We start from the raw sequence: 72,089 nt of genomic DNA on the forward strand, positions 1-72,089 counted from the left end.
GAGCAGAATTCAGCATTGTTGATTCCTATGGTCACGCGCACACACACACACACACACACACACACACACACAAAATATGCCCTTATCAAAAACCATACAATACGGGGAAAGGACTTTGTTTTATATCCATAGTAGTTATTTATTTTCTTCATAGAACTGGATAGACAAATGGTCCACAAGTGTGAATCCCAGCATAAGTAACAATTCTCACATAAAATAAATACACACAGCACCTGGTCAGCATCACTGTAAAATATTCTCAGCATCCCATGGGAGCGATTACTGAAGAATATATTCACGTATTTTTTTCAATATATGTAATTTACAGAACAAAAACAACATACAACAGTGTTCTGTCATGTTGATAGTATTGTCAAAGTGTTTTCCTTGATCTTTTCATGTCCACATATTTTACACTCATACGTACAAACATCGACAGTTTCTACACACAGTACAATGATAGCACGTTGATGTTTTAAGTCACATTTCAATAACGGCAGTTTCATCTTAAGTGGACATGAGCTTTAAAAGACTAAAGGCGCTCTTTTGACGTAAACACGGCGGCCCTTTTGAAATACCTACTTACTTGTGCCTATTCACTAAGAAATATGTCCCTTTTATTGCTTTGGTTTCTGCTCTCCTTGGAACTTGAACCCCCACTGAAAGCAGAGAGAAGAACAACCATTTCAAAGAAAGTAATAGGATCACCAGAAATGTTTTGCTTTAAAAAAGACGCAGAGTAAACTTGCACCAAGTCATCCCACTCTGATCAGAAGCAATCATAGAACTGATACTGTTACACAAAGACCCAAAGTGTCACCATAAGACAGCAATACAAAAGCAACTCCTGCTTTGGACAAACATACAGGGCAGCCAAAGAGATCAGACACCACAAGCATGCTTAACATCCTGTTTACTGCGAGGGCTACTTTCACAAGCCTGCCACACGGACCTTTGATTTTAAAGAGATATGAACAGAGAAAGGTTTAAAGGTTGATGGGTCTAATACTTGGGTCCAGATTCTTATGCTGGAAACAACAAGCATCTATCTAAAAGGGAGAATGGCTGGGATTTTGACACTCCCCAAAACCACTCTGCAATTGCTAACACATTTCATGTGAATTTACTTTGAACAAATGTTATGATTACCATGCGACCTGTCAGGCAACTACAGAGACAAGATGTCTGTTTTCAGGGGCAAACATTTGTTTGGCGGAGACCTAATCAGCAAAGGAGCGCCCAAGGCTGACGCTATAAAGAACATCACATTGATCTAGATATCTATTGTATTAGTCTTTAAGTTCATAGATATGTTATATTGGCCCCTATTGACCTGTGCTCGTTCTTTGGGATTAAAACACCAGAACAGAAGTAGAAAAATATTTGGCACTCGCACACACACATACACTCTCACACACACACAACCACACCCTCCCACCCACACACACACACCCAAACACAGAGAGAGAGAGAGAGAGAGAGAGAGAGTGAGAGCACAAAAGAGATTACAAATTCAATCTACACTCTCAAACATGAACACATTATTTTACAAGTATCTTTTGCAAACTCACTCAAACACACAAATTTGTCAGTTATGGGTAAACACAAATAACAATAGATGTCATATACAGACATTTGCAACACTAAAGAGATCTGATTCTAATAAATAAATCCAGCACTACATCAGACACTCAATTGTACCAAGCACACAGCAACAGAGAAATCCCGCAGGCTACACATTCAACAAGCCCAATAGCCCTGCAGTCCGATATCACACTCACACTACAGTTGAGCAATGGCAAGATCAGCTCTCTCACTGATTGTCACCACACTTGTGAAACAAAGATTAGAAGGGATGGCGTGGACACGGTGACAGGAAAGCACATAATAAACAATAAAGACATAGGGCTAGATTCAACCAAGCCTGCCTTGCCAATGTACATACCCTTGTGCACATGTTATTCTGAAAACTGTAGGCATCTACCTTTGAGGGGATTTTTCGAGAGGGGGGGGGGGGGGGGGGTGGACACAATAACTTGAACATTTCATATCACAGAGAAAATTGTGTTTTATACTACTGTGGAAAAACACAACACAGTTTGGATTTAATTGAGCCCTTCAAATGAATCTGTGAGTGACTAGTTGCTATGGTTCTATTCCCATGAGCTGCATGACCGAAGGACAATGTGCTTAGTAACAGTGTATATGGAATCATTTGTGATTCATTAATACTGCATCGTTTAACGACTGAACCGACTGACTTTGGTACTCCTAGGTGTAATGTCCTTCAAAGACAGCAGAGGGCACATGTTGGCCGTAGCTAACTGGAATGTTAAACATGCTGTTGAAGAGTGAGCATAAGACCACTATGTGAGACGCAGGAAGCATGAGCTGTAATGCTGGACTCGTTGACGCATTGAAAGTTATTCTAAAGTAACAATATTCTAGCCTTTCAAAATGAAAGGATATCTCCACTGATGTGTTAAATAGGTTCTCATCTTATTTACTCATCTTTGTCTGTTTTTCCAATATCTTTACAGAACCATAATGATGCACTTTATCATTGGAGATCAATGTACATGAATAGGTTCCTCAGAAGTCTCATTGAACCAATGACAGAAACATACAGAAGGATGCAACACTTTCTCCATCTTTCTCCCTAATACGCACACAACATATAGCTATTTAGGCATATATTTTACTGCTTGATGTAAATGTGATGTGGACAAACATACATTGTCATTTTTTTCTGTGCATATCAACAAAGCCGATCCCTTCGAATTACCATCAATAAATAAACTTAAATATTTACCAGTTATTTGTCCTGTCATTATTTATTTTCTTGCAATATATCTTCAACACACATGTACAGTCCATTTTCTATATGATAAAATAACTAGTTTCAATGCCAAGTTTGAACACATAATCTATATCATTATTTTGATGCAGGGAGCTTGGTGCATGTCACCTGGTAAGAGAAATATTGTCTGCAATATTCTCTTTCAGAGGAAGCCATTAAGATATGTAAATTCAGTGGAATGCTAAGTTACAGTGAAAGCTATTTTCATGTGGAAATCTGTTGGAGGGCATCTTTAACCTCATATTATTTGGTATTAGGGTCAGATATGGGTGCTATGATGAATTGAGGGTGTATAGATGTTTGATCTCTTTTGTTGGGAAGTATCCCCATTAGGCATTGTAGCTATCAAGCAGTATCTTTGTAGCCTTTGGCAGTGGTTTATAAACGTATATCTTTGTTGGCAGGATTTCATTCTGTCTAATCTGTCTAATCTCTGAGAAGCAAACCCAATGTGCTATTTTATGCTGTGGTCAAGATGCCAGCTAGTCTGCGCTGGCTATATGGGTCACATCTGCATTTTAAGTCTGATTCTATCGTCATATTTTCTCAGTAATCTGGGACTGTTGTGACACTGTTGATGACAGTCTGTTTTTTAGTGTTTAATGAGCAACGTTGGATTGCTAAAGGCTGAGATTGTACGGTTGGTCGGGCTCTGGTTGTAATGTGGCCACTGAAGCTACACTGCGCTGCCTTCTGGTGGTGAATTGTGCTACTGCAGCACCTGGCCCCGTGTTTCAGGCAGCTTTAGTGCTAGGAAACTCCCGGCAGCGAGTGCACCCGCAGCGAACAAAATGGGCACAGCTTTGGTGATGCCTACAAATGACTGGAAGATGCTTATGCCCAGGACAGCAGCCAACTTGCAAAGGGCATTTAAGAAGCCAAATGCAGTGGTCCTAAAAAAGAGAAAACAATGGAAATTGTCAGCACTTCTGACAGGGTCACTTCTTAAAACTTAACATGAAAACTTCAATAACTTTTCAATAAATACGTTTGCATAAAATACGCCTTTATTCACTGTGCAAGAATTAAGGAGCTGTAACACTTTCAAAATGTGAGGTAGCTGCACTTGCCTTTTATCCGAGGGGTACAGTTCCACAGTCAACACATCCAGGGCATTCCATGAAGCTATGCTGATGCCGCCAAAGAGACATAAAAGGGCGATCATTCCCGACTCGGTACTGCCGAATGACAGGAAGAAACAGCTGACACAAGATATGACACTTGATCCCGCTGTGTAGGAAAAGAGAGGGGGAAGAGAAAGAGGGTGAAAAATATCAGACAAAGATAAGGGCCCTTTCTGTAGTCGGCTACTCATGAAGTACTGTGGTGTAGGAAGGGGGGGCATAATTCATGCATCACCAGATGTATAATCTCAAAATATGCACATATTCTTTAAATCTTGTATAGAGCATTAAAAACACATTAATGAAGGCGTGACATACCCAGCATCCTCAGACGTCCAATTTTGTCCATCAGCAGGGCTGACACAATGTTGCCGGGTAACACAGCCAATGTGCCCAGGAAACTGACAAAGTAGATCATGTAGGCGTTGTTGTCATCAGTGAAGTCCAGCAGACAGCCTTCCTTGTTGTGTAGGAAAGTGCTGTTTACCAGTTTGCTGTTGATGATTCTGTTCTGGAACAAGTCTGTCAAGAGAAAAGAAAGTTAAGAGTGGTGTCAAGAATGGTCCAAGGGTAGGATACTGCCCAGTTCAATGGTATTAGGTATTTTATTTGGATCCCCATTAGCAGTTACAAAAGCAGCAGCTACTCTTCCTGAGGTCCAACACAAAAAATGAAACATAGTACAGAATTACATAATACAGAACATCTAGGCATGGACTGAGCTCATAACTATTGTAAGCTCCACTTTATATTGTTTAGGCTTCTTGTTTTGGGAGACACTTTACCTGTATTGTAAAAGAGGGTTGAGATGAAGGTGCAGTTTCTGAAGAAGCTTCTGCTCGAGGTGATGTCCTCAAAGTAGCACTCCTCAAACAAAGAGTCCTCAAACACCATGGACTTCATCTTAAGGTTGATGAACCTTGTGGACAATGTAAAAGTAAGAAAGACCTATTTAGCGGCCCAGTTGTATTAGAGTCGACTAACAGTTAGTGTCCATTGCATAGTTGCAAAATTAAGACCAGCACAGTTTACCACTCCCCATTAAAAATAACATTTAGCAAATTCAGAAAGTTCCGTGTAATATAATGAGGACTGACTTGTCGTTGAAGTACTGTCCTTGGCGGTGCACTTGGTTCTCCAAGGTGAAGTTAAAAGTGACATGCTCCACTCGCTCCTTGGTGAAGAACTTGGTGCGCGAGGCATAGTCCTGCTTCTGGATGTACTTGATCATGTCAGGGAACCACACTGTCAGCCCATAGTAGCTGGGGGAGAAGCAAAAGACAAAAATGTGGCTTAACCAAATAAACATGATTACGTTTCTTCATTTCTTCACTATGTTGAAATCAGTTGAGATAAGTATAAACCTTAATAATATCAATGCTCCGGTAAGTTAAGACGGCAGGAGCCACCATTTTTTTGAATCTTTTTAGATTTGATATGACAAAACATTCCTTGAGCTTTTTGATTGAACAAAAAAAGAACCGGTTTGTGCACGGGCCGCTGATAACCACTGGCCCTGGTTCTGCTACCTGAACGACATGGTAAACCAGACAGCCATCATCATGAACGTGGTCCTTCTGTATTCTGGATTGAAGATGGCCAAGAAGTTACTCCGCACCTATAGCAACCCACAGAGAATAACTCAAATACGCATCTAGGTTTTACTGCTGACACGGTTTAAAAACATAAAAACCCACAATAAAACACATTGCACAATTTTCTTTTTTAACCTAAGCATAAATTGGGCTTTGGTCATTTTGTATAAAAGCGTCTGCTAAATGGTGTATGCAGTCACAAATTAACATATTCTGTATGAAATATAAAAGATATACACAGAAAACAACCATATTCTCATACCTTTATAGGGATCTTAACATGACACTTACCTGGTGGAATAGGCTGGTCAGCTTCAATTTATAGCGTCGCAAAGTTGATATGTCTCCTCCCATGTCCACCAGCTCGTCCATCTGCTTTACAGTCTTGATGGTGGTGACCTGGGAAAAACAAGACCTTCCCATCTTCAACTCATTTGTGTGCAGTACATGTATACATTAGATTAGATTCGATGAAATTAGATTTTCCGGTGAGGGAACGTCTCTTTTGGAGTGGTAAAAAACTAAAACATAGCAGGTCTAGGCCACGCAGCAGACAACATCAGACACTGTCCAGTCTGGGGACGTGGTTACACAATAACAAACAGCTGGGACAGGAGAATACAAGTTCATAAACACGTTTTGCAGAAGAACCCTGAGATTGAAAGACTTTACATGTGTGTCTCAGAAATACTCACAGAAAACACCTTCTCTGGGTGCCCCTTTGCTCTCATGTTGGTGTCGTGAACTTGTTTCAGAATCATCCAGCCTTCGTCGTGTTTGCCGTTCTGTTGGGAAATGATTACATACCTCATCAGAAACACTTACAGTTGAAACACATTACGAGCATTGCGATACATTATGTCTGTGTGAAGTAAGTGTCTAAGTGTATACTGTAATGTGCCTTAATTTCCATGAATTTATAATAAAAGCTTATATTTAGGTTTATGCTACCTAGAGTAAGACAGTTGTGCTAAACTCAACAATCAATCTGAAGAATCTGAAGAATTGAAAAGACAAAATTCAAGACAAGATCCCAGTTTGTACCTTTCAGGGTATAATCTGCAATATTTACTGCTGTTCAATAGTAAACTCAGGTAATGACATACAGCGCCTTCAGAAAGTATTAACACCCCTGGACTTTTTAAATATTTTGTTGTGCTACAACTAGGGACGCACGATATATCGGTAAGGATATTGGAATCGGACAATATTAGCCCAAAATTCATTGCCCTTGACAATCAACCGTTCTCTGTCGTGGATGATGTTGGCTTTCGCCGACTGGTACATACTACCAAGTAGGCGCTATTTTTTAGATGTTGCCCTACCAGAGTTACACAATCTTGTTGAAACTCGCATCCACAATCTACTTGTTATGGGCGTAACTGCTATTAGCTTCACGACTGATATTTGGACCAGCGATGTCAGCCCAATGAGCATCTGACAGCAGAGTGGGTCGACAACGATTTGGTACTGAGGAAAGCAGTATTGCATGCTCAAGAATGTGCTGGTTCTCATACCACAAAAACGCCAACACAGACCGTCGGGTTAACTTGGAAAAGTACTCTCACAGAGGCTGTGAACAAGCGATTCGGTGGAAATCTCTCTTAGCCTCTACTGTGTCGCCACCATGTTCGATGCACACCCATGTTCAATGCTAGGTACAAGGACCGCTACCTGTGTGTGTGTGTGTGTTTCAACTATTTAACTGTACTAGAATGCTTAACAGGCAGCTAAAATGTTAAATATCGGTTATCGGTATCGTTTAGTTTTTTGGCAAGGAAAATATTTGATATCGGTTTCGGCCAAAAATGCCATATCGGTGCATCCCTAGTTACAGCCTGAATTTAAAATGGATTATATTGAGATTTCTGTTCACTGTTCTACACACAATACCCCATAATGTCGAGGTGGAATTATATTTTTCGACATTTTTACAAATTAATAAAAATGTTAAAGCTTAAATGTCTTGAGTCAATAAGTATTCAACTCCATTGTTATGGAGTAACGGGCAGGTGGAGAGAGTAAACCAGGATGTGGGTAGGTTTCTGCGGTCATATTGCCAGGACCGGCCGGGGGAGTGGTCGGCGTTCATCCCCTGGGCAGAGATGGCTCAAAACTCACTCCGCCACTCCTCCAATAACCTCTCTCCTTTCCAGTGCATACTGGGGTATCAGCCAGTTCTGGCACCGTGGCATCAGAGCCAGATTGAAGCTCCTGCGGTGGACAAATGGTTTAAGCGCTCGGAGGAGACCTGAGACGCCGCCCATGTGCACCTGCAACGGGCCGTGATGCGGCAGAAGGCGAGCGCCGACCGTCACCGCAGTGAGGCTCCGGTGTTCGCACCGGGGGATGGGGTCTGGCTCTCGACCCGGAACCTGCACCTCCGCTGCCCTGCCGGAAGCTGGGTCCGCGGTGTGTGGGGCCATTCAATGTCCCGAGGAGACAGAACAAGGTATGCTATAGGTTATAGCTTCCCCCAGATTACCGTATTAATCCCTCGTTCCATGTGTCTCTCCTCAGGCCGGTGGTGGCTGGTCCACTCCAGGAAGCTGAGGTGCGGGAGGTCCCTCCGCCCCCTCTGGACATCAAGGGGGCCCCAGTGTATGCTGTTCGAGCCATCCTGGACTCGAGGCGTCGGGTCGAGGGGCCTTCAGTACCTCGTGGAGTGGGAGGGGTACGGTCTGGAGGAGAGATGCTGGGTGCCGGTGGAGGACGTCTTGGCCCTTCGTTGCTGCAGGATTTCCATCGTCTCCACCCGGATCGCCCTGCACCTCGTCCTCCGGGTCGTACCAGAGGTCGGTGTCGGTGGGCTGCTGGAGCCGCGCGTCAAGGGGGAGACACTGGTTTCACTCACCCAATTACCTGTTTATTATTTAACCCTCTGTTCCCCATTTTTGTTTGTGAGTGATTGTTTGTTGTATTGTGGTCCGTATTTGCGGGCTTGGTAATTCTCTTGTATTTTGATGACTTTGAGTAAAGTTACTTTTTTTTTTTACTCATCTCTGCTGTCCTGCGCCTGACTCCTCTGCACCAGCTACACATAGATCCTTACAATTGTAGTTACTCCAGAATACTAACCTAATTGACAGAGTGAAAAGAAGGAAGCCTGTACAGAATGTTTGCAACAAGGCACTAAAATAATATTGCAAAGAAATGTGGCAAAGCAATTAACTTTTTGTCCTGAATACAAAGCGTCATATTTTTCAAGCATTGTGGTGGTTGCATCATGTTACCAGTATGCTTGTCATTGGCAAGGACTAGGGAGTTTTTTTTTTTTTGAATAAACAGAAACAGGCAAAATCGTAGAGGAAAACCTGCTTTCAGTCTGCTTTCCAACAAACACTGGGAGACAAATTCACCTTTCAACAGGACAATAACCTAAAACACACGGCCAAATATACACTGTAGTTCCTTACCAAGATGACATTGTTCCTGAGTGGCCTAGTTACAGTTTTGACTTAAATTGTCTTCAAAATCTATAACATTATTTATTTTACTAGGGAAGTCCCTTAAGAACAAATTCTTATTTTCAATGACGGCCTTATTCAGGGGCAGAATGACAGATTATTACATTGTCAGCTCGGGGATTCAATCTTGCAACCTTTCGGTTACTAGCCCAACGCTCTAACCACTAGACTACCTGCCGCCCCGGCATCTATGGCAAGACTTGAAAATGGCCATCTAGCAGTGATCAACAACCAACTTGACAAATCAACAGCCAATAATTTAAGATAAATGTGCAAATATTGTACAATTCAGGTGTGCAAAGCTCTTAGAGACTTACCCAGAAATAGTTGCAGCTGTAATCGCTGCCAAAGGTATTGCTGCCAAATGTATTGACTTAGGGGGTTGAATACTTATGTAATCAAGATATATTATTGTTTTAATTTTCATTAAGTTTTTATAAATGTTAGTATTTTTCTTCCACTTTGACATTACAGAATATTTTGTGTAGCTCATTTACAAAAAAATACAATTAAATCCATTTTAATTCAACCTTGTAACACAACAAAATCAAGTCATGGGGTTGTGCATACTTTCTGAAGGCACTTTATCCCACGCATCCCATTCCTTCCCGATAGATTCTATGGTACCAGTTATGCATACATACAGTTGAAGTCGGAGTTTTACATACACTTAGGTTGGAGTCATTAAAACTTGTTTTTCAACCACTCCACAAATTTCTTGTTAAGAAACAATAGTTTTGGCAAGTCGGTTTAGGACATTTAGGACATGCACTACTTTGTGCATGACACAAGCCATTTTTCCAACAATTGTTTACAGACAGATTATTTCACTTATAATTCACTGTATCACAATTCCAGTGGGTCAGAAGTTTACATACACTAAGTTGACTGTGCCTTTAAACAGCTTGGAAAATTCCAGAAAATGATGTCAAGGGTTTGGAAGCTTCTGATAGGCTAATTGACATCATTTGAGTCAATTGGAGGTGTACCTGTGGATGTATTTCAAGGCCTATCTTCAAACTCAGTGCCTCTTTGCTTGAAATCATGGGAAAATCAAAAGAAATCAGCCAAGACCTCAGAAACAAAATCTGGTTCATCCTTGGGAGCAATTTCCAAACGCCTGAAGGTACCACGTTCACCTGTACAAACAATAGTACGCAAGTATAAACACCATGGGACCACGCAGCCATCATACCGCTCAGAAAGGAGAGGTGTTCTGTCTCCTAGAGATGAATGCACTTTGTGCGAAAAGTGCAAATCAATCCCAGAACAACATCAAAGAACCTTGTGAAGATGCTGGAGGAAACAGGTACAAAACTATCTATATGCACAGCAAAACAAGTCCTAAGTCGACATAACCTGAAAGGCCGCTCAGCAAGGAAGAAACCACTGCTCCAAAACCGCCATAAAAAAGCCAGACTAGGGTTTGCAACTGCACATGGGAACGAAGATCATATTTTTGGGGAGAAATGTCCTCTGGTCTGATGAAACAAAAATAGAACTGTTTGGCCATAAAGACCATCATTATGTTTGGAGGAAAAAGGGGGAGGCTTGCAAGCCGAAGAACACCATCCCAACCGTGAAGCACGGGGGTTTCAGCATCATGTTGTGGGGGTGCTTTGCTGCAGGAGAGACTGGTGCAATTCACAAAATACATGGCATCATGAGGCTGGACAATTATGTGGATATATTGAAGCAGCATCTCAAGACATCAGTCAGAAAGTTAAAGCTTGGTTGCAAATGGGTCTTCCAAATGAACAATGACCCCAAGCATACTTCCAAAGTTGTGGAAAAATGGCTTAAGGACAACAAAGTCAAATATTGGAGTGGCCATCACAAAGCACTGACCTCAATCCTATAGACAATTTGTGGGCAGAACTGAATGTCGTGTGCGAGCAAGGAGGCCTACAAACCTGACTCAGTTACACCAGCTCTGTCCGGAGGAATGGGCCAAAATTCAACCAATTTATTCTGGAAAGCTTGTGGAAGGCTACCCGACACGTTTGATCCAAGTTAAACAATTTAAAGGCAATGCTACCAAATACTAATTGAGTGTATGTAAACTTCTGACCCACTGGGAATGTGAAGAAATAAATAAAAGTTGAGATAAATCATTCTCTCTACTATTATTCTGACATTTCACATTCTTAAAATAAAGTGGTGATCCTAAGTGACCTAAGGCAGGGAATTTTTACTCTGATTAAATGTCAGGAATTGTGAAAAACTGAGTTTAAATGTACTTGGCTATGGTGTATGTAAACTTCCGACTTCAACTGTATATGGCTTCAAGTGATTGAGGTTAGAATTGGAATTGGGTAAACTGCTTCTAAATGGACTTTTGAGAAAGTGATCCCTGCTTACCTCTAAGAAGAAGCGCGGGCTTTCTGGCATGGTGGTGAGAGAAGCAATAGCCGCAACAGAGGGAAATGCACACACCAGGACGAACACACGCCAGCTGTGGAACTGGTACGCAGAGCCCATCTGGAAACTCCAGCCTGGGAGGAGAGGAAGCAGAGAGAGAGAAATGGGACAAAGCACCTGCGTAATCCCTAGATACAACTTTGTGGTAAGGCATTTTGAGTGCTTTTTGGACAATATCCGTGATGATTGAATTCCCGCCATAGGCTACTCACCATAGTGTGGGATGATGGCCCATGCCATAGCTGAGGCATAGATGCCACCAATCATCCAGAACATGCAGAGCCAACTGAGGTGCTCCCCACGTTTCTCCTGGGCCAGAAACTCTGAGTAGTAGGAGAACACAATGGGGATGGAACCACCGATCCTGTAAGGATTAGCACAGAGAAACAAACCACTGGAAGTTGAGCTGGACTTTCTAATCCTGTTCCTGTTTAATCTTTTTGGAAAATCTGTAAATGAAATCAAACTTGGGGAGAATACTTGGCGGTAGGGGTGCTACTTGGCTTCTGTCAGGGTGCTCTTTGGATGAAATGTCCTTCTTAGCATTAAAGCAAAAAAACATATACAGTGTGGAGAACAAGTATTTGATACACTGCTGATTTTGCAGGTTTTCCAACTTACAAAGCATGTAGAGGTCTGTAATTTTTTATCATAGGTACACTTCAACTGTGAGAGATGGAATCTAAAACAAAAATCCAGAATATCACATTGTATGATTTTTAAGTAATTAATTAGCTTTTTATTGCATGACATAAGTATTTGATACGTCAGAAAAGCAGAACTTAATATTTGGTACAGAAACCTTTGTTTGCAATTACAGAGATCATACGTTTCCTGTAGTTCTTGAGCAGGTTTGCACACACTGCAGCAGGCATTTTGGCCCACTCCTCGGGGCTGTCGCCGGGCAATACGGACTTTCAGCTCCCTCCAAAGATTTTCTATTGGGTTCAGGTCTGGAGACTGGCTAGGCTACTCCAGGACCTTGAGATGCTTCTTACGGAGCCACTCCTTAGTTGCCCTGACTGTGTGTTTCGGGTCGTTGTCATGCTGGAAGACCCAGCCACGACCCATCTTCAATGCTCTTACTGAGGGAAGGAGGTTGTTGGCCAAGATCTCGCGATACATGGCCCCATCCATCCTCCCCTCAATACAGTGCAGTCGTCCTGTCCCATTTGCAGAAAAGCATCCCCAAAGAATGATGTTTCCACCTCCATGCTTCACGGTTGGGATGGTGTTCTTGGGGTTGTACTCATCCTTCTTCTTCCTCCAAACACGGCGAGTGGAGTTTAGACCAAAAAGCTCTATGTTTGTCTCATCAGACCACACGACCTTCTCCCATTCCTCCTCTGGATCATCCAGATGGTCATTGGCAAACTTCAGACGGGCCTGGACATGCGCTGGCTTGAGCAGGGGGACCTTCCGTGCATTGCAGGATTTTCATCCATGACGGCGTAGTGTGTTACTAATGGTTTTCTTTGAGACTGTGGTCCCAGCTCTCTTCAGGTCATTGACCAGGTCCTGCCGTGTCGTTCTGGGCTGATCCCTCACCTTTCTCATGATCATTGATGCCCCACGAGGTGAGATCTTGCATGGAGACCCAGAGGGTGATTGACCGTCATCTTGAACTTCTTCCATTTTCTAATAATTGCGCCAACAGTTGTTGCCTTCTCACCAAGCTGATTGCCTATTGTCCTGTAGCCCATCCCAGCCTTGTGCAGGTCTACAATTTTATCCCTGATGTCCTTACACAGCTCTCTGGTCTTGGCCATTGTGGAGAGGTTGGAGTCTGTTTGATTGAGTGTGTGGACAGGTGTTTTTTATACAGGTAACGAGTTCAAACGGGTGCAGTTAATACAGGTAATGAGTGGAGAACAGGAGAGCTTCTTAAAGAAAAAGGAACAGGTCTGTGAGCGCCAGAATTCTTACTGGTTGGTAGGTGATCAAATACTTATTCCATGCAATAAAATGCAAATTAATTACTTAATCATACAATGTGATTTTCTGGATTTTTGTTTTAATTCCGTCTCTCACAGTTGAAGTGTACATATGATAAAAATTACAGACCTCTACATGCTTTGTAAGTAGGAAAACCTGCAAAATCGGCAGTGTATCAAATACTTGTTCTCCCCACTGTATATCTCTACTATATAACTATAAAAAAGCTATTAAGCCCACCTGCGTCTGTGTCACTCTGTCTCTATCTATCATTCACCTTCCATCGGTTTTCAGAATCTTACCCAACACCAGAAAGTAGTCGGCAGAAGAGAAAGGTGCTGTAGCCCTGGACAAAGGAGGAGAAGAAGGAGAAGACGCTGTTGATGGAGAGACAGATGAGAAGGGACTGCCGTCGGCCTATCCGATCAGCGAGCCCACCCCACACGAATGCACCGACCATCATTCCCAGATAAACAATCAGACCTGCAGAGGACAGAAAGAGAAAATGAGAGAGTTACATGTTCCTTACCTGTGCATACAGCTGCTTTATTTGTTACCCTTTGGCACAATGTGTCAAAAGAAAGATGATTTCGACACCCACTATCTCAGATCGTTCTGAAATAGTTTCTGTTTTTAAAAATGGACCATTTTAATTTATAGGACTGGCCATTTATAGGATTTATAACATTTAATAAATATAATACCTAACATCCATTTGACCCAAACGTTTAAAAAAAGGTAGACATGAGGAATCCAAAGAAATTGTCAAAACCTTATATTATATGAATCCTATAAATTACAATGACCAATTTGGGTGCAATCAGAGATGGAATTACTGTATATTTCAACAAAATAACATGGCAGGAATGCTAATCTTATTGGTTTCTAACAACAACAACAAAAACATTTGAGACTTGAAATTGAGCTCAGGTGCATCCTGTTTCTATTCATCATCCTTGAGATGTTTCTACAACTTCATTGGGAGTCCACCTTCAGTCAATTCAAATAACTGGACAAGATTTGGAAAGACACACACCTGTCTATTTAAGGTCTCATGGTTGACAGTGCATGTCAGAGCAAAAACCAAGCGATGAGGTTGAAGGACTTGTCCGTATAGCTCCGAGACAGGATTGTGTCGAAGCACAGATCTGGGGATGGGTACCAAAACATTTCTGCAGCATTGAAGGTCCCCAATAACACAGTCACCTCCATTATTATTAAATGGAAGAAGTTTGGACCACCAAGAACCTGATGGTCACTCTGACAGAGCTCCAGAGTTCCTCTGTGGAGATGGGAGAACCTTCCAGAAGGACTACCATCTCTGGAGCACTCCACCATTCAGGCCTTTATGTTGGAGTGGCAAGACGGAAGCCACTCCTCAGTGAAGGGACATGACAGACTGCTTGGAGTTTGCCAAAAGGCACTCAGACCATGAGAAACAAGATACTCTGATGAAACCAAAATTGAACTCTTTGGCCTGAATGCCAAGTGTCATGTCTGGAGGAACCTGGCACCATCCCTACGGTGAAGCATGGTGGTGACAGCATCATGCTGTGGGGATGTTTTTCAGGGACTGGGAGAGTAGTCAGGATCGAGGGAACGATGAACGGAACAAAGTATAGAGATCCTTGATGAAAACCTGCTCCAGAGCACTCAGGACCTCAGACTGGGAAAAGGTTCACCTTCCAACAGGACAACAATCCCTAAGCACACAGCCAAGACAATGCAGGAGTGGCTTCCGGACCAGTCTCTGAATGTCCTTGAGTGACCCAGCCAGAGTTTGGACTTGAACCCAATCAAACATCTCTGGTGAGACCTGAAAATAGCTGTGCAGCAACGCTCCCCATCCAACCTGACAAAGCTTGGGAGGATCTGCAAAAAAGAATGGGAGAAACTCCCCAAATACAGGTGTGACAAGCTTGTAGCGTCATACCCAAGAATACTTCTGTAAATGTGATATTTCAGTTTCTTCTTTTTAATATATTTGCAAAAATGCAGAAAAACCTGTTTTTACTTTGTCATTATGGGGTACTGTGTGTAGATTGATGAGGGAAAAAAATGATTTAATCCATTTTAGAATAAGGCTGTAAAGTAACAAAATGTGGAAAAATTCAAGAATCTGAATACTTTCTGAATGCACTGTACATGGCTGTCTTGCAATGTAAAAAAAAACCAACAACAACAACTGACAATTGCATTGTGTAAAACATGCGATTAGGTTAGGTGTGTGTGGGCAGGCAGGCAGGCACTGTCACACACTCCCAAACAGACACCACACACACACACAAACACACACACCCACCCACCCACCCACCCACTCACAAAGCTCAAGGGTAGTGAAGGGGGAGGTGTGGGATGGAGGAGACTAAACATAGATGGTTTTCCCCTTTATGTGAGAATAAACTCTCTTTGTCAGCGTGGACATAGGTAGCTAGCTATGGCTAGCCGGCTAATGTTTTTGTTTGAAAAATGCATCCGGACACATTACCAGCTTTTTTTGTTCCACCTGGGTGCCAGTATTACGTAGAGGAATACAGCAGTGCTAAAGCAGAGGGCTTGCAGTGAGGACGACAAGGCCTCTATTCTGAACTTTGTGTGGTGCGCTTTTTGAGGCATCACTGCAGTGGCATCACAGAGTGGAAGAGAAGTCCAGTGGCTATAAGACTCCAGACTTGTCCTCTACAAGATCATCAGCAGACTCCATCGCCATCATTTCCCTTCCTCGGACCAGCTCCCTCCGCTCAACCCATGAACTGACCCTCTCTATCTTCAGAGGATGCATCAAAGACTTGGCCTCTATTGGTTGACCTGTCAGGATACTGTATGTTGCTTGTTTGATTGTTGCTCTTGAAGCACTTTGAGATATAAGGTTAATCAATTGTTGTTATTATTATTATAGATGTGTCAGAGAGACAAGATCAACGCAAGCTGCAGAGCATAAATTGGGGTCCCCATATTCAATCAAAACTAGTAACCAGCAATGTTTTGCATGTTTTCCTCTATCATACTCTTTCAGCATAATAAAATGATGTTCATGTTTATCTCCTCAGGAAAATGGGTAGCCAATTTGGGCCTAGGTTGCTGTCTGCTTTGGACCGTTTCTGAGCCACAACAAAGTTTATGGGCACTTATAAATATTCTAAAGATGGTACAAGACAGAGAGACAGTAAGAGAAAAAACCTGTTTAAGATGCTGGAGCGCAATTGGCTGAATGCTGGCGGTACACTGGCATGATATTCACAACTCAACACGAACACACAACACAATTTTATTTTACTGTACTGATTTTTGCTAGAAAATTATGTGGTGACGAAGGGTACTATTTCATTTTTTAAAGTCTGCACTAGTAACTACAGTACCTGGTTATTTCTGTGAATAAATGAAATACCAGGTCATTTCTTTATCATAAAATGAAGTGCTGCCAAGCAGACATTTGTGTATCAGGTGCTGATGTCAATGAATAGGTTACTGAGTCACACATTCATTATTCTCCAGAGGGTCGGCAGAAAGCAGATGTTTCCTGTTACAACCTAACTTGAAAAATGGATGTGGGGACTCCGCTCAGGAGTCTTTTCACGCCTGCTACGTTAGGTTACACATTCATAGATTGCTCATTTTATTGTCTACCAAATACATAAGATGTGAGGAATTTACCGTAGAACGACAGGGTTTTTATTGAATTTGCATTGGGGCCGATTAACTCCCCCACATTTGACACTTGATCGGAGAAAAACATTTAAGGGCTCACTAACCTAGCATGTAAATCAATTAAGTTAATTAAAAAGACAGTTTAAGGGTCACACTTACCCAACATGCCCTTGCTTTCCTCTGACAGACACATATCTTTCTCTGCGCTGGGGAGCACAAAGCCCACCACAAAAATCTCTACACCGTCCGCCATGAGGGCCAGCCCCAGCACAAAGTAGAGGGTCCACTGGAACTTTCCATGGCCGCACTCCTGCAGGATTGTCTCGTACTGCTGGGCTAGCTCTTCTTGATCCTTCCGCCTTTCCCCCTCAAACTGTGCCATGTCCCTGAACTGCTGCCCATCTCCCCCTGCTAGGCTGTCGGCAGCCTTGCTCGAGTCAGCGCGGGGAATGCCCTGGTACTCGCCCTCGTAGATCTCGTCGTCTTCGTCGTGGCCCTCTGTGGAGTCGCTGTGGCGACCTTCATCGTCATTGGCTGCCTGGCTGTCGCCCCGGTAGTAGCCACTGTCCTGCCCCCCAGGCACTCCAGGGTAGTCATCGTCGTCGTCTTCCTCAAAGCGGGCGTATGAGCGTTTGCTGTACTCGTCGGTCATCTTGTCGACACCGCGGCCAACTTTCTTGGACGCCTGGCGCTTGACCTCCTTGGCAATGTCTTTGGCGCCCTTTATAAAGGCTGTCTTGTTCTGATAGCCGTCCTCCATTATTGAAGGGTAGAGGAATCTCAAAGGCAGGGGTTTATCACCTGAAAAGCAGGATGGAGCTCAGGAATCTCTGGGGAGTGTTTGTCAGGCAGTGTTCCAGTTTACCCTCAATAGGGTGGTGGAGAGTTGAGCTGGATTGGATCACAGGGCCCGCTCTGCGATGGACTGCTCCTCTACAGAGGGAAAGCGCAAACACATTGTTAGTCACATGGACCAAACTTTTGAATCAGGGTTTGGGTCAATATAATTTTAAATAAATACTGTATAGCTTCAAAACATGTTTAAAACCACAATTGTGGTCTAATGCAGTCCTTGCATCCATAGCTTCATCCCTCAGCTGTTTTGTCAAAACAAGTGGTGGGGTGGCCAATTAGTGGTTTTTAGAATCCCCCGATTGCCCCTTTAAGTAACGTTCTATCTCTATAATGCTCAATATGAGTAAGCCCAGATCCTGTTACTGTTGCTAGGGGAAGCGTATTTCTAAGCAGATACCAAGGAGCATCTTATCTCAATTTGCATTCTCTGTAAACTGATTAGGAATGGCTTACTGTTCGATGTTGACATATTGTGTCTTGTGTCCATCTGATAACAACTCAACACCAGGGAAAGTAAAGCAGGGGCAAATTGAGAAGGGTAGCAACTCTTCCTTGCTGACTGTGGATTCATGGAGAAGTCAAAAACAATATTCTTCACAAGCAAATGGAAAATACATTTAAAATAATATATAGTAAGAGTATGAGTCCAAGTGTGCATTATTGCTGTGCACAAATAATGTTGCTTTTGACTTATACTGCTTTATTTGGAAATGGCCTCTTGCATGTTAAGATGCAGAACTGACCATACTGGAAGTAAAGGCCTGTAAAATGTAGATAACACTTAGTATTTAGGGACCACAACACATCACATTAGTTCTCGTTTTTTGTTTGATCTTGTCTCATCACTGCAACTTCCCAAAGGGCTCGGGAGAGGCAAAGGTGGAGTCATGCTTCCACCAAAACAAGACCCACCTAAATGTGCTTTTTAACACCCGCCAGCTTAACCCAGATGCCAGCCACACCAATGTGTCAGATGAAACGCTGTTCAACTGATGACTGGAGTCAGCCTGCAGGCATCCGGCCCGCCACAAGGAGTCGCAATGAGCCAAGTAAAGCCCCCCCGGCCAAACCCTCCCCTAACTCGGACGACGCTGGGCCAATTGTGGCACCGCCAGCGAATGAACACGGGTCTGTAGTTATGCCTCTAGCACAGAAATGCAGTGCCTTAGACCGCTACGACACTCAGGAGGCCCATTAGTTAACATTTTTAAGCCATATACTATATGCACTGATAGACAGGTTCCTGTCCATCAAACACCTGACTACAGAAAAGTCCGATTTAAAATGGTGGCCACCATTAAAGAAGGTGGGGATACTTTGATACAATCAACATCACTGACAACAATATTGTTTGGTAGCCTTTTATCTACAGTGCCTTCAGAAAGTATTCACATCTGTTGACTTTTTACATATTTTCTTGTGTTACAAAGTAGGATTAAAATGGATTAAATTGCCATTGGTTGTCATCGATCTACACAAAAAAATTCTAACATTTGTGAAAAGAAATATGAAAAATAAAACACTAATACATCTTGATTACATACATATTCAGCCCCTTGAGACAATACGTGTTAGAATCACCTTTGGCAGAATCGCTTTTGGCAACATTTACAGCTATGAGCTTTGCACACCTAGATTGCACAATATTTGTACATTATTATTTTTGTAATTCTTCAAGCTCTTTCAAGTTGGTTGTTGATCATTGCTAGACACCCATTTTCAAGTCTTGCCGTAGATTTTCAAGTCAAAACTGTAACTAGGCCACTCAGGAACCTTCAATGTCATCTAGGTAAGCAACTCCAGTGTATATTTGGCCTTGTGTTTTAGGTTATTGTCCTGCTGAAAGGTGAATTTGTCCCTCAGTGTCTCTTGGAAAGCAGACTGAACAAGGTTTCCCTCTAGGATTTCTCCTGTGCCTAGCTCAATTCCGTTTCTTATATCCCCCCCAAAAAACTCCCTTGCCGATGACACGATGCAGCCACCACCATGCTTGAAAATATGAAGAGTGGTACTCAGTGATGTGTTTTGTTGGATTTGCCCAAAACATAATGCTTTGTATTCAGGACATACAGTTCATTTCTTTACCACCTGTTCAATGCTGTTGATCTATACTACGTTTTCTACTATCCCAGCCATTAAACTCTGTAACTGTCTTTGTAGTGACTTTGTAGTGTCTTTGTAGTGTCTTTGTAGTGATCCAAAGTTGAATTATTAACTTCACCATGCTTTTTAAAAATCCATCTACCAATAGGTGCCCTTCTTTGCGAGGCATTGGAAAACCTCCCTGGTCCTTGTTGTTGAAACTGTTTGAAATTCACTGCTGAGGGACTTTACAGATAATTGTATGTGTGGGGTACAGAGATGAGGTAGTCATTCAAAAATCATTTTAAACAATATTATTGCACACCGAGTGAATCCATGCAACTTATTATGCGATTGTAAAGCACATTTTTACTCCTGAACTTATTTAGGCTTGCCATAACAAAGGGGCTGAATACTTGATTCAAGACATTTCAGCTTTTCATTTTGTATTACTTAGGAAAAATAAACAAGACAATAACTGTACCTCCACGTTGACATTATAGGGTATCGTGTGTAGGCCAGTGACACAACATCTCCATGTAATCAATTTGAAATTCTGTCTGTAACACAACAAAATGAGGAAAAGTCAAGGGGGGTGAATACTTTATGAAGGCACTGTATGTCTGCCTATCACAGAGGTAAACCTGCAATGGTCTCTTTCTGCAGTGTGAAACAAATAACTATAGCATATACAGTTGAAGTCGGAAGTTTATATACACTTATGTTGGAGTCATTAAAACTTGTTTTTCAACCACTCCACAAATATCTTGTTAACAAACTATCGTTTTGTCAAGTCGGTTAGGACACCTACTTTGTGCATGACACAAGCCATTTTCCCAACAATTGTTTACATACAGATTATTTATCTTATAATTTACTGTATTCGCAATTCCAGTGGGTCAGAAGTTTACATACACTAAGTTGACTGTGCCTTTAAACAGCTTGGAAAATTCCAGAAAAGTATGTGATGGCTTTAGAAGCTTCTGATAGGCTAATTGACCTAATTTGAGTCAATTGGAGGTGTACCTGTGGATGTGCCTTTGTACTTGACATCATGGGAAAATCAAAAGAAATCAGCCAAGATCTCAGAAAACAAATGGGAGACCTCCACAAGTCTGATTCATCCTTGGGAGCCATTTCCAAACGCCTGAAGGAACCATGTTCATCTGTGCAAACAATAGTACGCAAGTATAAAGACCATGGGACCACGAAGCCATCATACTGCTCAGGAAGGAGACTTCTGTCTCCTAGAGATGAACGTACTTTGGTGTGAAAAGTGCAGATCAATCCCAGAACAACAGCAAAGGACCTTTGCAGATGCTGGAGGTGCTGGAGGAAGCGGGCACAAAGGTATCTATATCCATACTAACACGAGTCCTATGTCGACATAACCTGAAAGGTCGCTCAGCAAGGAGGAAGCCACAGCTCCAAAACCGCCATAAAAAAAGCATGTCTCTTTTTGGAGAAATGTCCTCTAGTCTGATGAAACAAAAATAGAACAGTTTGGCCATAATGACCATCATTATGTTTGGAGGAAAAAGGGGGAGGCTTGCAAGCCGAAGAACACCATCCCAACCGTGAAGCACGGGGGTGGCAGCATCATGTTGTGGGGGTGCTTTGCTGCAGGAGGGACTGGTGCACTTCACAAAATAGATGGCATCACGAGGAAGGACAATTATGTGGATATATTGAAGCAACATCTCAAGACATCAGTCAGGAAGTTAAAACTTGGTCGCAAATGTGTCTTCCAAATGGACAACGACCCCAAGCATACTTCCAAAGTTGTGGCAAAATGGCTTAAGGACAACAAAGTCAAATATTGGAGTGGCCATCACAAAGCCCTGACCTCAACCCTATAGAAAATGTATGGGCAGAACTGAAAAAGTGTGTGAGAGCAAGGAGGCCTACAAACCTGACTCAGTTACACAAGCTCTGTCAGGATGAATGTGCCAAAATTCACCCAACTTATTGTGGGAAGCTTGTGGGCTACCCGAAACGTTTGACCCAAGTTAAACAATTTAAAGGCAATGCTACCAAATACTAATTGAGTGTATGTAAACTTCTGACCCACTGGGAATGTGATGAAAGAAATAAAAGCTGAAATCATTCTCTCTACTATTATTCTGACATTTCACATACTTAAAATAAAGTGGTGATCCTAACTGAACAAAGACAGGGAATTTTTACTCTGATTAAATGTCAGGAATTGTGAAAAACTGAGTTTAAATGTATTTGTATGTAAACTTCCGACTTCAACTGTATTAGTAGAGAATTGGATTTTGTAAGACAGTGATGAAGAGATGTGTTGATAGGTGAATCTCTATATTTAACATGATCAAATGGGTAGGTCAAAATATAACTGAGCTTCAATTCAATGTTTCGAACTGACAGCCCAGAGGGATGGGCTGTATGTCCTTGACATTCAATCTTTCCTGCTTTTCACAATTATTTATTGTCTCAGTCTATGGATGTGGCCACATTTTCCTCGACAGCAAAATACCAAAAACCCATTGAAGAAGGCTGAAACCAACAAACTATATGTATTTTGTTGAAACAAGCTGTCCACTTAATCTTCGACAGGAGCTGGAGATAAGCTCTAATGCTCTTCTTGACTTATCTTGCCATTGTAGGGTATTTAAAGCAGTGACTGCTTTAACTGGCTAATGAGGATTATTAATCCTCTCATGCCATGTGTTGGGATTATACGAAGGGAAAACAACAGTACAGGAGTGAGGATGAACTTTTGGGAGGCCGTGATTGCGAACAGATGGGAGGGGGGAGAGAAACATAGAGAGAGATAGTGAGGGGAAGGGAGAAAGGACAAGATACAATGCACAGAGAATGGAATAGAGAAATTGAGAAAAGGAGAGATAGAAATTGAGAGAGAGAGGGAGAGGGAGAGAGCATTCTTCAGGAGATTCCTTCCTGACAACAGGGTGGCATACAAAATTATTAAAGGGCCACTGGGTCACATATTAGACAAAAAGGTGCCCCCACCAAAAGCTGCAAGAGTGAGGACTAAATTGGGTGCAGTAATGACAACACATCCATCTATTTAAAAAAAAAACACTGTCACACATTCTGAGCAGTAAATACACACACCAGATATGCAATCTTTTGGTCAGTAACACGCCCACACGGTTACACATGTGGGGTCAAAGAAAGGGATGAGACTCACTTTAACACATATTGGTCCTAAAATGCAAAACTCGCCATCCTGGCGTCCCAGTAATTTACTCTAGCAATTCCCTTACACCATAGAACACACTCAATGGACAAACTTGGGTGCCATTCCACTTCAGGGTGGCAGCCCTGACCAGGACCTGAACCAGAGGCTCTGGGACTATCAGTCCAACAACCCGTTGACAAGGTCACTGGATAGCCTAGGCTATAAGATGGTGTTGAGGCAATAGCTACTCTGAGCAGTAGAGGGCTTGGTGTGCAGACAGACACTGATGCAAGGTTATCCTTATTACCATTAGTGTGTGTTAATTAGGAATTGGCAGGCAAGCCATCAGGGGCGTTTGGAACCCCAAAAATCTGTGGTGGCACAAAGTAAGTGAGGATGACTGGGGCGTGACCCAGAGGGGGGCTACGGCCCATCCATAAGTTGGAGAATTCTGCATTTTTCAAACACCTGAAACAGCTCTTTCCTGCAATTTAGAGCCATGATCATTATGATTAATTCTATGTATATATCTGCATATCTACGCATACATCTTGAGCCGTCTGTATCCTCCTGACTAGCGGTTCTTTAAAAAATACAATAAATTATTGTCACGACTCCCACCGAAGGTGGCTCCTCTTCCTGTTCGGGCGGCGCTCGGCGGTTGTTGTCACCGGTCTACTAGCTGCCACCGATCCCCTTTTCCTTTTCTGTTGGTTTTGTCTTATTGGTTACACCTGTTTCTTGTTTGGGTTTTGGTTAGGGCTTTTTAAGCCGGTTATGCCCGCCTGCTTTTGTGCGGGCTTGTTTCTCTGTTCGTTTTGTGGATGTGCTATTTTCTTATTTTCTCCGGACTGTTTGGGTCCTATTTTTGGGCCGGTCATTCTATGCACCTGGTGTTTTGGCGTGACCTTTTCTGTCACAGGAATAAATACGGTTGTCCTAAACCCTCTGCTCTCTGTGCCTGACTCCACACCCACTACTCCTAAAAGTCGTAACATTAATATATGCTTCTCTGCACCTCTGCTAGAATATGGGTGAAAGATTGAAAGCAATGTGAGTCTTATTCAGTACATTTAGTTACTGCTTGCTTTACTAAAGTCTACCAACCTAGCCAGCAGGCATACCAGCTAAGATAGTTAGACAAGCTAGCTACTCTAACTTGATTCATAGCCTGCAATGGCTTCTTGGTAGCTAGTTATGAGGTTGGGAGATTGGGAACATATCTGGGCTAGCTAAAGGTGACTTCATACAATTGCTAAGTGGCTAGTAATATTACAGATACATTTTTTTTAAATATACCAGTCAAAAGTTTGGACACACCTACTCATTCAAGGGTTTTTCTTTATTTTTACTATTTTCTAAATAGTAGAATAATAGTGAAGACATTAACACTATGAAATAACACATATGGAATCATGTAGTAACCCATTTTTTTTTTAAAGAAATCAAAATATATTAGCAACCCTTTGCCTTGATGACAGCTTTGCACACCCTTGGCATTCTCTCAACCAGCTTCACCTGGAATGTTTTTCCAACCGTTCTTCACTCTGCGGTCCAACTCATCCTAAACCATCTCAATTGGGTTGAGGTCGGGTGATTGTAGAGGCCATGTCATCTGATGCAGCACCCCACTCTCTCCTTATTGGTCAAATAGCCCTTACACAGCCTGGAGGTGTGTTGGGTCATTGTCCTGTTGAAAAACAAGCGTAAACCAGAAGGGATGGTGTATTGCTACAGAATGCTGTGGTAGCCATGTTGGTTAAATGTGCCTTGAATTCCAAATAAATCCCCCAAAATGTCACCAGCAAAGCATCCCAACACCATCACACCTCCTACGCCATGCTTCATGGTGGGAACATGCAGAAATCATCCGTTCATCTACACTGCGTCTCACAAAGACACAGTTGCAGCAGCAACCTCTGGGTTTTCTTTTCCTGTGGCGGTCCTCATGAGAGCCAGTTTAATCATAGCACTTGATGGTTTTTGCGACTGAATTTGAAGAAACTTTCAAAGTTCTTGAAATTTTCCGAATTGACTGACCTTCACGTCTTAATGTAATGATGGACTGTCATTTCTCTTTGCTTATTTGAGCTGTTTTTGCCATAATATGAACTTGGTCTCTTACCAAATAGGACTATCTTTTGTATACCACCCCTACCTCCTTGGACACAGTGTTAACTAACCTCCACACGAGCTTCAATGCCATACAACTCTCTTTCCTCCAACTGCTCTTAAACGCAAGTAAAACTAAATGCATGCTATTCAATCAATCACTGCCCGCACCTGCTCGCCCGTCCAGCATCACTACTCTGGACGGCTCTGACTTAGAATACGTGGACAATTACAAATACCTGGGTGTCTGGTTAGACAGTAAACTCTCCTTCCAGACTCACATTAAGCATCTCCAATACAAAATTAAATCTAGAATCGACTTCCTATATCGCAACAAAGCATCCTTCACTCATGCTGCCAAAATTACCCTCGTAAAACGGACCATCCTACCGATCCTCGACTTCGGTGATGTCATCTATAAAATAACCTCCAACACTCTACCCAACAAACTGGATGCAGTCTACCACAGTGCCATCGTTTTGTCACCAAAACCCCATACACTACCCACCATTGCGACCTGTACGCTCTCGTAGGTTGGCACTCGCTTCATACTCGTCGCCAAACCCACTGGCTACAGGTTATCTACAAGTTTCTGCTAAGTAAAGCCCCGCCTTATCTCAGCTCACTGGTCACCATAGCAGCACCCACTCGTAGCACACGCTCCAGCAGGTATATCTCACTGGTCACCCCCAAAGCCAATTCCTCCTTTGGTCGTCTTTCCTTCCAGTTCTCTGCTGCCCATGACTGGAACTAATTGCAAAAGTCTCAGGAAGCTGGAGACTCACATCTCCCTCACTAGCTTTAAGCACCAGCTGTCAGAGCAGCTTACAGATCACTGCACCTGTACATAGCCCATCTGTAAACAGCCCATCTATCTACCTACCTCATCCCCATACTGTTATTTATTTATTTTGCTCCTTTGCACCCCAGTATCTCTATCTGCACATTCATCTTATGCCGATCTACCATTCCAGTGTTTAATTGCTATATTGTAATTACTTTGCCACCATGGCCTATTTATTTCCTTAACTTACCTCATTTGCACTCACTGTATATAGACTTTTTGTTTTCTTTTGTTCTACTGGGTAATTGACTGTATGTTTTGTTTATTCCATGTGTAACTGTGTTGTTGTATGTGTCGAATTGCTACGCTTTATCTTGGACAGGTCGCAGTTGCAAATGAGAACTTGTTCTCAACTAGCCTACCTGGTTAAATAAAGGTGAAATAAAAATAAATAAATAAAATACCTTGTGACAACACAACTGATTGGCTCAAACGCATTAAGATGGAAATAAATTCTACAAATCAACTTTTAACAAGACACACCTTTTAATTGAAATGCATTCCAGGTGACTAGGAGAATGTGGATACGCTAAGCTGTCAAGGCAAAGGGTGGTTACTTTGAAGAATCTCAAATTTGAAATATATTTTGATTTGTTTAACAATTCTTTGGTTACTATATGATTCCATATGTGTTATTTCATAGTTTTGATGTCTTCACTATTATTTTACAATGTAGAAAATAGTAAAAATAAAGAAAACTCCTTATATATATTTTTTTTTATGTATTAATTTTAAACAGGACAAATCTGAGGGGGCATGTGCCCCTTGGAACGTCGCCTCTGCATTCCATAACAATGTTCTCAAAACATTTACCTGATTATGTTTTGCAGGCTCGTTTATTTTAACGGTTAAGGCAATATCTAGGCTATTTGTTAAGGGAAATAGTAAACCCGTTGAGCATCAGCAACAAATGGCGCCAGTCTGAGACAAGGTCGTTATAGATGGAGGCAAAGCATGCACATTTCTTGTCTTGCCAAAAGTAGCACGGCTTCAAGATGATGGTCAACCGTTGTGAGATCTTTGCAAGGTCACAAGTGTCAGTTTATTATTTCAGAAATGGTCTGCCAATAACATGCATTACGGACGGTTGACATTCAGTCGACACGGAATCCCCCTTTAAAAACCTGAGGATGACACATTGCCTAGTTACCATCCCCCTCGCCAACACAATCATGATGAATCGCCAACGTGAAGGACGATTGCAAAATTTTAACACATTTCTCCATTCAGGCGCGATACGACTGCGAAATCATGATAGTATGCTACCAGTAATATATTTTATTTTGATACTTTTATTTCGGATTAGCCTATAATTAAATATTTAACGTAGTGCAACAAGACCAGCGCGACTTTTACAACTGACCTAAAGCAATTAGCTCAATTGTTGAATGAATTATCTAAATGCAATATTCAACATATTTTCGGTAATATAAACGATTTAAACTCAAACGCAGTTCCAATCTCTTCATTTGAAGAGACATTGAATTGTCGTGACTGCGTTTTTACGCAGGGAAGACTTGGGTATCATGTTAGATAGATAGGCCTGCTGTCATGTTAAATAGGCTACAAGAAATATCAATAACATCAATAATTTTAGTCTGTATGGAGTCTGCATCGTCCTGCATAGTCGCATAAATAGATAGGCTACATTTCAATAAAACACTATGATTTTCACATCCAAATTCGTGGCCAGTGGGTAAGATATTTTGGGAAGCACGCACATCCACATTCGTATAACAACGGAGTCGGCCTATGTAGTCTAATTATAACCAATTTGCCGAGTTTCATTTGAGTAAAGGTAACAGCATCATCTCACCGTAATTATGGACATGGATATCACTATATCTCCAGCTTGAATTTTGTCAACAGGATGACAGTGCGTTGATGCTGCTGCTGCTCAAACGTGGATAGGCTCCCCGTAACCCAACTGACTGAAGAGGAAGCGTGATGCTGGAACCTAGAGGTACCACCTCAGTGGGTACCACAAGTAGCATCGAAGATTTCGCCCCCCCCCCGTAATGGCTCTCTAATTTGTTCTCAAGTTATTCATTTATCTTAACCCGTATTTCAAACTATTTTTAAGTATTAAACATCCATTTTGCTTTCGCATTAAATGTTGCCCACCACGCCCTCTCATCATCACACACACACAATAATATTTGAATCATGTGTAGGCCTACATGTGAAAGCAAGCAACTATGATGTGTAGCCTATTGATATTTATCAAGGTGTTGGTATGTTTATGTTTCAAATCGATGAATGTATCCTAAGCTTACATACCCTGAATGAAAATATGTATCTTTACCACTCACGCAAACACGTAGGCCTACAGCCTATAATGAGAATCGCCTCTCTTTTAGGTTGCCAAATGTATTACTCTGCTCCAATTCAACGTTCTAATAGAACAGCTTCAATATAATGAGTTGTATGTTTTTTTAATCGTTGGAATAAGACTAATAGTAGCCCCTAATCAACAGGCATAAGAGGTCTCTGAAACAATATTTTCCATGTAAATGGACCTCTCCCTGAGCTGAATAATCAAAATGCCAACCCCATATTTCTCTCACATACACCTGCCCCTGTTTCTATGCCAACCACTGGCCCATCCCACCTAGTGACATCACAGGACCAGATGATGAGGAAACAAGTGAGCTTAATTGACAACCCATGACTTTCCTGCCCAGCTCAGTTATGCAGAAAATATCAGTTATTCTAGCTCTATGAAAATTGCTAACTCTATTTTAAAGGAGGTTTTAATAAACCAATCTAATATAGGGTTTTAAGCCACTTTGTTTGCACTCATTAATCACTCATTATTAGTTGTGTAAAGTACTTAAGTAAAAATACTTGAAAGTACTAAAGTCGTTTTTTGGGGTATTTGTACTTTACTTTTCTTTTTATATTTTTGACTTCACTACATTCCTAAATCAAATGATGTCCTTTTTACTGCATACATTCTCCCTGACACCCAAAAGTACTTTTTGAATGCTTAGCAGAACAGGAAAATTATCTAATTCACACACTTATCAAGAGAACATCCCTGGTCATTCCTACTGCCTCTGATTTGGGGGACTCACTAAACACATGCTTCGTTTGTGAATTATGTCTGAGTGTTGGACCATGCCCCTGGCTATCTGTACATTTTAAAAACAAGAAAATGATGCCATCTGGTTTGCTTTATATAAAGAAATGTGATACTTAAGTATATTTTAGCAATTACATTTACTTTTGATACTTAAGTATATTTAAAATCAAATACTTTTAGACTTTTACTCAAGTAGTATTTTACTGGGTGACTTTCACTTGTGTCATTTGGGTCTTCACTTTTTCCACCACTGCTCATTATAAGACCTGCTTAATAATAATTAGTAAAATAAGTACCCTTCACAATGTAAGGAAACATTATCCACCTAAAAAAAGAGAAACACTTAACACCACTTCGATACAGCTATAACCGGAATTTACTTTTTCGTACCAGGTTAGGAGAACTTACACAGCAGGTTAGAATTAACGGAAAAGGTTAGGAGACTGAGGTTAAGGCTCAGATCGAAAATACTCTCCTTACCTGCTACTTACGAAAATCACTTCCGGTCGTCGCTGTATCGAAATGACATGAAAAGAGACCTAGATACCACGGAACCGGAAGTGACCCCTAGAAGATTTTCAGAGCCCAGACATTTTACATGACTGCCTTGTTTTCGTGTTGTTGACATAGGTCTAGGCTGACTCAATATTCTGTCTCCATGGTCAAGCTAGGTTGGGTCCAGCCACAATTAACTAATGCTCAAAATCCATTTTCAGCTGGCGCTCAGTGGCACCAACCAATTTTTACTATATCTTTAAGAATCAATATCAATAATTGAAATGATCAAAAATGGCTTAAAATATCAGTGTGATTATGCAGCCCTATACATCCTCTTCCATAACCCACTACTTCAGAAAAGTGGCATCTGCCATAACCATGGCAACAGACCGAGTGAGTGCCTCATTCAACATGGACGCAGCACACATTGTTTTATAGTTTGGAAGCAAGTGCAGAATTAGTATTTGTACTCTACCCATAGCTTTCTCTCAAGGCACTGCCTAACATTGTATTTTGTGGGTTTGTAGTTACTTCAGGGGGTTTATAAGAGGTTTCAGTTTTAGTTTCTATTAGGTCTAGAACCTATCAACTTACGTGTGCTTTGTCTTGTCAAAACATAACCATCCCATTCATCTTGTCATTATGGACATGCCTCACCTTCTCTCCTGGCTACCAATGGTCTCAAACAACTGGCCCTTTAATCACATTTGTAGTTTCTAACCTATTCAGGGGACTTATGTTTGTACCAGGAAAGCAGAAGTTGATTGATATGATGCATGTTCTGAATTAAATCTCATCTGAGACAACTGAAAGGACATCAATTGAAAGACCCAAGTTGTTGTATTAAAACCTTTATTCCTTGCAGGTTTGGCATCTGTACAGTGAAGAAAAAAACATACAAAAAAATTGAACTACACCATGTATCTAAATTGTAATCTGGAATAGAACTAAAAAAAACGCCTTGCTGTGGTTTTCCGTAGTCTATGGGGGCATTGGTCCTCTCATGGGACCTCGAGGTGGGCCGCCGGGGGGCCTCGGTGGCATTGGAGGCCCCCTCTGGAAACCAAACGGAGGTGGACGAGGGGGACCCCCACCGTAGCCTGGTGGGGGCATGGGAGGAGGGGGTCCTCTCATGCCTGGATGCATGGGGTGACCTGTGTGGATGGGGAGAGACGGGATTCACACAATGATATATCATCTCAGAGAAAGCAGCACATTTCAACAAGGATATCAAATTAATGTATTTATTTATTGTGTCCCTTTAGATACATTTGTCAAAATGTTTTGAAGCTAAACAGTGTTTGTTTACAACTACATACATTTTGTAAAAGTCCAAAATGGAAGTACCAAATGCTGACTCTAAGAAACAGAATAGTAACATAACCAAAAGTAATGAAATGTTTTGCATGAATCAGGAGTCAGCTTAAAGGCAATTATCAGCTCCTATCAGCTTATCCCTAGCCTTGTGAAGACACAGCACTCACCCATGGGATGCCCATAGGGCCCTCTCGGTGGCATGCCCATGTGTGGATGAGGGGGCATGCCGGGGGGTGGAGGTGCCCGGTGCTGGTTGGATCCTGGGGGGCCCGGTGGAGGCACCATACCCGGGGGATGGCCATGAGGATGCATGGGCATCTGGGGCATTCCTGTTGGATATGAACAATATCATTGGTGGTGGGCCTCAGTAGCTTAATTGGTAGAGCATGGCGCTTGCAACACCAGGATAGTGAGTTTGATTCCTGGGAACACCCATAGGCAAAATGTATGCATGCATGACTAAGTTGCTTTGGATAAAATAGTCTGCCAAATGGCATATATTAATGCACCTCATCACACACAATAAGCTCTCTTTCTTTAACCAGAAGTAGCACTAACTTACAATTCCACACACTACAATGACCAAATGTAACAATCTGGGAAAACTTTCCTGACAGTTGTACTCATTACAATGATATGGTCATGGTGAGTGACTTACCCGGGTGCATGCCCTGGTGGAAGGGTGGTGGGCCAGGTGGGAGGCCTGAGCCCCCTCCCTGGGGTCCTGGTGTCCCTGGGGCGGGGGGCATGCCAGGGGGCATACCAGGAGGCATGGATCCGGGGGGTGGCACAGGAGGGAAGGCACCAGGAGGGGGCATGCCTGAAAATTAAGATCCGAGAAAGAGAGAGAAATTGCACATTTTGTAAAGTTGAATTGAAATGAACTTGATGTAGATGTGTTACTGAAGTTATTAGTCAAGTTATTGTGAAGCCAACATAAAACTTTCAAATTGTGAGGAAAATCATTTTTTTTTTACATTCTTACAAATCTACAGAGCACAATCTATGGCTAAGCTATACAAGGCAAATAGTGATCCTATCTAAGTACACCCACAAAATACACAAAGTATTTTGGAAGCTGAAATTCTTCTACCCTGGTGCACCCACTTGCACGCACACTTACCAGGCATGGGCATCCCGGCTCCCAGGGTGGTGAGGACAGGGGTCGAGGCAGAGGGGGGAGGCGGTGCATCTGCGAATAGCTGATGCGGCCGATCGGCCTGCGAAAGCGGGTTTTGAGCTGCTAGGAGGCGTTCAGCGGCTGAGCCATGCCGCTCGCCCTTGGAGTCCTTCTTGAAGGCATATGACACTGTAATGGGGCGGTTGCACAGGTACTGGCCGTTCATGGCCTCGATGGCTGCGTCAGAGGCGTCGAAACTGGCAAAGTTGATGAAGGCGTAGCCCTTGGAGTTGCCAGTGTCCGGGTCGCGCATGATCTTGGGCGTCTGGAGTATGACCCCAAAGGCACTGAACGTGTCATAGAGGAGTTTCTCGTCAATCTCCGGGTCTAGGTTACCAATGAAGATGTTTGCGCCCACATCCAGGTTTTTGTTGTGCGCTGAGGCCTTGTTGACACGAATGGGCTTGCCGTATAGTTTAATCATGTTCATAATCTTGATAGCATAGTCCGCATCCTCTTCACTGAGGAACTCAACAAAGCCATAGCCTTATGGAGCAGGGGGGGGGGGGACAGAGCAAAGAACAACATTAAATTATAACTGTTAAAGTCTCTTTCTGATCAGCATTATTGACAGGCTATTTGTCGCTAAAGGAGTCTCCAAATACCACGTGACATCAAGTGTGGGGTTTGTATTCATAGCATAGACCTATTCAATTCAATACCCTTCATACACTGAACACGAATATAAAGTGTTGGTCCCATGTTTTATGAGCTGAAATAAAAGATACCAGATATGTTCCAAAAGCCAAAAAGCTTATTTCTCAAATTTTGTGCATTCCTGTTAGTGAGCATTTCTCCTTTACCAGGATAATCCATCCACCTGACAGGTCTGGAATTTCAAGAAGCTGATTAAACATTATTATCATTACACAAGTGCATCTTGTGCTGTGGACAATAAAAGGCCACTCTAAACTTTGCAGAGTTGTCAGACAACACAATGCCACAGATGTTTCAAGTTTTGAGGGAGCGCGCAATTGGCATGCTGACTGCAGGAATATCCACCAGAGCTGTTGCCAAATCATTTAATGTTCATTTCGCTACCATAAGCCGCCTTTGTTGTTTTATAGAATTTGGCAGAAAGTCCAACTGGCCTCACAACCGCAGACCACATGTAACCATGCCAGCCCAGGAACTCAACTTCCTCCTCTTCACCTGCGGTACCATCTGAGACCACCCACCGGGACAGCTGAGGAAACTGTGGGTTTGCACAACCGAAGAATCTCTGCACAAACTGTCAGAAACAGTCTCATGATATCTCATCTGTGTGCTCGTCATCCTCACCAGGGTCTTTTGCCCGACTTCAGTGGGCAAAAGCTCACCTTTGATGGCCACTGGCACGTTGGAGGAGTGCGCTCTTCATAGGTGAATTCCGGTTTCAATTGTACCGGGCAACTAGCAAACAGTGTACAGTGCCTTGCGAAAGTATTCGGCCCCCTTGAACTTTGCGACCTTTTGCCACATTTCAGGCTTCAAAACATAAAGATATAAAACTGTATTTTTTTGTGAAGAATCAACAACAAGTGGGACACAATCATGAAGTGGAACGACATTTATTGGATATTTCAAACCTTTTTAACAAATCAAAAACTGAAAAATTGGGCGTGCGAAATTATTCAGACCCCTTAAGTTAATACTTTGTAGCGCCACCTTTTGCTGCGATTACAGCTGTAAGTCGCTTGGGGTATGTCTCTATCAGTTTTGCACATCGAGAGACTGAAAATTTTTCCCATTCCTCCTTGCAAAACAGCTCGAGCTCAGTGAGGTTGGATGGAGAGCATTTGTGAACAGCAGTTTTCAGTTCTTTCCACAGATTCTCGATTGGATTCAGGTCTGGACTTTGACTTGGTCATTCTAACACCTGGATATGTTTATTTTTGAACCATTCCATTGTAGATTTTGCTTTATGTTTTGGATCATTGTCTTGTTGGAAGACAAATCTCCGTCCCAGTCTCAGGTCTTTTTGCAGACTCCATCAGGTTTTCTTCCAGAATGGTCCTGTATTTGGCTCCATCCATCTCCCCATCAATTTTAACCATCTTCCCTGTCCCTGCTGAAGAAAAGCAGGCCCAAACCATGATGCTGCCACCACCATGTTTGACAGTGGGGATAGGGTGTGTTCAGGGTGATGAGCTGTGTTGCTTTTACGCCAAACATAACGTTTTGCATTGTTGCCAAAAAGTTAAATTTTGGTTTCATCTGACCAGAGCACCTTCTTCCACATGTTTGGTGTGTCTCCCAGGTGGCTTGTGGCAAACTTTAAACAACACTTTTTATGGATATCTTTAAGAAATGGCTTTCTTCTTGCCACTCTTCCATAAAGGCCAGATTTGTGCAATATACGACTGATTGTTGTCCTATGGACAGAGTCTCCCACCTCAGCTGTAGATCTCTGGAGTTCATCCAGAGTGATCATGGGCCTCTTGGCTGCATCTCTGATCAGTCTTCTCCTTGTATGAGCTGAAAGTTTAGAGGGACGGCCAGGTCTTGGTAGATTTGCAGTGGTCTGATACTCCTTCCATTTCAATATTATCGCTTGCACAGTGCTCCTTCGGATGTTTAAAGCTTGGGAAATCTTTTTGTATCCAAATCCGGCTTTAAACTTCTTCACAACAGTATCTCGGACCTGCCTGGTGTGTTCCTTGTTCTTCATGATGCTCTCTGCGCTTTTAACGGACCTCTGAGACTATCACAGTGCAGGTGCATTTATACGGAGACTTGATTACACACAGGTGGATTGTATTTATCATCATTAGTCATTTAGGTCAACATTGGATCATTCAGAGATCCTCACTGAACTTCTGGAGAGAGTTTGCTGCACTGAAAGTAAAGGGGCTGAATAATTTTGCACGCCCAATTTTTCAGTTTTTGATTTGTTAAAGAAGTTTGAAATATCCAATAAATGTCGTTCCACTTCATGATTGTGTCCCACTTGTTGTTGATTCTTCACAAAAAAATACAGTTTTATATCTTTATGTTTGAAGCCTGAAATGTGGCAAAAGGTCGCAAAGTTCAAGGGGGCCGAATACTTTCGCAAGGCACTGTATATGATGTCGTGTGGGTCGAGCGGTTTGCTGATGGACAGAGTGCCCACATGATGGATGTGTGGTTATGGTATGGGCAGGCATAAACCATGGACAATGAACACAATTGCATTTTATCGATGGCATTTCAATGCACAGAGATACTGTGACAAGATCCTGAGACCCTTTGACGTGCCGTTCATCCGCCGCCATAACCTCATGTTTCAGCATGATAATACTTTATCTCCATCTCCAAAAAAAAAGGTATCTGTGACCAAATCATATCAAAATGTATTGGTCACATACACATGGTTGGCAGATGTTAATGCGAGTGTAGCGACATGCTTGTGCTTCTAGTTCCGACAGTGCAGTAATATCTAACAAGTAATCTTAACAAATTCACAACAACTACCTTATATACATACACACAAATGTAAAGGATGAATAAGACTACGTACATATAAATATACGGATGAGCGATGGCCGTGCGGCATAGGCAAGACGCAGTAGATGGTATAGAATACAGTATATACAGTTGAAGTCGGAAGTTTACATACACTTAGGTCGGAGTCAAAAAAAACAGTTTTTCAACCACTCCACAAATTTCTTGTTAACAAACTATAGTTTTGGCAAGTCGGTTAGGACTTTGTGCATGACATAAGCAATTTTTCCAACAATTGTTTACAGACAGATTATTTCACTTATAATTCACTGTATCACAATTCTAGTGGGTTAGAAGTTTACATAGACTAAGTTGACTGTGCCTTTAAACAGCTTGGAAAATTCCTGAAGATTGTCATTTTAGAAGCTCCTGACATCATTTGAGTCAATTGGAGGTGTCCCTGTGGATGTATTTCAAGGCCTACCTATAAATTCAGTTCCTCTTCGCTTGACATCATGGGAAAATGTAAATAAAATAGCCAAGACCTCAGAAAACTAATTGTAGACCTCCACAAGTTTCCAAACGCCTGAAGGTACCACGTTCATCTGTACAAACAACAGTCCGCAAGTATAAACACCATAGGACCACGCAGTCATCATACCGCTCAGGAAGGAGACGCTTTCTGTCTCCTGGAGATGAATGTACTTTGGTGCGAAAAGTGCAAATCAATCCCAACAGCAGCAAAGGACCTTGTGAACATGCTGGAGGAAACAGAGACAAAAGTATCTATATCCACAGTAAAAACGAGTCCTATATCGACATAACCTGAAAGGCCGCTCAGCAAGGAAGAAGCCACTGTTCCAAAACTGCCATAAAATAGCCAGAATACGGTTTGCAGCTGCACATGGGGACAAAGATTGTACTTGTGGAGAAATGTCCTCTGGTCTGATGAAACAAAAATAGAACAGTTTGGCCATAATGACCATCATTATGTTTGGAGGAAAAAGAGGGACGCTTGCCAGCTGAAGAAAACCATCCCAACCGTGAAGCACGGGGGTGGCAGCATCATGTTGTGGGGGTGCTTTGCTGCAGGAGGGACTGGTGCAATTCACAAAATAGATGGCATCACAAGGAAGGACAATTATGTGGATATATTGGAGCAACATCTCAAGACAGTCAGGAAGTTAAAGTTGGTTTGCAAATGGTTCGTCCAAATGGACAATGACCCCAAGCATACTTCCAAAGTTGTGGCAAAATGGCTTAAGGACAACAAAGTCAAGGTATTGGAGTTGCCATCACAAAGCCCTGACCTTTCTGGGCAGAACTGAAAAATCATCTGTGAGCAAGAAGGCCAACAAACCTGACTCAGTTACACCAGTTCTGTCAGGAGGAATGGGCCAAAATTCACCCAACTTATTGTGGTAAGCTTGTGGAAGGCTACCCGAAACATTTGACCCAAGTTAAACAATTTAAAAAGGCAATGCTACCAAATAATAATTGAGTGTACGTAAACTTCTGACCCACTGGCAATGTGATGAAAGAAATAAAAGCGGAATAAATACTATTATTCTGAAATGTCACATTCTTAAAATAATGTTGTGATCTAACTGACCTAAGACAGCAAATTGCTACTAGGATTAAATGTTAGGAATTGTGAAAAACTGAGTGTAAATGTATTTGGCTAAGGTGTATGTACATATGAGATGCGTAATGTAGGATATGTAAACATTATTAAAGTGACGTTATTTAAAGTGACTAGTGACACCTTTATTAAATCCATTTAATAAATTGGCCAGAGATTTGAGTCTGTATGTTGGCAGCAGCCTCTCTATGTTAGTGATGGCTGTTTTACAGTCTGATGGCCTTGAGATAAAAGCTGTTTTTCAGTCTCTCGGTCCCAGCTTGAATGCACCTGTACTGATCTCACCTTATGGATGATAGTGGGGTGAACAGGCAGTGGTTCGGGTGGTTGTTGTCCATGATGATCTTTTTGGCCTTCCTGTGACATCGGGTTCTGTAGGTGTCCTGGAGAGTAGGTAATTTGCTCCCGGTGATGTGTTGTGCAGACCGCAGTACCCTCTGGAGAGCCTTGCGGTTGAGGGTAGTGCAGTTGTCGTACCAGGTGGCGATACAGCCTGACAGGATGCTCTCGATTGAGCCTCTGTAAAAGTTTGCGAGTGTTTTAAGTGAAGTCAAATTTCTTCAGCCTCCTGAGGTTGAAGTGGCGCTGTTGCGCCTTCTTCACCATGCTGTCTGTGTGAGTGGACCATTTCAGTTTGTCCGTGATGTGTAGGAACTAAAAAAAACTTTCTCCACTGCTGTCTCATCGATGTGGATGGGGTGCTCCCTCTGCTGTTTCCTGAAGTCCACGATCATCTCCTTTGTTTTGTTGACAATGAGTGAGAGATTATTCTACTGACATCACACTCCGAGGGACCTCACCTTCTCCCTGTAGGCCATCTCATCATTGTTGGTAATCAAGCCTACCACTGTAGTGTTGTCTGCAAACTTGATTGAGTTGGAGACGTGCATGGCCACACAGTCAGGGTGAACAGGGAGTACAGGAGAGGGCTGAGAACGCACCCTTGTGGGGCCCCAGTATTGAGGATCAGCGTGGTGGAGATGTTTCCTACTTTCACCATCTGGGGGGACCCGTCAGAAAGTTCAGGACCCAGTTGAACAAAGCGGAGTCGAGACCCAGGGTCTCGAGCTTACTGGCGGGTTTGGAGGGAACTATGGTGTTAAATGCTAAGCTGTAATCAATGAACAGCATTACTACATAGGTATTCCTCTTGTCCAGATGGGATAGGGCAGTGTGCAGTGTGATGGCGATTGCGTCGTCTGTGGACCTATTGGGGCAGTAAGCAAATTGGAGTGGGTCTGGGGTATCAGGTAGGGTGGAGGTGATATGATCCTTGACTAGTCTCTCAAAGCACTTCATGATGACAGAAGTGAGTGCTACGGGGTTATAGTCACTTAGTTCAGTTACCTTAGCTTCTGCATATCTGTGTTCCCAGTCATGAAATCCATTGATTAGGGCCTAATGAATTTATTTTAAATGGTCTGATTTCCTTATATGAACTGTAACTCAGTAAAATCTTTGAAATGGTTGCATGTTGTGTTTATATTTTTGTTCAGTGTAATTAAGCAGAATTCTGCATTTTTCACAAAAGATAAAACATAACAAATATTGTGCTGTGTATTGTAAAAGCAGACCACAAAATGTTCCTATTGTAATTTCTGCTCGGCATCAGACATATTTTGTGCTTCAGTTGCACTTCTCTAATTGGATGAGAATTCACCAAAGGGCATCTCTGATAAAATGCCAGATTAACTTCAAACAAAACATTAGGAAATGTAGCTGGGATGCAATCTTTCGGTGACTAACATAAATAGGACGGCCATGCATCGTTTAAGCAAAAAAATACTTTGCTTTTTCATTGTAAGCTCATTTACTTGTATGGCTGCTAGCCAAACAGCGTTGCACTTCTGTTGTCATATGATGAACATTAAGCCATTTTCTACCAAATGTGTTGCACTAATGTGTTATCTGAAATACAACTTTTAATATAAAACGCAGGTGAAAAGGTTTAATATGCAGATTTTTGTATGGTCTGCGTATTGAAAATGTAGATCTCTGAATTCTAACACAAGCCCTGAATACTACCAGGGGCAATTTCTGTCAGTGTTTATAATCTACAATGATCTGTCTTTTTTGTATAGGCTATTTCTACACAGTTCCTATTTGCAAACATGAGTGTGCCACCTCACCACATTTTATTGGTTTTACCGATGGTAGAATGTGTCAGTTTTGTTTCAAATGTGTGGTTTATGAGTGTGTTACTTACCTTGGTGTTGTCCCGTGACTCTGTCTTTGGGCATGTGTGTGTTGACCACAGGCCCAGCCTGTAGGAAGAGCTCCCACAGCAGTGGCTCTGCCACCTTCTCATCCAGACCCCCCACATAAACGGTGGCATCTAAAGTGATCGAGAGCAAAACCACAGTTTTATTTATTTAACCTTTATTTAACTAGGTAAGTTAGTTAAGAACAAATTATTATTTACAATGATGGCCTACCAAAAGGCCTCCTGCGGGGACAGGGGCCTGGGATTAAACATTCAAAAAATAAATACAATATAAATATAGAACAAAACACACATCACAACACTACATAAAGACAGACCTAAAGACAACAACATTGCAAGGCAACAACACATGACAAAACAGCATGGTAGCAATAACATAACAACATGGTTGTTAAGTGGATGTGTATAAACCCAAACAGAAGACCTTGCCATACGAGATATTTCAAGTTGCCTTGAAATGACTAATGTTACCTGTTTTTAGCAACACCTTCCCCATGTACATAATCGGTTCCTATTACATTACCGAGCAATGCACAAGAAAGCTGTAAATCTACTCTTTTTACATCCCGTCTGTGGTGGTTGACTAGCACAAACCCTGCAAAATGGGCAGTGTTGCCAAAGACAGGGAATAGAAGTGGCAGGCAGCCCAGTGTTAAGAGTGTTGGGCCAGTACCCGAAAGTTCGCTGATTCTAATCCCAAAGCCGACTAGGTGAAAAATCTGTTAATATGCCCTTGAACAAGGCACTTGACCCTAATTGCTCCAGGGGCACTTTACTGCTATGGCTTACCCTGTAAATCAACACCATTTTACATATAATTTCCTGAAATTCTACAGATTTTGCCATAGGGTGGAGAGAAATGTTGGCAGTTTTTTTAATATGATATCTGAGTGAGACTGACTAACAATGTCAATGGGGGCCCACCAGGCTCTGATTCGACCTTGATTACTAACGTAAATTCACGTAAACTCGTACATCGCCTTGGTCCGTAGAATTGCCCTTATTTTAGCGCCCCAAAAACATAATACTTCCAGATCAACTGTAATGTCAATACCATTGTAAAGCACAATTTCTCCCCTTCCCAACAGAATCAATTACATGACCTAAACGCTGCCCGTTTCTGCATAATTCAAGCAGGCATTGAGTCTTGAATTAGTCGGGAGTCGGGTCTTTTTAAAAATGATGGGTGGGGAAGCGAAACTAATGCATGATAGCGAGAAGGAGAGATGTTGTGTGGGAAAATTGCTTTTTTTCACTCGATCTGTCCAACTTATCGCCTCTAAAATGTAAATAAAACACTATAGAGTTTATATAATGTGTCATTACATACCTATCTGAAGGTTTGTGTCGAATTTGAATCGGGCTTTTAGGGCGGTGCTAAAGTGATCTTAGAAGTAAACAGCGGCTTTGAGAATGATGATCGCATGCAATGATGACGGAAAAAATTACTAGGTATCCCCCCTTACCCCTGTCACTGTCCATTTCTTGTTTTTAAAGAATGATAGAAGTGCTACACCTGGTGGAGAGAGATTGTAAGACAGAAATAGTTGCTTTATGCATGCTGTACGTTACGACATGACACATCAAGATGTGACGGAGAAAAGTTGAAAAAACGGACCCTCCAATACTAAAGAGACATTACCATGTCGATCAACGCATGAATAGAAACCTAGTTCACACCCCCGATTTTGAAGTCAACACAGTCCCATTAGTTTTCTTTGTAGCCTCGTTTGAATGTTGTGGTTGCGCACATTTGTTACGGAATGGGGTGAGTTTACGTTACAGCTTTAGATTGGTAACTTCGTTTAGCATCCAGCTATCTAAAAAAATATATATACTGACATAGGCTAATTGAGTGACTATCAGTGATTTACATAAGAGAAACTGTTGATGCACAACCACATTTCAAATTTGCATCTTGCGTATTCGACTTATATTTCTTGTGGAAGTTGATAAATGACACCTTTGGACATGGCAAAATAATGTCCTACAGCCACAGACAAAGCGTTTAAAATGCATAGAATTCTCTTTCAGGATCCATATTTTTGTACTTTTAAAGGTAAAGGACACCTGGACTTATAGTTAATGCCTTTCGGAATACACATTTAACACTAAATATGAAGCAAAAATTCCTGGGGACCTAAAATGAACCGTATACTAGGAATGACCCAGCTAGCTACCCATTCATAGCCCGGCAGACACCTAGACAAATCTGACGAGTCCGTCAGGACATAAAAATACATGGCTAGCGATATTTCCATGTAATGTCCTGTATCTGTATTTTCATGTCATGTCTATGTATCTAAATAGCTAGCTTGTTAGATATGGCAAACGTTGGCTAGTAAACGAGAATGAAGCTAGCTAGCTTCGTTTGGCAATGGAATGCAGTCACACACGCAAGGGGATATGGTTAACTACTTAATTTAGCTAGTGTTCAAGCCATGCGTTCAAATGTGATTGAAACTAGCCGTGTGGCTACATTTGATGAAATTCATTGTATGTTATAAAGATTTATCTACCTTGGTTTCGTTCCGAAATTGGTCCCGCCGCCATGTTAAATCCGGCGTGAGGGCAGCGTTATGTTCATCTGCTGGGCAAGGTACTTAGCCGACAAAACCAAAGAACGCGATTAGATAAAGTCGCCCTCTGGTGGCGGGCTGTCTGTAACGGTGAGCTCTCGTTCAAGATGCAGCTGATATCATTGATATCATGGATATCATAATTTGCAAACCTGGATTGTGCAATATTTGCCCATTATTCTTTACAAAAAGTATTTAAAGTTGGTTGTTGATCTAGACAGCCATTTTCAAGTCTTGCCATAGACTTTCAAGATGATTTTAGTCAAATCTGTCACTAGTCCACTCAGGAACATTCAATGTCGTCTTGGCAAGTAACTCGTGTACATTTGACCTTGTGTTTTAGATAATTGTCCTGCTGAAAGGTGGATTTTCTCCCAGTGTCTGTTGGAAAGCAGACTGAACCAGGTTTTCCTCTACGATTTTGCCTATGCTTAGCTCCATTACTTTTCTTCTTATCATAAAAAAAACTCCATAGGCCTTACCAATTACAAGTATACCCATAACATGATGCAGCCACTACCATGCATAAAAAATATATTTTAGACTGGTACTCAGTGATGTGTTGTGTTGGATTTTCCCCAAACATAATGCTTTGTATTCAGGACAAAAAGTTTATTGAATTTCTTTGCCACTTTTTTTTGCAGCATTACTTAAGTAGATTATTGCAAACAGGATGCATGTTTTGGAATATTTGTATTCTGTACAGGCTTTCTTCTTTGGTAAGTATTGTGGAGTGACTACAATGATGATCCATCCTCAGTTTTCTTAACCATTTAACATTTAATTCAAAAATCATGTTAAGAACCATTATTGCACACAGAGTTAGTCCATGCAACGTATGACAAGTTAAGCAAATCTTTAATCATGAAGTTATTTAGGCTTGCTATAATAAAGGGGTTGAATAAAACATAAAAACATAATTCAGCTTTGTCATTATGAGATATTGTGTGTAGATCAGTGACACACAATCTCAATTTAATCTATTTTAAATTCAGGCTGTAAAACAGAATGTGTAAAAGGTCTAGGGGTGTGAATATTTTCTGAAGGCCCTGTATCTACAGTCTAGGAATCTAGGATTTAGGCCTATATTTATTTTTGACAAATTGAGCTCAACTGTTTTACCCTATCATAATTCCAAATAATGTTTTATTATATTACTATATTGTTTACAAATAATAATAACTTGCCTAAACAGATAAGGGTCAAAACTGTTGTAATGAATACTCATTGAGGAAAAAAGTGTAGATTCACGCGCAGAGCGCGGCAGGTGTTTATTTCACCTTTGCAGAAGGCAAGAAATGTGGTCACAGGCAGGCAATGGTCATACACAGGTAGGTAAACAGGCAGGCAATGGTCATACACAGGTAGGTAAACAGGCAGGCAATGGTCATACACAGGTAGGTAAACAGGCAGGCAATGGTCATACACAGGTAGGTAAACAGGCAGGCAATGGTCATACACAGGTAGGTAAACAGGCAGGCAATGGTCATACACAGGTAGGTAAACAGGCAGGCAATGGTCATACACAGGTAGGTAAACAGGCAGGCAATGGTCATACACAGGTAGGTAAACAGGCAGGCAATGGTCATACACAGGTAGGTAAACAGGCAGGCAATGGTCATACACAGGTAGGTAAACAGGCAGGCAATGGTCATACACTGGTAGGTAAACAGGCAGGTGAATAGGACTGAAGGCTATAAATGGTTCTCACAAACAAGCTAAGAAAAGGATTAGTAGAGTCAAAATGAACAATACCTCAAAGGCACAAACAAAATGAACTGAACTAACACAGGTGAAAACAATGAACAAAAATGAAAGACAGGGCTACGTTCAAGAACACAAAGAAACAGGGATACGTTCAAGAATACAATGAAACAGAACACAAGGTTGACTAAGAACATAAATACAGAACCTTACAACTGTCATGTGGATGAGGATGTTCTTGAATCTATAGCAGAGTGTATGAATTTGAGAGGGGTCACATGTATATGCAAATCTTGGCTTTAACATAGCATTCAATAAATACCAAATGGTCCGGATAAAAAAAGTAAACTACATTGGAACATTTTTCATAGGCCTATACATTTGTCTCTGCCTATTTGACAAAATGTATTATAATTGTATCTCTTATGTCTGACTTTTCTGGGTTCAGGCTATGCACTTCTGTGTAACTGTTGTTCAATAGCTGTCTAGCAGTGACTGCATTTTAATGGGAACACCTGCAACAATAAAACTTTCTCCTCAAGTTTACCTCTCACTTGAACGTGACATCCTGGATAAGATAAAGTGGCCACATATCTTGCTGTTCTGGTTTCAGAACAAGATTGTTCACTTAACTGGAACCTTAACTAGTTGTTTCAAGTCAATGTTACAGAAATAATTAACAACTGAGTTAAATGTATATTGGATGTAAGCACATGTGGCTTGGTGTCGTCCTATTGCCCTGCTTATTGGTTCAGTGAAAAACATGGACAACAAACAAGACAATGACTTTACCTCCAGAAAAAATAGAGTTTTTAACATTTCTTCTGAGAAATGAATGTTGTTAACACACTGGGCATCAATTTGCCTCTACTTTGGGCAAAAATAACTCTGCTCAAGGGTGAGTGGTTGCCACTTTGCGAAATACACAGTTGAAGTTGGAAGTTTATATACACTTTAGCCAAATACATTTAAACTCAGTTTTTCACAATTCCTCACATTTAATCACAAGTAAAACTTCCCTGTCTTAGGTCAGATAGAATCACCACTTTATTTTAAGAATGTGAAATGTCAGAATAATAGTAGAGAAAATTATTTATTTCAGCTTTTATTTCTTTCATCACATTCCCAGTGGATCAGAAGTTTACATACAATCAATTCGTATTTGGTAGCATTGGCTTTAAAATGTTTAACTTGGGTAAAACGTTTCGAGTAGCCTCCCACATGCTTCCCACAATAAGTTAGGTGAATTTTGGCCCATTCCTCCTGACAGAGCTGGTGTAACTGAGTCAGGTTTGTTGGCCTCCTTGCTTGCACATGCGTTTTCAGTTCTGCCCACAAATTATCGACAGAATTGAGGTCAGGGCTTTGTGATGGCCACTCCAATACCTTTACTTTGTTGTCCTTATCCCATTTTGCCACAACTTTGGAAGTATGCTTGAGGTCATTGTCCATTTGGAAGACCCATTTGCAACCAAACTTTAACTTCCTGCCTGATGTCTTGAGATGTTGCTTCAATATATCCACATAATGAAGCCATCTATTTTGTGAAGTGCACCAGTTCCTCCTGCAGCAAAGCAACCCCACAACATAATGCTGCCACCCCCGTGCTTCACGGTTGGTATGGTGTTCTTCGGCTTGCAAGCATCCCCCTTTTTCCTCCAAACATAATGATGGTCATTAGGGCCAAACTGTTCTATTTTTGTTTCATCAGACCAGAGGACATTTCTCCAAAAAGTATGATCTTTGACCTCATGAGCAGCTGCAAACCGTAGTCTGGCTATTTTATGGCGGTTTTGGAGCAGTGGCTTCTTCCTTGCTGAGCGGCCTTTCAGGCTATATCGATATAGGACTCATTTTACTGTGGATATAGATACTTTTGTGTCCGTTTCCTCCAGCATCTTCACAAGGTCCTTTGCTGTTGTTTTGGGATTGATTTGCACCTTTCGCACCAAAGTACGTTCATCTCCAGGAGACAGAAGGTGTCTCCTTTCTGAGTGGTATGACAGCGGCGTGGTCCCATGGTGTTTATACTTGCGTACTATTGTTTGTACAGATGAACGTGGTACCTTGAGGCATTTGGAAATTGCTCCCAAGAATGAACCAGACTTGTGGTCTACAATTTGTTTTCTGAGGTCTTGGCTGATTTCTTTTGATTTTTCCATGATGTCAAGCGAAGAGGCACTGAGTTTGAAGGTAGGCCTTGAAATACATCCACAGGTACACCACCAATTCATTCAAATGATGTCAATTAGCCTATCAGAAGCTTCTAAACCCTTGACATTTTCTGTAATTTTCCAAGCTGTTTAAAGGCACAGTCAACTTAGTGTTTGTAAACTTCTGACCCACTGGAATTGTAATACAGTAAAATAAAAGTGAAATAATCTGTAAACAATTGTTGGAAAAATTACTTGTCATGCACAAAGTAATGTCCTAACTGACTTGCCAAAACTATAGTTTGTTAGCAAGAAATGTGTGGAGTGGTTGAAACACTTAGGTTGGAGTCATTAAAACTAGTTTATGTAAACTTCCAACTTCAACTGTATAATGCTCAGACAAGAGAGTTGTAGTAAAAAGTACATGGAATTTATACTCCTCTATATTCTAATGGTTAACTTTCTTTTGGGTTATCATAACTTTAACTGACTAAAATCCTTAAACATGCATTGAGTTATAGCTGGTGATACACAACCAAAACTAACAATGTATGGATCCTGGGTTAAAATGTAGTGCTTTAGAATGGAGGTGACCTGACCATGTTCTTTTTCTAACTCACTCAGACACTTTGTTGAACTAGAGTTGTCAAATTTTTCCATGGGCCTAAGAATATACCATTTACATGTTCAGTTTAGAAGCTACAGTATAGCCAACACTGGACAGTGAAGCTAAACTTTTAATTTGGCTCTATACTCCAGCATTTTGAATTTGAGATCCAATGTTTCATATGAGGCGACAGTACATAATGTCACCTTTTATTTTGGGGTATTTTCATACATATCTGTTTTACCTCCCCTGTTATAGGTAAGGGTGAGAGGTTAGCATGTCTTGGGGGTATATTTTTTCTTGTAACATTCTCACTCATCATTGTTTACAATTCATTCATGATTATCCGCAATCACGGTGGCATCCACATTAATATTGCAGTGTTCAGAAACATTCTATTCTTATTTACGAAAGTGACTCAAATTATTTACCATTAATTTATATTGGGGGGGGGGGGGGGGGGGGGGGCTGGATACATAGTGCTTTCATTTCTAAAACGGGAAAATAGTTCAATATGAAAATATCCTGAAAGTAAAAGGTGACATTTTGTACTGTCGCATCATATAAAACATTTGATCTCACTTCCAAAATGCTGGCTTATAGAGCCAAATGAAAAGTTTAAGCTTCACTGTCAAAATAAATACGTATGTGAGTGTATACTATAAGACTGAAATTAATGGCAGTTTATTTTTATTTTTTTCGCTGTACACTTTTTAAGAGGTAATGGACATTTGTTTCCTTCATCCTCCTGAAACAGCTTGCCAGCGGAGGAGACAATGGTACATGTTGCCAGGAAGGAGATTAGCCCTCAGACCTGTAGGCTTTCCCTGAGCCTCGACCCACCGCACTGCCAGAGCTGCATCTCCTCTGAGACTCAGCTGGTCTGCGGACACTTCAACTGTGACCAGTGCAGGGGACGCATTGTTAACCAGGCTTTCAAGGACATCGAGGGCCTCTCAAGCTACCCCTGTCCTACAGTATGTGCAACTCTATCTGTCAGTTAGGAGACACAGTGCCTGAACCACGGATCTGCAGTAATAGCCCTCCCACTGTGTCTGGACTTCAACGACCCCCTCCTCTGGGACTTGACGTAGGACAGGAGAAAGGCACTGTGGGAGTCTGTTTTAGTGGAAAAACAGACTTAATCTGAGATAGTTTTTCTTTAGCAGAGCTGACTTTGTCATGAGGAAGTGTGTTCCAGCAAACTACATTTTCATTCATTCATAATGGAAGGCATTGGAAGCAGTGAGTTGTTTTTGACTGCTTTATTGCATTTTATGTATATAAATCGAAATACAAACCTACACGGAGTAAAAAAAAGTAACAATTTAAAATGGATCATATAAAATACATAAGAACAGTATAAAACAAATAAAAGTGTATATAGATAACATTTTGTTATAATGGATTTATGAATCATGCCCATCTTGATAAGCTAGAAGGCAGGGTAATAACAAAAAGATTGCCACCTGTGTTAAAAGGAATTAGACTCAAAACGTTAGTCCCACGTTATATTAAGCATCACTTAATAACTCCGTTAGTAGAGCATGGCGCTTGCAACGCCAGGGTTGTGGGTTCGTTTCCCACAGGGGACCAGTATGAAAAAAAAGTCAGAAAATGTATGCACTCACTACCAAAAATCACTCTGGATTAGAGTGTCTGCTAAATGTCAAAAAAATATATGTAATTACACAGACAGGTTCAGTGTAGGTACACATTTGATCAATCTGGATACAAATTACATGTGTAAAAATGTTGCAACAAACTGAAATTGATTGGGTTAAAACAGGCAACAGTACTCTTACAACAATGTGAACAATGCACCTGCCAATGTAATTACAACCAGGTAAGATTGGTAGTTTTAGTTATACTTGATATAAAAGTGGGAACCAAACATTAAACAACTTAATTCCTTAAGTACAATGTTTTTTTTGACAATGTATATGTTAATGGTAGCCAGACAATTGCCATAACAACCATGGGTAACTCACCATACTTTTTTTTGTTGTCCTTTTTATTTATCTATGGAAGTGTATTACTGCCAAAATGCCTCAATATTTTTTATTTTTTTTACCTTGAGAGTAACTTGTAGTTCGGGGGAAAGTGCAATCCATATATTCCTACAAACACTTACATTTGTGCACTGTATATGCTAGGTTTTTGTTTTGCACACAATTCTCACATTACAGAGTTGTTAACGCCAATGCACTGGTCAATCCGCATATCAGTATCGTCTAAATTACTTTAAGTGTTAGCCAAATAATAGAGTTTAAAATGAATGATAACGCTGAACGATTAGTCATTAAGCTGCATTAAGAGCAGTTTTTCCAACACTGCTGGATAACTGACATCCTTGTGAATGATCCATTCTAACAAGCAAAGCAAGGCAAATCAGTTTGAATTGGTGAAGCGGTTCTTTCTTTGAAAATAAGGCTGGCTATCACTTAAGATACTCTACAGATATAGGATCTTAATTTGACCTGTATTTACACAGCAAAACAATCCTGCAGCAACAAGATATGAACATTTTGTCCATAATATTCTTGATCAGTGGTTCGGCTATTATCTGGCCAAAAGTATGAAAAGTGCAATGCTATTAATATAACCGTGTGTTTGAATTTATGTAAATCACAAAGCTCATCTGCATTTCCCGCAGTGCAGGAAAAAATACTTAGCAACAAAGGATTGATCAAATTAAGATCCAAAATCTGTATATAAGATCAGTAATGTAATAGCTATTCATACACACACACACACACACATATATATATATACAGTTGAAGTCAAGTTTACAAACACTTAGTTTGGAGTCATTAAAACTAATTTTTCAACCACTCCACAAATTTCTTGTTAACATACTATAGTTTTGGCAAGTCTGTTAGGACTTTGTGCACGACATAAGTCATTTTTCCAACAATTCTTTACAGACAGACGATGTCACATAATTCACTGTATCACAATTCCAGTTGGTCAGATGTTTACATACACTAAGTTGACTGTGCCTTTAAACAGCTTGGAAAATTCCAGAAAAAGATTTCAAGAGTTTAGAAGCTTCTGATAGGCTAATTGACATTTGAGTCAATTGGAGGTGTACCTGTGGATGTATTTCAAGGCCTACCTTCAAACACAGTGCCTCCTTGCTTGACATCATTGGAAAATCAAAAGAAATCAGCCAAGATCTCAGAAAAAAAAATCGGAGACCTCCACAAGTCTGCAGCATCCTTGGGAGCAATTTCGAAATGTCTGAATGTACCACGTTCATCTGTTCAAACAATAGAATGCAAGTATAAACACCATGGGACCACGCAGCAGTCATTCCAGTCAGGAAGGAGACACCTTCTGTCTCCTAGAAATTAACGTACTTTGGTGAGGAAAGTGCAAATCAATCCCAGAACATCAGCAAAGGACCTTGTGAAGATGCTGGAGGAAACGGACACAAAAGTATCTATATCCACAGTAAAACGAGTCCTATATCGACATAACCTGAAAGGCCGCTCAGCAAGGAAGAAGCCACCTCTCCAAAACTGCCATTAAAAAAGCGAGACTACGGTTTGCAACTGCACATGGGGACAAAGATCGTACTTTTTGGAGAAATGTCCTCTGATGTCTGATGAAACAAAAATAGAACTGTTTGGCCATAATGACCATCATTATGTTTGGAGGAAAAAGGGGAGGCTTGCAAGCCGAAGAACACCATCCCAACCGTGAAGCACGGGGGTGGCAGCATCATGTTGTGGGGGTGCTTTGCTGCAAAAAGAACTGGTGCAATTCACAAAATAGATGGCATCATGAGGTTGGACAATTATGTGGATATAATGGAGCAACATCTCAAGACATCAGCCCGGAAGTTAAAGCTTGATCGCAAATGGGTCTTCCGAATCAACAATGACCCCACGCATACTTCCAAAGTTGTGACAAAATGGCTTAAGGACAACAAAGTCAAGGTATTGGAGTGGCCATCACAAAGCCCTGACCTCAATCCTATAGAACATTTGTGGACAGAACTGAAAAATTGTGCGCGAGCAAGGAGGCCTACAAACCTGACTCAGTTACTTCACATTCTTAAAATAAAGTGGTGATCCTAACTGACCTAAGACAGGGAATTTTTACTAGGATTAAATGTGAGGAATTGTGAAAAACGGAGTTTAAATTTATTTGGCTAAGGTGTATGTAAACTTCCGACTTCAACTGTATGTGCGTAAATTATGTAATATTCAAATAACTTTCAAAATCCTTCATGCAGAAAATCTAGTGAGATAGATTTAAGTGACAGACATTGGTCTAGTTTGGCATGTAAGATCTTTCTGTGACAATATCCTTGATGATGTCATGTACAATCATTAGCAAAGGCAGGTCCTGGGATTTAATTCCACCCATGTGGTAGAGTTGTCTACAAGTATAGAAAGGGAATGAGAAGAATGGTAACAGTTCATTATTCCATGTGAATTTCACAAACTCAACAATTTGGCAGCACAAAATGACCTCAATTACTTAAACTTTTATGTAACAATTCTTCAGCCGTGGTCCCGAAGACCCATAGCATGTGCAAGACTTTGTTCTAAACCAGCGCTAACATGTCTGATTCAACTAATCAACTTATTGTCAAGACTTTCATTAGCTGAATCAGGTGTGTTAGCACTGGCTGGAAAAACACTAACTGTTTATAATTCAAAGCTCCTAAATGGCTGCCTTGATAGCCTCTATCAAATCAATGTTATTGGCCACTGTTCCATCTCTAAGGCCAGATTCCAAACCAACTTCCTTCCATCTGCCCTTGACTCCGAAAGGGCAGATCTGTCGGACTGAATAGGTAAAAGCCATATAGTGGAAGCTATGCAGAGTTACTAGAACTTTTTCCACACCTATGGAGACTTTTTAGAATCACGAGGGGGAAGTCAATGTGGGAAGATAGAAATTAATCTAGTTATGGGGTTGTAATCCAGCGTATACCTAGCAGGTTGAAGGCAGGGTGGCATTGTTGGCTGCACCCAGTTGGCCAACAGCCAGCATCAGGATGTCCTTCTTTTCCTTGTGGAAGCGCAGCTCCTGACCGGCCAGCCTGGCCTCCTCAAGTTCTTGATCTGTTGCCGCCACCTCCTGGGCGATGGTGCTAGCCAAGCCTTGCTCCCGGTTCACCCAATCAGCAGCCATTTGGGTACGCATGTCATCATCCAGCGCCCGATGGGAGTAGTGAGCCAGCACTTCCTGTTAGGGGAAAGCAAAATCAAACATTTGTTTGGCCGAAATGGACCTTATTCACACCACGGCCTAGATCATTAGAAATTCAGGCTAGCTGGGTAGGAAGTGCTCCATTAAATCATTATATTTTTCAACAGTACTGGTTTCCTAGCAGTGCAGGTTTGATTTAGTTCCAGATGATGTTAAATGATCCAGAAATGCCTGGACATGAAATGACCTGGAACCACAAATTTTGTGCACAACAAGCAAGCTGCATGGCCAGCAATAACATCAATTCACATGAGGAATGTGAGACATCTGGAAGCGCTAATTACTCCAGTGGCTCAGCTCCTCTCCTTAACCACTGAGATGAAAGGCATAAGACCAGACCAAAGAGAATACCTAATCAGTCAAGGGACACACAAGGCGAGAGCACTCTGTAACCCTAGAAAAACACAATACAACTGAGTCGTATCTATCCAAATCATGGAGTTGCTGGCTGCTCTTCCTCCTCTTAGACTTCAGATCTGAATGGAGTAGATTGGCAAAAGCCAGGGTTGAGGCACAAATTTGATTATTTAGGTGAATTAATATTAGAGGTCATCCGATTATGATTTTTCAACGCCAATACCGATTATGGGAGGACCAAAAAAGCAGATACCGATTAATCGGACAATTTTTATTTTTTATTTGTAATAATGACATTTACAACAATACTGAATGGACACGTATTTGAACTTAATATAATACATCAAAATCAATTTAACCTCGTAAATAATGAAACATGTTCAATTTGGTTTAAATAATGCAAAAACAAAGTGTTGGAGAAGAAAGTAAAAGTGCAATATGTGCCATGTAAGAAAGCTAACATTTAAGTTCCTTGCTCAGAACATAACATATGAAAGCTGGTGGTTCCTTTTAACATGAGTCTTCAATATTCCCAGGTAAGAGGTTTTAGATTGTAGTTATTATAGGAATTATAGGACCATTTCCCTCTATACCATTTGTATGTCATTAACCTTTGACTATTGGATGTTCTTATAGGCACTTTTGTATTGCCAGTGTAGCAGTATAGCTTCCATCCCTCTCCTCGCTCCTCCCTGGGCTCGAACCAGGAACACAATGACAACTGCCACCCTCGAAGCAACGTTACCCATGCAGAGCAAGGGGAACAACTACTCCAAGACTCAGAGCGAGTGATGTTTGAAATGCTATTAGCGTGCACCCCACTAACTAGCTAGCCATTTCACATCGGTTACACCAGCCTCATCTCGGGAGTTGTTAGGCTTGAAGTCAAACAGCGCAATGCTTGACGCACAACGAAGAGCTGCTGGCAAAACGCACGAAAGTACTGTTTGAAAGAATGCTTACGAGCCTGCTGCTGCCTACCACCGCTCAGTCAGATACTTGTATGCTTGTATGCACAGTCAGATTATATGCAACGCAGGACACGCTAGATAAACTAGTAATATCATCAACCATGTGTAGTTAACTAGTGATTATGATTGATTGATTGTTTTTTATAAGATAAGTTTAATGCTAGCTAGCAACTTACCTTACTGCATTTGCGTAACAGGCAGTCTCCTCGTAGAGTGCAATGAGAGGCAGGTGGTTAGAGCGTTTGACTAGTTAACTGTAAGGTTGCAAGATTGGATCCCCCGAGCTGACAAGGTGAAGATCTGTCGTCTGCCCCTGAACGAGGCAGTTAACCCACCGTTCCTAGGCTGTCATTGAAAATAAGAATGTGTTCTTAACGGACTTGCCTAGTTAAATAACGATTAAATAAAGGTGTAAAATATATATGTCAAAAAATACAGATTTCCGATTGTTATCAAAAATTGAAATCGGCCCTAATTAAACGGCAATTCCGATTAATTGGTCGACCTCTAATATATTGGAAGTTGCCTGAATTGACCCTCATACTGCAATAATGATGTCAGAAAGCTCCCATTTTTATATTAGCAAACATGAAGGGTGAGGGATTATTAATAGTCTGTAAATAAGAATTTGCTCTTAACTGACTTGCCTAGTTAAATAAAGGTTAAATAAATAAAAAGTTTGTGAATATTTTTTATTTTTGAGATCAGAAAGAAAAATGCAAACTTTTGTCAAACTGATCAAGGCTCATACTGTATTTGACACCTTAAAAGTTGTTTCTGTTTTTTCAGTAAGATGCATGAGATAATGAGGTCTGCACACAAACGTTGAGGTCACACGACTCTGCCTGGAACGGAATACCTCCATAGGCATTTATTCAGCCCACACAATGTGGTTTAGAGATCCTTCAGCATGACATTCCATCCTACCTCAAGCCAGAGTGTAAATCAGACCATGTTACTCATTATCTTTAGTGAGTTTCACCCCCATTCTGTACTTTCTGTATGTTGAACTGAGATACAGTGTTGGCTGTACCATTTGAGTTATGATTAAACACTATCACTGGCAGTGTGTAAGGATAAGTGCTATGATTTCTTCTCAAACTGCAGAGGGATTTAATGGAAACTGTCAATCAAATTACTGTTTTTGCTCTCCAATAAATGTTTAGTTTGATCAGTTATTCTGTTGCTGAAACTCAGAGGAATTTAAGTTATGATTGAGTTATATTTTCCATCTTTTACACCAGGTGTGTGTCACCACAATGGCAGTTTACTTACCTTCTCCCTTTAGGCTGACACTTCATTGTTGGTTACAGGCCTACAACCGTTGTGTCGTCAGCAAACTTGATGATGGAGTTGGTTAAGTACAAAGCCATGCAGTCATAGGTGAATAGGAGTACAGCAGAGGACGGACGATACAGTCCTGGGTGGCCACTGTGTTAAGAGTCAGTGTGGAGGAGATGTTGCCAATCCTCACAGCCTGTGGCCTGCCCGTCAGGAAGTCCACGATCCAGCTGCAGAGGATGTGTCCAGATCCAGGGCTCTGAGCTTGGTGTCAAGCTTGGAGGGAACAATAGTGTTGAATGTTGAAATGTAGTCGATGAGCAACATTCTCACATATAGTAGGTGTTCCTCTTGTCAAGATGTGTTAAGGCCATGTGAATAGCAATGGAAATGGATCTGTTGGAGCGATAGGCAAATTGGAGTGGGTCCAGTGTGCCTTGTGGGCCATGACCAGATTCTTGAAGCACTTTATAATGCCCGAGGTGAGCGGTACGTGGTGTTTCTCATTTGGGCATGTCTCCTTGGGCACTGGGACGGTAGTGGTGGACTACAGCCTGGGACAGAGTCAGGTTAAAGATGTCTGAGAAGATGCCCGGCAACTGGTCTGCACACACTCTGAGGATGCGGCCAGGGAAGCTATCTGGTAAGGCGAATTTGTGAGTATTCACTCAAGAGTTTTCCTCACATCAGCCTTGGAGAGCGAAAGCTGCTCCGGACGACCATGTGCGAGAGTCTTCCTGGATGGCTCAGTATTGTCTGCCTCGAAGTGAGCATAGAATGTGCTAAGCTTGTCTGGGATGGAGGCTTCGATGGGCACTACAGCTGGATTTTCCTTTGTAGTCTGTGATATTCTGTAGTCCTTGCGACATGAATCTCAGTTATCAAACATAAATTCAAGTTTGCATCTCTGTCTTTTATCGTCCCTAATGGATTTGCGGAGCTCGTACCTGCTTGCCTTGTACACGTTGCGCATCACCAAGTCATTGTGGTTCATTCTGCGGACATTGAATGCTGCAGTACGGCTGTTAGCACTTAACGGATATCTCTGTTCATCCAGGGTTTTTGGTTGTGGTATGTCCGGATGGTTATTGTGGGTACATCCTCAGCAACACATTTCTTAATGAAGCCTGTGACTGATGATGTACAGTCAGTGGCGAGTTTACTAGGTACACCACCCCGTTCACCAAAATTGTTAGCTTCTACAGACAGTGAGTCACGTGGCTGTGGCTTGCTATATGAAGCAGGCAGACAGTATCTCTGAAACTTCCGGCCTCCTGGGCTTTTCACGCATGACAGTGTCTAGGTTTTACTGAGAATTCTGCGACAAACAAAAACATCCAGTCAGCGGCAGTCCTGTGGGTGAATACAGCTCATTGATCAGAGGTCGAAGGAGGATGGCAAGAATAGTGCAAGGTAACAGGTAGGCCACCTTAGATGGCACATTAGAACAGCGGTGTGCAGAACGGCATCTCAGAACGCACAACTCGTTGGTCCTTGTCACAGATGGTCTATTGCAGCAGACAACCACACCATGTTCCACTCCTATCAGCTAAAAACAAAAAGAAGCAGCTCCAGTGAGCACACGATCACCAACACTGAGGAGTGGAAAAACATAGCTTGGTCCGATGAATCTCAGTTCCTGTTGCGTAAATGCGAATGGCAGTCAGGATTTGGCGTAAGCAGTCTATGGACCCATCCTGCCTGGTGTCAACAGTGCAGGCTGGTGGCGGTGGTGTAACGGTGTGGGGAATGTTTTCCTGGCACATGTTAGGTCTCTTAATACCAATTGAGCAATGTTTCCATGCTCTGAAGAATTCAGGCTGTTTTGGAGTCAAAGGGGGGTCTGAGATGTGTTCCCAGATGACCACCTTTGTCCTGCGCCGTTATTTGCCTGTTCGATTCTTGCCATTCTCTTAGAACTCTCATCAATGATATGTTTTCGCCCATAGGACTGCCGCTGACTGGACATTTTTTTGGTTAACCCTAAACACTGTCATGTGTGAAAAGTCCAAGACGCAGGACGTTTCTGAGATAGTGGAACTTTCACGCCTGGCACTGATGATTATACTACGCTCAAAACCTGTCTGCCTGCTTTATATAGCAAGCCACGGCCACGTGTCTCACTGTCTGTAGGAGTGAACCATTTTTGTGAACGGGTGGTGTACCTAATAAAGGGGCCACCGTGTATATTTCCACACTATGAGGAATACTGTAAAAATTGTTATAATGAGGATAATGCTCCTTTAAGTGTAAGAGCTGTTTGAAAAGACTGCATGACATTTCAGTCTGTTTTGGTGGGAGGGAATTGTGGCCTTCCATGGTAACATCACCATGCGGTAAATTAGTTAATACAAATAAGAATGTTCCAAACCTAATTTTCCCACTCAGACCACTCCCAGACAGTCCTAGCTAAATTCTTGATTGAGAAATTACCCTTTGCTAAGAAGCTATTTTTGCTTTAAATTAAAATGGTCGAAAAGAAACAATCACAGTAAGGTACTTAATTGTTACCCAGAAATGATTTGATACTGAGATAAAAACAACTGCATTGGACCTTTAATCAGTACTCTTATCCAAATGAGTTCTTACTTGACGGGAGCATTGTCTCTCTCTCATGGCCTTCAGGCTTCCATTCCAGTGCAGCAGCTGAAAGACTGTCATCAATTCCTGAAAGGAAAACACAGTTCAGCATCGACAAGAAGCATTTTTGTGTGCCTGTGCTGACGGAGAGCACAATTTCAAGTTTGATCATGTCAAAGTCACAAGATTTGTTGATGTTTTTAGGGGAAGCTAACAGGGAGAAAGGTCTATAGCTAACATTCATTTGTTTGCATGTATAGAACCCTAAATCATGAGCTGTGGTTTAGCAAAGACCAATCCATGCATTAGATCAGTGGATATGAATGACAAACAATGAAAGAGTAGAGGCCAGCAATTCAGTCCAGATTTGTTTGGTGGACCCACAAGCTCTCATACGCAATTCCTAGAACCACAGAGAATACATGGTTTCTGCTACTATTCTCTTCTTCACGCATGATGGTCCCATGATCCCTCACATTCATGTAGTGGGTCTAATATTCTAGTCGTTGATTCCTGATATGTGCACTTTGTAGTACAAACTCTAAGTGAGCTGCAGTTCTCAAGTCCCAGTTCAATGGCTGTACATTGTTCTATTTGCTTCTGAAACTGGCATGCTCTGCTTTAGTTCATGTGGTCATGAGTCTTATACCATTGCATTTATCAAGTTCTACTGTATAGTTTTTTCATTCAACCTGGGAAACCAGATTAATAGGTCATGAAGCAGAGGTGATTAAGCCAAACAACTTTGATAAACACTCAGAAATAACTTGTAGTTTTCTTTATGAACTGGAAATACAGAGCTAAATGAGAATATAGTTATCGGCCTGCTTTGTGTAATTACCCATAGTTAGTGGCAGCAACATTCCTAAACTAGCCTCATATACAGTCCAACCTATTCATTTTCTTAAGTATCATTGCAGTAACATCCACTGTATCATTACAAGTAATCCAACTTTGCGTTCCTTCATCCTCTATTTACCTGAAACTCCAGCATTGACTTTCCTTTGTTGGACTCCAGCATGAAGCGAAACGCCCCGATACCTGTGCTGGGGTTGTCTGCCTCTTCTCGGTTTCCCTGTAAAAGACACGTAGAGTCCAATCATCCAGTCTTATTCTCCTTAAGAGCCCAATCAGATTAAAATATTACCCTCATAAGGACGTGACCTTTTAATTAATAAGAGCTACAGTAAAGACTATATTAAATACCAGTGCTCACTGCTACTGTTAATGTCATTTTATCTGAAAAAACACATTCAATGACACTCACATTAAAGGAGGCCAGCGCCTCACATACACTCTTCTCAATGAAGTCATCTGTGATGCGGCGGGAAGGATGCTCGTTGAAAACTGAGTTCATCAGAGCGATTTTGGCAGCACTACGTCTTGCCTCAGCCTTGGTTGGACAAAACTGCCGAAAGTAAAGCATATTTAGTACTTTTCTGAATGGTCTCCAAAAAATATATGTAGCCTATGGCACAAAGCATTATGACCCTGTGAGACATGGATACATGCAATATCATATCTGGAAGATGGTTAGGTCAAATTATTGTATGGATCTTCTGGATGTCATTTAAAAGTGCATTTTAATAGTGACATTTTTTGTTGTTGAAAGATTATGCATTTGAAAATGTTAATCTTTTCTTATTTATATTTCATAATTACATTGAAATAATATCGATGCTTCCACTTCATTGCTATTATCTCAAAGAAAGAGAGTTAGGAAGGATAGGGGCAAGAGAAGCTCTGTGCAAAAGGGATGAGTGGGAGAATGTGGGGAGGGGTTTCACAGCTCCTTCTAAGCTCAATGTTTGGCTCTAATAACAACCAGATGAGCTACCCACCAGATGAGTTTCCCATCCCAGTATGCATTGCAGCCAGGCAACTCGAAGAGAGGAAGAAATGGCAAAACACGTCATTCTCCCATGGAACATTCTATTAGGCACAATGCTCAAGTTGTCTAATATTTACTGTATGATTTAGAATTTTAAATGACATTTGAAAAAAATAAGAATGTACATTAAAGGAGTCTTTACTATTTCAATAATACTGTGGATTATTTAGCAAAGATAGGAATATGGCTTGTACTGTATGTAATTATGTATACAAGTTCATAGATAGATAATGAACTTGTCAACAGCCAAATGTGGTTTCCTACATCATGAATTCAGTTAAACTTGAATTTCCTTATAAAGTTTTTTTTTTAATGCTAAGCCTGAAGACAAGTAGGGTCCTACACCAGGGATCATCAACTAGACTCAGCCGTGGGCCGATTTCTTCTTGAGCGGATGGTTGGGGGGCCGAAACATAATTACAAATAATTTGTAGACTGCAAATTGACCGCAAGAAGCCTAAACAGATATAATGTTTGACTAAAACAACCATTTCAAACCTTGTTTACATTTGCATACGGTCACGTCTCTCTATTATGTGTGGGAATACATGGGAACAGATTTCTTAAATTAAAATAACTTGGAGTTGATTTCCTGGTGTTTTTACAGTCTTTTATGTCCACCAATGAAAATCAGTTGGAGAAAGCTGTCCTACACCTTGCTAACATGTTTTTGATGGACCCAACTGCCTAGAGTTATTGATGTGGCAGTGTGTTTTACCTCAGCAAAGGTTCAGATCCAGGGATTATTATTTTAGATTTGCCAATGGTTAGCTATTGAATTTAATCTTGGTTTGTAATCCTGATGGGAGGCAGCAAACTGCTTTAATCTGGGATTCACAGTATACATACTATACCATTCACCAAGAGCAGCCTGAAGATGGAGACTTATCACTCTCCATTTCTTTACTCTTCAGCTAACAGTTCTCTTTTTTTCTGTATACTGCAATTCAGCCATTAGCTGTGAGTGTGTTCAAGCCCCCCAACCAATAATAATAAAAACTTGATATATACAGTACCAGTCAAAAGTTTGGACGCACCTACTCATTCAAGGGTTTTTCTTTATTTTTACTATTTTCTACATTGTAGAATAATAGTGAAAACATCATCTATGAAATAACACATATGGAATCATGTTGTAATCAACAGACTGTTGGAAAAGCATTCCAGGTGAAGCTGGTTAAGAGAATGTCAAGCGTGTACAAAGCTGTCATCAAGGCAAAGGGTTGTTACTTTGAAGAATCTCAAATATAAAATATATTTTGATTTGTTTAACACTTTTTTTGTTACTACTTGATTCCATACGTGATATTTCATAATGTTGATATCTTCACTATTATTCTACAATGTAGAAAATAGTAAAAATAAATAAACTTTTGAATGAGTAGGTGTGTCCAAACTTTTGACTGGTACTGTTTATACACACATACACACACTTCAACTGTTCTGCTCAAGTTATAAACTACAGTGGGGAGAACAAGTATTTGATTTTGCAGGTTTTCCTACTTACAAAGCATGTAGAGGGCTGTAATTTTTATCATATGGACACTTCAACTGTGAGAGGTGGAATCTAAAACAAAAATCCAGAAAATCACATTGTATGATTTTTAAGTAATTAATTTGCATGTTATGACGTAAGTATTTGATCACCTACCAACCAGTAAGAATTCCGGCTCTCACAGACCTGTTCGTTTTTCTTTAAGAATCCCTCCTGTTCTCCACTCATTACCTGTATTAACTGCACCCGTTTGAACTCGTTACCTGTATAAAAGACACCTGTCCACACAATCAAACAGACTCCAACCTCTCCACAATGGCCAAGACCAGAGAGCTGTGTAAAGACATCAGGGATAAATTGTAGACCTGCACAAGGCTGGGATGGGCTACAGGACAATAGGCAAGCAGCTTGGTGAGAAGGCAACAACTGTTGTGGCAATTATTAGAAAATGGAAGAAGTTCAAGATGATGGTCAATCACCCTCGGTCTGGGGCTCTATGCAAGATCTCACCTCGTTGGGCATCAATGATCATGAGGAAGGTAAGGGATCAGCCAAGAACTACACGGCAGGACCTGGTCAATGACCTGAAGAGAGCTGGGACCACAGTCTCAAAGAAAACCATTAGTAACAAGATACGCCGTCATGGATGAAAATCCTGCAGCACACACAAGGTCCCCTTGCTCAAGCCAGCACATGTCCAGGCCCGTCTGAAGTTTGCCAATGACCATCTGGATGATCCAGAGGAGGAATGGGAGAAGGTCATGTGGTCTGATGAGACAAAAATAGAGCTTTTTGGTCTAAACTCCACTCGCCGTGTTTGGAAGAAGAAGGATGAGTACAACCCCAAGAACACCATCCCAACCGTGAAGAATGGAGGTGGAAACATCATTCTTTGGGGAGGCTTTTCTGCAAAGGGGACAGGATGACTGCACCGTATTGAGGGGAGGATGGATGGGGCCATGTATCGCGAGATCTTGGCCAACAACCTCCTTCCCTCAGTAAGAGCATTGAAGATGGGTAGTGGCTGGGTCTTCCAGCATGCCAATGACCCGAAACGCACAGCCAGGGCAACTAAGGAGTGGCTCCGTAAGAAGCATCTCAAGGTCTTGGAGTGATTTTGGTGACTGATTACTGTATTGATCATTACGATCAACTAATCTAGGAACTTGATGGTATAGTAAATTGCCCTTATCATCACCAACACACAGACCTATCACAGATTATTGTTCAGTATAAAGATTCAAAACACAAAACACGTACATGATACACAAAGAATAATGTTGATCTCGACATTTGGCATTAAATTGAATGAACAGAATGAAGCTGTCCGAATTGTGTAAAAAAAAAAAGAAGCAAATTATTTCAATTTATGCTAAGCAAGTTGCTACACCAACTGATCTATTTTGTAAACAAAGCTTGAGTTTTGAAATATGGTCTGAGAAGAACAAGCCAGTCTCCAGACCTGAACCCAATAGAAAATCTTTGGAGGGAGCTGAAAGTCCATATTGTCCAGCGACAGCCCCAAAACCTGAAGTTATCTGGAGAAGGTCTGTATGGAGGAGTGGGCCAAAATCTCTGCTGCAGTGTGTGAAAACCTGGTCAAGAACTACAAGAAGCATATGATCTCTAATTGCAAACAAAGGTTTCTGTACCAAATATTAAGTTCTGCTTTTCTGATGTATCAAATACTTTTGTCATGCAATAAAATGCAAATGAATTACTTAAAATCATACAATGTGATTTTCTGGATTTTTGTTTTAGATTCCGTCTCACAGTTGAAGTGTACCTATGATAAAAATTATACCTCTACATGCTTTGTAAGTAGGAAAACCTGCTAAATTGGCAGTGTATCAAATACTTGTTCTCCCCACTGTATGTAAAACATGCAACGATGCCTTTTAACTTGATTGGTTACTTAGGCCAGATTTATCAAGAGTGTGAGCCGTAAGTCCCGGCAACATCCGGGTCATGTTCATAAGGCACAAAAAAATGTATGCACTCACTGTACAGTAAGTCCCTTTGGATAAAAGTGTCTGCTGCTGTAAGTGTCATATGCTTCCAGCAGAATATGGGTGCACATTTAGAAGTTTGCAAACAAAGACACTACATAAACATTGTTTTCAATTGCACAACGTTTTGCTACAGTGTGCCCCAATAAACATGACCCAGGCCAAATTTTTCTCTTGCTCTCACTTGACATTTCTCATGACAGTCCAGAAGAGGCTCCCAGTGATCGACATTTGATCTGAAAATCCGGGGCAATGTACTAAAGGAAATGAGGTCAGATTGGCAGAATTGATTTGGGTGGGAGCTTTAGTGCATGAGTAGAGTTGTATGGCCGGATAAATCACTAATGTCATGTCCATATAAGGAAGTTAGGCTAATTTATGCAGCTACACCAATGCAATGTCAAACCATTATATTGTACTGTTGTGGTAAAAATAAAGACAATTTTCAAGCACTTTCTCTAACTCAGTGATACTATACAGGGGGCCTTCCACCTGAGGCGCAAACCAACGTTTTAGTGCCAACAACTATATTGAGAACACCTACGGCCACAAGTTAGCTCACCTGGAAACTCCCAAAGCAGCTTCCCCCTGGAAGACTGACGTAACAAACGTAGGGTGGGTTGTTTGATGGGACCATCTCGTACACCACCAGCGCCCCATTCCTGAGGTCTGCCCCTCTTGACTGCTTCATCTGCCAGAACTCTTGCAAGGCTTCCACCACATTCACTGGAGGAGACATAAAATGACACAGCTTAACGTTCACTGGAGGAGACATACAATTATAGTTTAACATTCCCCTGCATGCTGTCTTAAAGGCTGACTCAGCGATATGACAGATGCAGAACGTAAAGGGCATAGTGGGCTAATTTCCGCAACAGCTAAGACGGTTGAAGTGCAAGGCTCAGCTTCTCCACTGTTTTGGTCCTGTGGCTACCACGCTGTGACGGCGTGAAGTGAACCCATGCATATACCGTGTGTGACTGTGAGAGCGAAGTCTTGCATCTCACTCATGTCAATATCTCAAGTTGTAATTGCTGAGTTTACCTTTAAATATGGTCTGGTGTTCTTATTTTGCATGCAGGTTTGGATTTAAGAAAGGATAAAAGTGGCACAGTGGGTTATTACATACGAGTGAGCATTAACACTACTTTTGTACATATATGGATATAGCCAAAAACATCCTGTTTATTTTATAAGTAAACAACAAGGAACAACCCACTGACAGACACTGAACTGAATGAAGCTGTCCGAATTGTGTTGACTTTCAACACAGTTATAATAGTCCACAAAAACTAAAAATGAAGAGTATGTAACATCATACTACTTCTTTAAATGAACATTTAACAGGTCTATCTACTCACATTTAATTGATTGGGTTTTTGGATGATAGTATGACATGTTGGCTAGGCCTAGTTTAAAGCATTGTGGGTGACTTGAAGTGTCAAATGTCGGATGGAGTGCCCAAATGCTATGTAAATTGAGCACACAACTGTATCCTGTAGTCAACTGTATCCTGTAGTCATTAGGCTAGACATACAAAAAATATAGGCTATAATAAACTCGGTATGTTCATGTAGCCTACTGTTATAAACTGAATGTGTCACCAAAATTGACCAATCTGCATGTTGCACATGCACTACTAGGCTATTTTAATCCCATTTCTCATCCTAATCACACTTACAGTGGGTTACATTTTAACCACGACTAGTTGCATTTGAATCACGACCAGGGAAAGTCGGAGGACATACATTCTGCGACTATTTTTTTCCAGGTTACCTCTGCCATAGCCCTGCGTATGCTTCGCAAAACTCCGAACAACAGCCTCCACCGCCTCCTTCAAGACCGCCGGGTTCCCTGGATTACATAGACCGAATCCAGCCATCCCTGTTCCGAGCCCCGCACTCCCAATAGTGCCGTGAAGACTGTGCAGTTGAAGCGGCGGAGGCGGCCCAGAGGAAGCACATAAAGAAGCCGGGGGAGGCAGTAGAGGTGCGGTTGGCATTGTAACCCCAGGCCGGAGAGAAGACCGTAGGGTCCCAGTCGATCCAGCTCCAAATCCTATCCCTGGTTGAAGTCGCTGAGGGCGGATAGATTCCATTGTTGAAGCGTAAACGTCAACAGTATGGGGTAATAGAGAAATTTCGTGATGAAAATACTGGTTTCCCCGCTGATATTGTAATAGAAAATGAAAACAACGCAACAAAAAAAGACAGTGATAAATAAAATCCCTCTTTTCCTCACGGAGAAAAATGTATCCTGCCAATCCCTTTAGTCTTTGTGAGGATTAGGTTTAGGCTGCTTGGCTGTCAATCTCGGAGTAGGGGCGGAGACATCAGAGACGTGAAAATGGGGAGCTGTGAATGGGCCATTTACTGTTACCAAAACTGTAAAGGAATTCTGTGGCTAATGTGATTTAAATTGCTATACATTGGAAAAATAGTAGCTACACAAGTTTTTGGTAAATGACCGTGACAGCACGGTGGTAGATACCTTTTAAATCATACTATTCTTTAACCATAAAAGCAACACACAATGTCTATCCATCCATTCATCCACCCCCAACCCCCCACCCACACACCACCCATCCATCAATCTCGATCCATCCATTCATCCATCTTCCTAACTAGTCATCTTCACTATCTAGATCAACTGGGCATCTAAATATAACACAGTCCAGATCAAGCTGTGGGACTATTTTTTTTTATTGAGCGGATGGTTGGGGGCAATGTTCCCTCTAATTTGTTTTGCCACTGACTGAATTTCAGGTCTGCTGATAGCAAACTTAAACGTTGTGAAAACTTTCAGCACACGTTTACTGTGAACACTGAAGCTGTACCCACTTTAAGTTACAGTTTTACCTGTGGCCAAGTAGTGCTCTTGTATGAAGTAATCACTCCCCTACTGCTGACTACAAATTATCTATAACTGGGCTAATAACTAACTAACTAGCAAAGGATATGAGCAAAATGTGCAGCTCCCACTTTGATTACAAAACAAGTGCATCTACTCATGACTGCTCATACTGTAAACACTGCCCAGTTCATAGTAAATGGCACAGATCCATATATGGCAATGGTCTATTTGCATATAGGCCTACTGCAGCTCTGATTGTTCATGCCACACCGGTCTGTGTGGAGTATGGGCTGAGTCATGGGTGTTATTGCAATAGAATCCTACTCCGACGCATTCTGCCTACAACAAAATATCTTGCGTACTTAATTTTGTTTACGATCACGTCTCTCTATTATGCGTGGGAATACTTGGGAACAATAAATGACTTGGAGCTGATTTCCTTGCGTTTTTACAGTGCGGGGGGAGGGGCTCAGAAGTTGGGGTGCCAAATAAAGCCATCCGTGGTTGGGAACCCTGCCCTAGACCAACACAACATCTAACTTTCTACTGTAGATTTAGATCTACAGTACACCAACTAACCACTCCCTAAATTATAACGCTTCACCAGCGCTAGACAGACCTTCTACTAACTAGACAATAGACTTAGACTAACTCGATTTTAGATCTAAACCAGCTATACCAATTATACATCTAACTAGACCATAGATCAAAGATGACTAACGTAAGCTTACATTTTCTTAAGGGACATTCAAAATTTTCTGTTCTATTTGTAGGCTATCATGCTATAATTTAAAGCCGGAGTGAACAAGCATTTCCTTCTAAGCAGTTCAAATATTAGTGCTTGGAGAACATAATGATTTAATAAGGCCTGGTCTATAGCCCAATAGGTTGAAACGGCCCTGCCAGAACCCATAATCTTTCCTCTGTGTTTTAATTATTTCATTATCTGTCACGAGATACTACCCACCTATCCACATTACAATGACTCTTACCTGTCCCATATGCTGTCCCACAACCAATCGAGAACAGAAGTGAGTTAGAAGTGAGAGAGGTCAACAAGTTTTTCAAGTTATCTGTCAGCAATGTGGTCTCAGGGCAATTTGTATTATTCTGTACGTAAATATGTGACCTGGGTATGGTAGTAGGTGCCAGGCACACCAGATTGAGTGTGTCAAGTTGTTCATGCTTAACAGTTTCCCATATGTATCAAGAATGGTCCAATGTGACATAACTGTGGAAAGCATTGGAGTCAACATGGGCCAGCATCCCTGTGGAATGTGTTTAACACCTTGTAGAGTCCATTCCCCAACGAATTGAGGCTGTTCTGATGGCAAAAGAGGTACAATAAGTGCACGTTATGTTAGGTTACATTATGAATGGAATAGCTGTCATACAGTATCATACAAATTGGATGAGCAAGCAAGCAATGCAGATGTAGCAGCACAATAGAAAGGCAGGAACCTAGGAAGAAACCTAGAGAGGAACCAGGCTCTAATTAGACTCTATTTAGGAGATGTTATTGCCGGCAAAATGCTTTTTTCCCCTAGCTCCAATAGTTCAGTAATATCTAACAATTCACAAAAATACACACAAATCTATAGTAAAATTATGGAATTCAGAAATATACAAATATTAGGACAAGCAATGTCATAGTCCGGAGTATAAATATACAGTACCAGTCAAAAGTCTGGACACACCTACTCATTTTCTACATTGTAGAGTAATAGTGAAGACATCAAAACTACGAAATAACGCACATGGAAACTTGTAGCAACCAAAAAAATGTTAAACAAAAAAACAAAATATAATTTATATTTGAGATTCTTCAAAGTAGCCACCCCTTTGCCTTGATGACAGCTTTGCACACTCTTGGCATTCTCTCAACCAGCTTCATGAAGAATGCTTTTCCAATAGTCTTGAAGGAGTTCTCACATATGCTGAGCACTTGTTGGATGCTTCAGATGCATTTTGGCAAACTCCAAGTGGGCTGTCATGTGTCTTTTACTGAGGAGTGGCTTCCGTCTGGCCACTACCGTAAATGCCAGAATGGTGGAGTGCTGCAGAGATGTTTGTCCTTCTGTAAGGTTCTCCCATCTCCACAGAGGAGCTCTGGAGCTCTGTCAGAGTGACCATCGGGTTCTTTCTTCCTCAGATCTGTGCCTCGACACAATTCTGTCTACGGACAATTCCTTCGACCTCATGGCTTGGTTTTTTCTTTGACATGCACTGTCAACTGTAGGACCTTATATAGACAGATGTGTGCCTTCCAAATCATGTCCAATCAATTGACTTTACCACGGGTGAACTCCAATCAAGTTGTAGAAACATCTCAAGGATACTCAATGGAAACAGGATGCAGCTGAGCTCAATTTCGAGTCTCAGAGCAAAGGGTCTGAATACTTATTAAAAAAGGTATTTCTGTTTTTTTTATGGGGTATTGTGTGTAGTTTGCTGAGGATTTTTATTTTTTAAATTAATTTTAGAATAAGTTAATCCATTTTTAGAATAAAACCCTTTTTGCTTCTTAATTATTGGGTATTGTGTGTAGATTGATGTCACGACTTCCGTCATCACCGGCTATCACGGCTGTTGAAAAAACTGGACCAAGGTGCAGCGTGGTAAGCATACATTTTCTATTTTATTTAAAATGACCCCAACAAAACAATAAACAATACAAAACAAACCGTGAAGCTTCAGGCTATGTGCCATCAAACAAAGTTAACTTCCCACAAACACTGGTGGGAAAAAGGGTACCTAAGTATGGTTCCCAATCAGAGACAACGATAGACAGCTGTCCCCGATTGAGAACCATTCCTGGCCAAAACATAGAAATAGAAAATTATAGAAACACAAAACATAGAATGCCCTCCCCAACTCATTCCCTGACCAAACCAAAATAGAGACATAAAAGGTCAGGGCGTGACACCGGCTTTCTAGCTGCCACCGATCCATGTTTCTGTTTTCCATTTGTTATGTCTTGAGTGTACACACATGGTTCCCATTAAGTTGTTATTATTTCCCTATTTAACCCTCTGGTTCACATTATGTTTTGTGCGTGATTATGCCTGGTTTGTGTTAGTCGTGTGTGTTAGGGTTGTTTTCCCTGCGTGGATTATTTTGGCTGATTTATTTTCAGAGTAAAGTACATTATTTTACTCCATTCTGTGTCCTGCGCTTGACTCCGTCCTCACCTCTGCACAACTGACATATGACAATTAATGAATATATATATTTTTGTATCCATTTTAGAATAAGGCTGTAACGTAACAAAATGTGGAGAAAAGTCAAGGGTTCTGAATACTTTTCACTGTATATCTGACATCGTACATGTCTTCTTTTTGTTAATCCCATAACCATGTGTGTGAGGTGTATACTTTTGTTTCAAAGTACATTTGTTTAAGACCGGCAAGAAACACTCCTTATTCGGCCCACTCCAGTATATGGTTTTACGTTTAGTATAAGGGTTAGGGGAAGGGTTAGGTAAAATGCCACAGCTGTCCCCAATGCGATACGAACACGCAACTTTTAAACTGTCCCGTATTACGCCCACCAATCTTCCCTGACCAACCTCTCAAAAAACCTCTTTACTATCGTTTATGTCTAAAGGAACTAGACCAGTAATTGGTATATGTCTTGGATGTGCTCAGAAATACGTAAAGCATGTTTCGTATAGCTCTCAGGCCAGGCTAGTGTCAGGCAGCCCTGCAATGCATCAGTAGAGGGCACTGTGCAGCTATAGACTGTTCCCCCCGAATGTTCATCCCATGCTGCTGCCAGCAGAAGCTAACCAAAGCCCCACTCAACTGCCCCCTGCCACATCCTCTCAGTCTCAGACTTTTCTAAGTAATTTGAACCTGTGCTTGTGATGTGGTTTATAAGCTTGTTATGTCACACCAAACTGGTGTCACTTTACATAAGCCTGCAATGTACACTCAATAAGGACACATGACACAGTTGACTTCATAAAAAAAACAAGACCCCTGTACCATGTCAGATATAGAGTTGAAATGTTTCGCTATAACAACAAAGGAGAATTATGGGGAATATGACATTCACTATAGTGTGCCTTGAGATATGTGACACAAAGCTTTATGAATTGCATTGTAGCCTCTGAAGTAGCATGTTAAAGCAGAACTGTTATTGTGTAGCCTGTGTTGACATAAGAGCACATGACAACAAAATTGCCTTTCATCTATAATGCCCATTATAAGTGCATTAATAGTGTCTTACGGCAGTGTTCCAAATGTTTATGACTTCCTATGATGGATGTTATAATGTAGTGGTTATGTAGCGGTTATAATGTAGAGGTTATAATGGTTGTATACTTGAATGCATATACAAGGGGGGCTACTGTAAAGTTTTACCAAATATATAATTTTCAAAATCTTTCCCAGAATGCATTATACTCATCATTGCTGCCTATATCAATTGGCCCTACTCTCCTCACCTGATGTATTACCTAGTTTTGGCTTATGTTCTGATGAGATTAACATAATGGTTATAAAGTATGATAAGGCACTGGGGTTGTCAGGTCCTGACCTTAGTTCCTTTTTTATGTCTCTGTTTTAGTTATTTCTTTCAAGTATGATGGTGGCTGCTTCATGGTATGGGTATGCTTGACATTGACAAATAATGGGGAGTTTTTCAGGATAAAAAGAAACTGGATAGGGCTAAGCAAAGGCAGAATCCTAGAGCAAAACCTGTTTCCGTCTGCTTTACACCAGACACTGGGAGAGGAATTCACTTTTCAGCAGGACAATAACCTACATCACAAAGCCTAAGCTGCACTGGAGTTGCTTACCAAGAAGACAGTGAATGTTCTTGAATTTTTGACAGTTTTGACTTAAATCTGCTTGAAAAATTATGGCAAGAGCTGACAATTGGTGTCGAGCCATGATCCCCAACAAAGGTGTTTCTAACATATTTCTGGTATCAGGGAGCTGAATACTTATGCAACGACTATATTTTATTTATTTATTTGTTTTGTATTAATCTTTGAAACATTTTAAAATTTTTCTACCACTTTGACATTAGAGTATTTTTTGTAGATTATTGACAGAAAAATTACAATTAAATCCATGGTAATCCCACTTTGTAACACAATCGCATTTTCAGTAATCCAAGTGTACAGTGCCTTGCGAAAGTATTCAGCCCCCTTGAACTTTGCGACCTTTTGCCACATTTCAGGCTTCAAACATAAAGATATAAAACTGTATTTTTTTGTGAAGAATCAACAACAAGTGGGACACAATCATGAAGTGGAACGACATTTATTGGATATTTCAAACTTTTTTAACAAATCAAAAACTGAAAAATTGGGCGTGCAAAATTATTCTGCCCCCTTAAGTTAATACTTTGTAGCGTCACATTTTGCTGCGATTACAGCTGTAAGTCGCTTGGGGTATGTCTCTATCAGTTTTGCACATCGAGAGACTGACATTTTTTCCCATTCCTCCTTGCAAAACAGCTCGAGCTCAGTGAGGTTGGATGGAGAGCATTTGTGAACAGCAGTTATCAGTTCTTTCCACAGATTCTCGATTGGATTCAGGTCTGGACTTTGACTTGGCCATTCTAACACCTGGATATGTTTATTTTTGAACCATTCCATTGTAGATTTTGCTTTATGTTTTGGATCATTGTCTTGTTGGAAGACAAATCTCCGTCCCAGTCTCAGGTCTTTTGCAGACTCCATCAGGTTTTCTTCCAGAATGGTCCTGTATTTGGCTCCATCCATCTTCCCATCAATTTTAACCATCTTCCCTGTCCCTGCTGAAGAAAAGCAGGCCCAAACCATGATGCTGCCACCACCATGTTTGACAGTGGGGATGGTGTGTTCAGGGTGATGAGCTGTGTTGCTTTTACGGCAAACATAACGTTTTGCATTGTTGCCAAAAAGTTCAATTTTGGTTTCATCTGACCAGAGCACCTTCTTCCACATGTTTGGTGTGTCTCCCAGGTGGCTTGTGGCAAACTTTAAACAACACTTTTTATGGATATCTTTAAGAAATGGCTTTCTTCTTGCCACTCTTCCATAAAGGCCAGATTTGTGCAATATACGACTGATTGTTGTCCTATGGACAGAGTCTCCCACCTCAGCTGTAGATCTCTGCAGTTCATCCAGAGTGATCATGGGCCTCTTGGCTGCATCTCTGATCAGTCTTCTCAGGGATGGGATAAAGCTGTTGTTTAAAGCTTGGGAAATCTTTTTGTATCCAAATCCGGCTTTAAACTTCTTCACAACAGTATCTCGGACCTGCCTGGTGTGTTCCTTGTTCTTCATGATGCTCTCTGCGCTTTTAACGGACCTCTGAGACTATCACAGTGCAGGTGCATTTATACGGAGACTTGATTACACACAGGTGGATTGTATTTATCATCATTAGTCATTTAGGTCAACATTGGATCATTCAGAGATCCTCACTGAACTTCTGGAGAGAGTTTGCTGCACTGAAAGTAAAGGGGCTGAATAATTTTGCACGCCCAATTTTTCAGTTTTTGATTTGTTAAAGAAGTTTGAAATATCCAATAAATGTCGTTCCACTTCATGATTGTTTCCCACTTGTTGTTGATTCTTCACAAAAAAATACAGTTTTATATCTTTATGTTTGAAGCCTGAAATGTGGCAAAAGGTCGCAAAGTTCAAGGGGGCCGAATACTTTCGCAAGGCACTGTATCTATAACCTAGTAGATTAGGAAAAAGGCTGACCTTTGACCAAACACTTTGGCATAGCAAGAATCCTGTTCAGATCAAATGAGGTAATGAGGTTACATGATGTGACTCTCTTCTGGTGATGATACACTTGGCTAGTCCAAAGAGAGGCAATACACTCAGCGGTCCTGGTACACTCAGCGGTCCGGTTCTGTGAGCTTGTGGCCTACCACTTCGCGGCTGAGCAGTTGTTACTCCTAGACATTTCCAC

General features: G+C 41.3%; 3 protein-coding genes across 4 annotated transcripts; all 3 read right to left on the reverse strand.

The window, feature by feature from the left end:
• Positions 1 to 246: 246 nt before the first annotated feature.
• On the reverse strand, positions 247 to 28,067 carry LOC109875593 (synaptic vesicle glycoprotein 2A-like). 2 transcript variants are annotated; one of them, XM_031793502.1, is made up of 13 exons: positions 27,929 to 28,067; positions 17,210 to 17,983; positions 13,705 to 13,885; positions 11,680 to 11,831; positions 11,408 to 11,541; positions 6,275 to 6,364; positions 5,871 to 5,978; positions 5,514 to 5,602; positions 5,082 to 5,246; positions 4,770 to 4,903; positions 4,303 to 4,506; positions 3,931 to 4,090; positions 247 to 3,753 (listed from the first exon to the last, which is right to left on the reverse strand). In XM_031793502.1, exons 2-13 carry the CDS (start codon positions 17,808 to 17,810, stop codon positions 3,570 to 3,572), a joined length of 2,202 nt encoding a protein of 733 aa, XP_031649362.1. In that variant the 5' UTR covers positions 17,811 to 17,983; positions 27,929 to 28,067; the 3' UTR covers positions 247 to 3,569. The 2 variants fall into 2 exon arrangements, with proteins under 2 accessions (XP_031649362.1, XP_031649363.1); XM_031793503.1 differs by lacking the exon at positions 27,929 to 28,067 and adding an exon at positions 20,472 to 20,544.
• A 2,463-nt stretch (positions 28,068 to 30,530) lies between these two features.
• LOC109875586 (splicing factor 3B subunit 4-like) lies at positions 30,531 to 42,103 on the reverse strand. The gene is made up of 6 exons (XM_020467941.2): positions 41,980 to 42,103; positions 39,443 to 39,571; positions 32,136 to 32,678; positions 31,671 to 31,832; positions 31,180 to 31,341; positions 30,531 to 30,849 (listed from the first exon to the last, which is right to left on the reverse strand). The coding sequence occupies exons 1-6, from the start codon at positions 42,011 to 42,013 to the stop codon at positions 30,677 to 30,679; spliced, it is 1,203 nt and encodes a 400-aa protein (XP_020323530.1). The 5' UTR covers positions 42,014 to 42,103; the 3' UTR covers positions 30,531 to 30,676.
• Positions 42,104 to 50,601: 8,498 nt separating this feature from the next.
• Positions 50,602 to 64,627, reverse strand: LOC109875591 (LIX1-like protein). The gene is made up of 7 exons (XM_020467947.2): positions 64,093 to 64,627; positions 62,879 to 63,042; positions 58,189 to 58,329; positions 57,901 to 57,996; positions 56,931 to 57,008; positions 51,454 to 51,708; positions 50,602 to 50,893 (listed from the first exon to the last, which is right to left on the reverse strand). Exons 1-6 carry the CDS (start codon positions 64,412 to 64,414, stop codon positions 51,454 to 51,456), a joined length of 1,056 nt encoding a protein of 351 aa, XP_020323536.1. The 5' UTR covers positions 64,415 to 64,627; the 3' UTR covers positions 50,602 to 50,893.
• Between the last annotated feature and the right edge of the window lie 7,462 nt (positions 64,628 to 72,089).

The sequence above is a fragment of the Oncorhynchus kisutch genome, linkage group LG17 (genome assembly GCF_002021735.2).
Source record: "Oncorhynchus kisutch isolate 150728-3 linkage group LG17, Okis_V2, whole genome shotgun sequence".
NCBI lineage: Eukaryota > Metazoa > Chordata > Actinopteri > Salmoniformes > Salmonidae > Oncorhynchus > Oncorhynchus kisutch.

Excerpts from the sequence above, each read along its gene's own strand:
- LOC109875593 (XM_031793502.1), bottom strand. The coding sequence starts at position 17,810 with ATGGAGGACGGCTATCAGAACAAGACAGCCTTTATAAAGGGCGCCAAA. Across the intron at positions 4,091-4,302 it reads TGGACGTCTGAGGATGCTGG|CGGGATCAAGTGTCATATCT; the intron begins GTATGTCACGCC and ends TTTCCTACACAG. Across the intron at positions 3,754-3,930 it reads CTGTACCCCTCGGATAAAAG|GACCACTGCATTTGGCTTCT; the intron begins GCAAGTGCAGCT and ends TCTCTTTTTTAG.
- LOC109875591 (XM_020467947.2), bottom strand. The coding sequence starts at position 64,414 with ATGGAATCTATCCGCCCTCAGCGACTTCAACCAGGGATAGGATTTGGA. Across the intron at positions 58,330-62,878 it reads GCTGCTTTGGGAGTTTCCAG|TTTTGTCCAACCAAGGCTGA; the intron begins GTGAGCTAACTT and ends TACTTTCGGCAG. Across the intron at positions 57,997-58,188 it reads AGGCGCTGGCCTCCTTTAAT|GGAAACCGAGAAGAGGCAGA; the intron begins GTGAGTGTCATT and ends TGTCTTTTACAG.
- LOC109875586 (XM_020467941.2), bottom strand. The coding sequence starts at position 42,013 with ATGGCGGCGGGACCAATTTCGGAACGAAACCAAG. Across the intron at positions 39,572-41,979 it reads AATTTCGGAACGAAACCAAG|ATGCCACCGTTTATGTGGGG; the intron begins GTAGATAAATCT and ends CGATCACTTTAG. Across the intron at positions 31,342-31,670 it reads CCACCAGGGCATGCACCCGG|GAATGCCCCAGATGCCCATG; the intron begins GTAAGTCACTCA and ends CATATCCAACAG.